Source organism: Dromaius novaehollandiae, unplaced genomic scaffold (assembly GCF_036370855.1).
Source record: "Dromaius novaehollandiae isolate bDroNov1 unplaced genomic scaffold, bDroNov1.hap1 HAP1_SCAFFOLD_37, whole genome shotgun sequence".
Lineage (NCBI taxonomy): Eukaryota > Metazoa > Chordata > Aves > Casuariiformes > Dromaiidae > Dromaius > Dromaius novaehollandiae.
Window position 1 is genome coordinate 2,017,482 of NW_026991398.1, and position 70,194 is coordinate 2,087,675.

General features: G+C 52.4%; 3 protein-coding genes and 1 pseudogene across 3 annotated transcripts; 1 reads left to right on the forward strand and 3 right to left on the reverse strand.

The window, feature by feature from the left end:
* Nucleotides 1-11,778: 11,778 nt before the first annotated feature.
* LOC135326212 (olfactory receptor 14A16-like) lies at nt 11,779-12,699 on the reverse strand. The gene has a single exon (XM_064504062.1). The coding sequence runs from the start codon at nt 12,697-12,699 to the stop codon at nt 11,779-11,781; it is 921 nt and encodes a 306-aa protein (XP_064360132.1).
* A 6,777-nt stretch (nt 12,700-19,476) lies between these two features.
* On the reverse strand, nt 19,477-20,409 carry LOC135326213 (olfactory receptor 14J1-like). Its single transcript, XM_064504063.1, has 2 exons — nt 20,295-20,409; nt 19,477-20,093 (listed from the first exon to the last, which is right to left on the reverse strand). The coding sequence occupies exons 1-2, from the start codon at nt 20,407-20,409 to the stop codon at nt 19,477-19,479; spliced, it is 732 nt and encodes a 243-aa protein (XP_064360133.1).
* A 19,052-nt stretch (nt 20,410-39,461) lies between these two features.
* Nucleotides 39,462-40,397, forward strand: LOC135326214 (olfactory receptor 14A16-like). Its single transcript, XM_064504064.1, has one exon. It carries the CDS (start codon nt 39,462-39,464, stop codon nt 40,395-40,397), a length of 936 nt encoding a protein of 311 aa, XP_064360134.1.
* A 5,578-nt stretch (nt 40,398-45,975) lies between these two features.
* LOC135326215 (olfactory receptor 14A16-like) lies at nt 45,976-46,889 on the reverse strand (annotated as a pseudogene).
* Nucleotides 46,890-70,194: the final 23,305 nt, after the last annotated feature.

The following is a 70,194-nucleotide window of genomic DNA, read 5'->3' on the forward strand; positions in this document are numbered from 1 at the left end:
CAGAGTGAACTGGGAATTTCCAAGGCATGGCATGAAATAGTTCACAATCTCTTTAAAATATTGTGCTCTTGAGAAAGAATCCTTTGTGAGAGTTTGGAAAAGGTAGAAAGAAGACAGTAAAATCTCTGAAGACTGTAAATGTGAAACGGAGAAATCAGAGTGTGATGAATGGTTGAGAGGAATATTCTGTCTGTGTTGCATAGGAAGCAAGCAAGGGAGCAAAGAAGGAAGGATACAGCCTCCTGTGCAGACTGTGAAATTCTCACACTTGTTTCTTCATGCTCCTCTCTCAGCAGGATGTACTGAAATTGGGCATGGGACCAGGAAATGAAACTGTAGTTGCTGAGTTCATCCTAGAGGGTTTCTCAGGGCTTGATCAAAGACTACAGCTGTTTCTGTCCCTGCTCCTTCTACTCATATACCTGACAACTGTGATAGGGAACACAACGATCATTTTCCTCGTGTATGTGGATCACCACCTGCAAACCCCCATGTACTTTTTCATCAGCAATCTGGCATTCCTGGAAATCTGGTTTACATCCTCCACAACTATCAAACTGTTGGTGATTCTGAGCTCTGGTAAGAGGACAATCTCATTAAGCAGCTGCTTTGCCCAATCCTATTTCTATTTTTCCCTGGGTGGTACAGAGTTCAATCTCCTTGTTGTCATGTCCTTTGACCGCTACGTTGCCATCTGCCAACCTTTGCATTATGCTGCTGTCGTGAAGCGGCAGCTCTGCACCCACCTCGTTGTTGCTGCTTGGGTCATAGGCTTCACACTCTCGAGTTCCTGCCTGGTCCTGCTCTCAAAGCTGACTTTCTGTGGCCCAAACAAGATCCACCATTTTTTTTGTGACAACTCTCCCTTGTTCAAACTGTCCTGCTCTGACACCAGCCTGCTTTGGAAAGTAGACTCTGTTTTCATATCATCTGTAGTGCTGGGTTCCTTATGTTTAATCCTGGTGTCCTACATGTGCATCTTCTATTGTATTCTGCACATGCCATCAGCATCTGGGAGGAAGAAAGCTTTTGCTACATGTTCTTCCCATCTCATCACTTTAGCCATCATATATGGAAGCTGCATTTTTCTCTATGCACGACCCTCAGAAGATGTTTCCTTGGAGACCAACGGAACTGTAGCTTTGCTGAACACCGTTCTGTACCCATTCTTAAACCCCTTCATCTACAGTCTCAGAAACAAGACTGTGAAACTGGCCCTGAAGAAAGCCATTGGCTGTGCAAAGGTGTGACTTTTCCCCCAGTCATGATGTTTCTTGAGATAGCAATTTTAATTATGTGTCATATAAAATATCTCACACATATGTATGTAGCTACTAAATACAGGTGCCTCAGACTAAATACAGGTGCCTCAGGAGATTTATTTTCACATTGGATTGTAGTAATGAAAGGAAGAAATGTGAATTGTGTGTCTTGGTTAGAGGGGGTTATTATAAACAAAATCTTAAACATATTAATAGAATGTTGGAAACACACTTCTTAGGATTGGGGCATAGATTGCCAGTGGGTGCTGACACAAGGAAGCTTTCATAAGCTTTCTCAGGAAATTTAGCTGAAAACTCTGGGGACAATGTCCCAGGACTGTTGAGAAAAGCTCAAAACATCTTCTCTCCCTGAATAACAGAAGATGCTAAGCACAAAAATTAAGCTCCAGGCTGGGTCCTTCTGCATTGCAGTGAAGGATGTGGTGGCCCTGGTCTACCCACCCAGGCCCACAGCTCCACCGGCAATGTGCGGTTAGGGTATGCAGGCAGACAACTAGGCTCTGGCTTGAGGTTGAGATAACTGACTAAATTGTCTACTACATATGTGCTTGAGTACATACGTAGTAAAACTGGGACCAATGAGGAAAAAAACTACTTAGAGATGGACTGTTTATTGCAAAGGGGATAAAGCTGGCAAAAGGGAGGGATCAGTTGGATCATGGAATAAAAAGCACGGGAAAATGGAGGGAGAGGGAATAAAAGGGCCCAGTTTTGTGTAAGCAAGCTGCTGGCAAGTACACTTGCCTGGCCAAGCTGTGTGCCTGGTCACTGCGGTCTGCCTTAGCGTCATATTAAATCCTATTCCTAGATATTTTCTGGGTGAGCATGCTCTCTGTTCTGTGTGAGTGCATGTGTGGAAGGCTTGCAGCCCTCAAGGCAGCCAGCTGCCAGGGACACCCGTGCAAGGGTGCATGTGAGGTCTCCTGCAAGCTTTGAGTCTCATTAGCTGGTGAGCAAAAACAGGACCAGGCCATTTGCATGGTTCATGTTTATGAGCGCTGCTCGTGTCTCTGTGGTGCCTGTAAAGGTACTGTGCTCTGGCTGAACTGATTTTTTGGTGGCCCACCATGTCCATACAGAGTGTGTGTGTGCCTGTTGGAAGCACACGTGGAGCCTCACTGCTGGCAGGACCAGGGAGCAGGGAACCGCAGCAGTCTCCCAGCCAGTGGACCAGGGAGGAGGAATCCCCCAGATCCAAAAGTCCACCAGGTTCAGCGTCCTTTAACAGTGCAGGCCTTGGAGGTGCTGCACCTGCTTGATCTTGATGTCAAGGTCCCTCTGCTCCATTACTTTGTGATCCCCAAAGGGGACAGAGATGACTATAGGCTTAAGCTTTGGGGTTGCAGCATGAAGGACAGCTTTGGCACACATCTTTCTGTTTCCTCACTATTAATTTAAGCAATACGAACACAAAGTTTTTATAAGTGTTTGGGTCAGTGATCCCCTAGAGTCAAAGGGAGATTTTTTTGTTGTTGTTGTTGGTCAGACTTATCATCTGCCAGCCTTTATTGTAAAAGTGGCTGGGTTTGGACGGGCAGTGCCATATGAACTACCCTCCATTTAAAACTATCTAAGGAAAGTAGCACTACTTAGTTAATCTAAATAGCAGGGGCAATGATCATTGTTTTGCTGCCGGTCCATGAGCAGGACAGTCGTGGTGAGCAAAACTTCATTGTCTGAGGATCTGCTGCACATTACTATACCCATCTTCATCATATCCATGGGTAAAAAAAAAAAAAAAGCTGGGGGATTTTTAAACTAAATACCTATTGCAAATATCTCCAGACCTGTTTTCTCCTTTTACACAATGGATATTACTCTTGTATTAAGAATGGCAGGAAGGTATTTGGGTCGAGAAATTCTTTTGAGCTCTGTCAGACATTGCACAAACATCTCCATAGCTGCATTATTGCCATTTCTGCCTGCTGCAAAACTGTGCAGATAGCATAGGCACAAGAACAAGGTGTCCTAACTGCAAGCTTATATGTAGGTCTGGGCCAACACAAGGCCGTGGCTATTAGACTTTAAATGGTTTGTCTATGATTTTGTGAGAGAGGTGCACAGTCTACATGGAAAAGCATCTCAAATGTAAAAGCTGGGAATGCAGTTTGTGTCATGAAAAGATCTTGAATGTCAGCCAGCATCAGCGTTTCATGCCTGTGGTCAAAATCCCAGAAATAGGGAAGGGCTGTATTTTCTATGGTATGTAACAAATACAGGAAACTGGAAGAAATGTCCGAAATCACATTTCTTTCCTGGAGTTACCACTGGAAGTAGCGTGGGATGAAGAAGGAGTAGAAAGGAAACCTCAGTGAGAATGGGAATTAAAAAGGGTTATGAGTCTCATGGGCTTTCTTTGGCTGTTTATGAACACAAAGTTTCAGGGCTAATCCCTCCCCCACCCCCCCCCGCCCCCACCCCCCCCGGAGATAATGCCAAAGGCTGTGATGGCCCCTTTGTTGTTAGTCTGCTTCTGAATAAATAACTAAATGAATAAATAAGGACCTAACACTAATCACCCAGGGTGTCATAGGCATAGAAATCCCCAGCCTGAGTACACTTCATAGACTTCTTAAACTTTTCACCCATGAAACCAAGAAGCCTTCCCTAAGCATTGGGATTTGAGAGTTGCAAAGGCTACTTTCTCCGTTTTGTTAAACACTGCTGAAAATCCAAGTGATGTAGGCCCTCCTCCATAAGCTGTGTATCACGGAGTAGAGAGCTGGCTGCCCAAGGAGAAAAAAGCAATTGCTGGCATGACAGCAAGTGAATGAGGGCAAGATCTCTGACGTGCAAAAAAGACTGCGCTACTATAGCCAATAAGATGTGAAAATCTTGAGGGAAGCTTGCTGGTGGGCAAATAGGGACTAAAATGTAGCTACAAGTTTGGCCGCGTATGTTTCAGTGAGGAAGAAAGAGAGGTCACTGCTATCTGGTTGTGAAGGCTTGGAGTCTGGAGGGCTTAGCAAGGTCTCAGAGCACTTCCTCTGCCATGTTGTCCAGTTCTGAGGCAATGATTCTCCACGTACACAGGTCTGTAGCCAGTCTCCAGCAAGCTCCTTCAAAACACGACTCTGCTTATGGCCTTAGAGAGAGCCACACACCTACTTTTTATACATTGCTACACTGATGGCTGTGACCAAAACTGTGCCAAAAGCTTTGCCCCAGCCCAAGTGCACAGCATTTTGAGTAACAGCATTGCTGTCTGCACTCAACCACTCCTTGTCATGGGGGGCTGGTGCACATGCTCGAGGGAGCTCTCTCAGCACAGCGCTCACAGCCTTCATGCAGATGAATTCTGCAGAGAAAGAGGTATTCGAGTGTGTGTGTGGGGAAACGGAGATAAAAGTCCAGGACTTATATCTTCTGCAAAGCCATGGGGGATTTGTAGCTCATCGCAGCGCTGGTTATTTCAGTCTCCTGTAAAAGTCTTTGGCAGTTGTCTCCATCTGCAGGGGGGTATATGTGACTGAAGATAATGTTTCTCCCAATGACCCTTCATCCTGGTGATAAATATATTCTCTCCTGACCACAGCACTCAAACTCTCTGCTGATGATTGCCCTTTTGGCATCTGCATATGCCAAGGTTTCAAAGCTGTACTCGTGCAGGATGCCAGATAAGCTGGAGTGAATAATTCTGGTGGCCAGCACAATCGTCTCAGGAGGGATTAACTTGTTCTGTTAGAGGCTGTAGGTCTTGATTTTGGGCTGCTGAGAACTCACTTCACATCGAAACAGCTCAACATGCAGTCATTTCAGAAGTCCTTGCTCCAGTGACCCAGCCACAGAAATCTTGGGATGCTGGGAAAAGCATGCTTATTATCCTGTTGCCTTCTTCTTTTAAAACTGTGTTAGGAAAAACAATGCTCGGGGGCTGTGAAGGCCTCAGCACTGTTTTGCAGGTTGGCCAAGGCTTGTCATGTTCCTTGTATGTTAGGGTTTGCAGGTGCAAGGCCATGAAAACAACAGAAAAAAACATGCGAAGAAAAAAATGCTGCCATGGAGTCTCCGGAAAACACTGTCTCAGTGGCTTCAGTGAAAGGGTACAGAGTTACAAAAAGCAGGCCCCTAACATCACCATGATTGACCACAGCGCTGCAAAGAAAGCTGAATTTATCTCAACACAATGGGGACTGGAGGGTGGCCCTGCTTTTAGATAAATGGCTGTTTCAGTTGAGTAGATCAACTGGCTATATGTGACCACAAGGCAGGAAAGGGAGGGTTGGATACCAGTGCAGAGAGACACTCAAGGTTTGTGAGGGGTTAAACAGAGGCGCTTTAATGAAGGACTTGCACTCCAAACTGTGCAGGGAGCCCCGAGAACCACACGGAGGGGTCACTGATTGGAGGCTGCTGGATGCCCAGGTTGGACGCCCAGGCGGCACTCACATTGTCTATCCTAAGGGCCCCTTTTAGCTACTAGAACTATTTCCTTATATTGACTGTGCTAGGCTTGAGTAGCTACTGGCTGCGAAGCAGCAAGACATTGTTGATAAAACAGAATGTGCATGTCCAACCTTGATGGGTTTCGGTCAGTGTGTAGAGAGCACACGCTGGGGCTGCAATCATGTGCTCTGCCAGTCCCCTGACTCCTCAGCAGGTCTTCTGCAGGTGTTCTTGCTACACTCCACCCCATGACTGACAGAGACGTAGTACTGGTGCCACCAGTGTGCAGGCACAGTTCGGACATGCCTTTCAGGCATTGGCTTAACTAGCAGTTAAGGTATACAAGCAAGTAAATGATTGTAAATATATAGTAAATTATAACATACATGCATGCAAAACCAATCCACCCAGAAGACCAGGAGAGTATTGTGTTTTTCCCATAGTCCTAAATTCAACAGCCATGATGACAGTGACTGCCAGGGGTTGTCCCATGCTGATTCTTTGGATTTTACATCATGTCGTACTTGAAGTAGGCTCATTATCTTGTGGACGTCAGGTTTGACCCGCTTACTGCAGTTTCTTCAGTGCCACAGCTACTGTCAGTGTACAGGGCTGGGATGGAGAGCAGCAACATTGTGCCTCTGCTCGGCATATTCATTAGGTCACGGTTGTCCGGGTGAGAGCCTCCTAGACAGACTATAGACTAGGACACTCTCCCCTTTGATTAGTACCAGGTGGGTATCCCCTGCTCTTCAGCAATAATTTCCCCTTCCAACTGTTTGGGTTTAGTCACATCATGTACCTACACAGCATGCCCTGTAGACTCAAAACCGCCTAGTTGCTGGGTGGGCCTCAGGGAATCTACTTCCCAGATAGTGGGGACACCTATCCGGTCACATATCAGCTGGGCTATTTGGTCTCCATGTATATACATCACAGGGGTTGGGATCTGGTGTAATGGATCACAACTTTCACCTCCTCAAGATAGTTCGAGTCAATGACTCCTGCAATGATGTTTACTCCCCAGAGAGCTAAACTAGTACAGGGCACCATGCAACCGTAATACCCTTGAGGTACGGCGATGGCCAGCCCCATACTCACAAGATGATGGCTGTCTGGTTCTAGGGTTATTTCTTTGTGTGGCCATCACAGATCCAACCCTGCACTCTTGGGCCTGGTTCACATGGGGAGGCAGGCTTGGCAGTGCAGTCATTGCACTCTAAGCACACACGGCCACTCGATGGAGTCCCCTTTGAAACGAGCATATGGGGTAGAGCCATGCAGTGGGCAGTCACTGAGGCAGGCATTGGCCTGACGAATGTCTTTACTCCAACCTGTGAGGGTACCAGTAGGAGATAATTCACACAGCTGCTCTTTGAGCAGCCCATTCATGTGTTCTGTCAATCCCAGCCCTTGTGGATGGTAAGCTGTGATAAATCCAGGTTAGTCCTCGCTCTCCAGCCCAATTTCAAATGCCACTCCCTGTAAAATGAGCGCCCTGATCACTTTGGATTTCCACCAAGGAACCATAAAACTCAGTCAAGTCTTCTAATGCCTTAATGATGTGAGCCTGGGTAGCTGTGGCACAAGAGTGGGTGTACAATAGACCAGAGTAGGAATCTACAGTGGTCAGGACATATCTGTGCCACTGGCTCTCCAGGAGGGGTCCCATATGATCAATTTGCCACACCTGCCCAGGCTTTTGTCCTCTGCAAATATACAGCTTTTTGCTCTGCAACCGCCATGGAGCTAAGTGGGTACAACAAGGGCAATGCTGTCTTGTCCCTTTTTATGCCACGATGGTGGTGTGAAGACCTCGAACACTAGTCCATTGGGTGGCCCCATCTCCACCCAGATGGCCGCTTCTGTGGTGAATCCAATCTGCTAACCCTGGAGCAATAATCACGCTAACAGCCACCATAGCATCTACCTTGGCATCTCGGGAATTACGAGTTGCCTGGGTGTCCGCATGTCTTATGGCAATTCAACATTGGGTGCTGGTGATGGCAAAGGGCTTGAGGAGGTGGGGACAGATCCTGTGGGCCAACAACTGTTGCACAGCTGGTGTCAGCAACAGGACTTTGGTTTTTACGACCATGGGGCCCTCTTTGCTCAGAAGAGATAGGGTCAGCCTGAACAAGCAGGGCAGAAGCATCTTTGCTGACAGCCTGGCAAATCTGGTAAGGAGACGGTTACAGTGGGAACAACCAGAGGCAGAGGATAACCAACAGTCAGTAAAGCCACGGCAATAAGCACGCTGGCCAGTGTGTCCAGGGGAGAGCTCTGGGAGCCAGGACACATCCTAGGAACCCACTGCCTCCACCAGCAGAAAAGACACAAATGCAGTCCATCCTTCTCCCTGAGAGAGAAGCCAGAGGAGTCCTCTCTAGTCCCAGGTGATCTGAGAGCAGGACTGCAGGTGGCCAGAGGTCATGAAATTCAGCAGAAATGACCAGCTCCAGCCTTGGGTGAGACAGAGAAGCAGGTTTCCTTGTTCTATTAGGAAACTGCTTTGAAGCAGTCCCTCAGGTCATCACCCCTGCCAGAGCAAAGAAAAGCACGCTGGTGCCCATTGGCCTCCAGGGCAGGTGAGCCTGTGCTGCCCCGCCTCATGTGCTCACCTGGTTGCCCAATTGTGATGTCACAGTCTCTGATGTCACAGTTACTGGTGACCATGGAGGAGATAGTCAGGCTCCGACAGTCTCAGTTGTCTGCCTTCCCCCCCACCTTCCAAGTCAGGCTTGCCCTCTGGGGCTTCCCCACCTGCAAGGCGTATTTGGGGAAAACCCCACCTGACCTGAGATTGAACCTATTACATGGAGATGTCCCCCGATGGAGGGGAAGAGGCCAGCCCTGCATGGCCTCTCTTCTGCACCAGACCCCAGCAGATCCTGGAGCATGGCTGTCTGCAGACCCCCATGTGGGGCTCAGCCGGGACTGGGCAGGGGCTGGGCGCTCAGACCTCCCAGACTCTGGAGGATCATTTAGGAGTCATTTAATAATACCCCAGCAGTTTCCATGTCCGAGGTCTGTGATGCCAGCTCCAGCTGAGCTCTGGCTTTCATCACTCCATCCCTGTGTGCACAGATAGGATCTTGATGCTCCCCTGGGCAGCCTGTGCCCCTTCCACCCTCTGTGCACTTCCACCCCGGCACCCTGAGCACTGGTGCTGCTGCCAGGGCAGAGGTGGAGGATCCCCCGGAGCGGCTCCTCAGGGAGCTCCCCAGGGAAACGCTGTGCCCAGCCCCAGCCCCAGCACCAGCCCCAGTGTAGCAGAGGGGAGCTGCCCTCTCCCGACCCACCCTGGCAGTGCCAGCCCCACCTCAGCCTGCTCCTGAAAGGCTCCAGTGCAGCCCTGGAGGGAGCTGGAGCTGCCTCGGGCCAGGGGCAGTCTGGCAGCAGGAGGGTTTGACATGGGCACAACAGCAGCGGTGCCAGAAGCAGGGGAGGAGCAGGGAAATTGGGGCAAAGACCCCTGGCCTTGGCGGTATGGCCAGGGCACTGGATGGGCGATGCCTTTCTGGCCAGTCAGGCTCCAGGTTTGGGGTGGATGCCCACTCGAGGGTAGGGGCACCGGCATCTTCATGGGCTTCAGGGGAGCCATGACTGTGAGGAAGGCAAGTGGACCCAGGCCCAGGTAGCTGCAAAGGCCAGGGGTGGAAAAGGCAGCATGGGGCTGGTGAAGGCCCTCCCTCCCCTCCCCATGGGGAAGAGAGTCCCCAGGCGATGCTGGACTCCACTTTGGCCGACTGGAGGGGAGCACAGGGAGGGTGAAAGAGGCGGATGGAGCCTCTCGGGGTGCGTGAGGGAGTTTTCCAATGCCCAGGGCTGAGATAGGGACTTCTGGATCTCCCCCCCCCCCCCCCCCCGATGCTCTCCCAGCCGAGGTTGTTCTGCTCTGCCCCAGGGGCTCTCCACGCCCTGCCAGCCGTGCTAGAGCAGAGGCCAAGGAGCAAGAATTCATGGAATCTCAGAGGAATTTTGGTGGGAAAGGATCTCTGGAGGTCTCCAGTCCAACCTCCCACACAAAGCAGGGCTGTTTGGAGCCTTTGAGTGTGGCATATGAGGACACGGACCTCAGATAGGATGGTGCAAGAGATCTCCTTTACTGAGACAACAATGGCTGGTTATATAGCAACCAACCAAGGCCAGCCCCTCTTCCTGCCACGTATCTCCTTGTGCGTTGTGGCATCTTGTGACAGGCAGGAAGGCACATCCTGATCCCTGGCAGGCAGGCAGGAAGGCACACTGTGATTGCTGGCACGTAGGCAGCAAGGCACATCGTGGTTACGGGCAACTCACGTGCACACATTCTGGCCACAGATCATAGTTACCATATCATCACTTTCTGCCTTAGAGATCCTCTGCTGTCTTACACAGCGTCATCCTATTTTGGTCCCCAACACTTGAGTCTTGTCTGGCCATCGCTGGACTGTGCCTGACCCCAGTTACCATCCCCAAATCTGCTCTGCTCCTCTTGTCCGGGCACTGTGGGATGGCACCTCTCATCGGTGGGTCCCTGCCCTGCCTGCCTTGCTGGCACCCTCAGCTCCCAACTCCACTTCCCGCACGGAGCAGCCCCGCTCTTGCTGCTCCCGACAACATACTCTCTGTCGCAGGAACCCTGTCAGAAATGGTGCATAAAGGGTCAAGCTGTGACACAGAAAGACCTGTTGTCATAACTGGGCATCACAAAATCTGACCCCAAGTGACTGTTTTCGCTTCTTCATGCAGCTGAGACTCTGCATGCAATGTTACCTGGGTAGAGGGTCAAAATCTGAAGCTCTCCTCACACCTTTATAGTGGCTGTCAGGTAAGAGTTGCTGCTACGGACAAGGAGTCACCTTTTGTATTTACAGCCTTCCCTGGGATCTCCTTGGATCCCAGCTTCCCTTGCCAAGGCTTTCTTGGCTGTAGTCAGAGGCAGGTCCCAGGTAGAGATGAGGAGTCAGGTCAGCAGGACGGGGACAGGGTCAGGTCATCAGCACTGTCACCCGTGAGACAGCCCTGGGAAGGTAATTCAGACACCATTCACCATCTCCACTGGCACTGGTCACCAAGAGATGAGCCCTGAATCCAACCCTCAGTCCCTAACAGATTACTGGGGACTCTGAGCTCATCCCCTGGCTCCCATGGAGTTCACAAGCAGAACACTGGACCCCGTGGTGGTGCATTGCCTTGAGCATATTTTTGACTCCATCTTCTGAAGAAAGGCCAGACTTCAGGCAGATAACAGAGGAGAACCCCTTTTATTATGGAAATGTTATTCTGGAGGCCACGTCTGGCATAAGGGTGCCCAGGGCCTGGTGCTGCCTGAGCTCACAGAAATGCACACGGAAGCACGTTACAAGAGCACTGAGGCCATATACACACATGAGAGCACAGCAGGACAGTGTGGAAATGAGGAGGAACGCCCTGAAAAGGGAAAGTCCTGCTGCTGTTGGTGGATGTGTCTCCCAGAAAGCTGTAGCCCCCATGCAAAGGCTGCAGCAAGGAAATGCCTGCTGTGGCAGTGGGGGAACAGTCCTGAGGAGCAGGGCATCTGTTCCCACAGGCTGCATCCAGACTCTCCTCCCCTCCACTCACGATATGCTGTGAGTGTTGGAGCACTGGAGAGGGAAGGGATCAGCCCACAGTGACAGCCGGCTGCCACCCTCGCAGGAGAGGGGTGTGGGATCACACCCAGACTGTGGCCAGAGGAGCTGAGCTCTCCTAATGGACATGGGACCCATGGTCTCCTCCCGCCTGTACTCACCTGAGCCTGACTCTGTGCCCCTGAGCTCCCTTGGTGTCAGTGCTGAAAGAGACACTGCAGATAGAAGCTCTCCCCATTGCCCTGGGGGCATCCGAGGGAGCTCAGAGTAGCAGGCTCTGAGGTTCCCCCATCTCTGCTGATGAAAGAGGAAGCCTGGCTTCCTGCTTCTACATGGCCTCTGGGTCAAATACAAGAGAGGGATTATTGAGAAGTAAGATGAACCTAAATATTTCCTTTTCACATGAATATAACAGAGCAAAGTAAGAAAGAAAGAAATGAAAAATATGTATCCTTGAGGCTGAATACCCTAGGAATGATGAGCAGATGCACATGGGACAGTTATTGGCATTGACATCATACCCATTGAATCAGTTTCCTCAAGGCCTCCTTGAGCTCCTTGTTCCTCATGCTGTAGATGAGGGGGTTCACTGCTGGAGGCACCACCGAGTACAGAACAGCCACCACCAGATCCAGAGCTGGGGAGGAGATGGAGGGGGGCTTCAGGTAGGCAAATGTGCCAGTGCTGACAAACAGGGAGACCACGGCCAGGTGCGGGAGGCACATGGAAAAGGCTTTGTGCCGGCCCTGCTCAGAGGGGATCCTCAGCACAGCAGTGAAGATCTGCACGTAGGACAGCACAATGAAAATGAAACACCCAAAGACTAAACAGGAACTAACCACAATAAGTCCCAGTTCCCTGAGGTAGGCGTCTGAGCAGGAGAGCTTGAGGATCTGGGGGATTTCACAGAAGAATTGCTCTACTGCATTGCCTTTGCAGAGTGGTATTGCAAATGTGTTAGCAGTGTGCAGGAGAGCATAGAGAAAACCACTGGCCCAGGCAGCTGCTGCCATTTTGACACAAGCTCTGCTGCCCATGAGGGTCCCATAGTGCAGGGGTTTGCAGATGGCAACAAAGCGGTCATAGGCCATGACTGTGAGGAGAGAACACTCAGCTGCAAGTGAAAGGAGGAAGAGGAAGATCTGGGCAGCACATCCTGCGTAGGAAATGGCCCTGGTGTTCCATAGGGAATTGGCCATGGCTTTGGGAACAGTGGTGGAGATGGAGCCAAGGTCGAGGATGGAGAGGTTGAGGAGGAAGAAGTACATGGGGGTGTGGAGGTGGTGGTCACAGGCTATGGCTGTGATCACAAGGCCGTTGCCCAGGAGGGCAGCCAGGTAGAAGCCCAGGAAGAGTGAGACGTGCAAGAGCTGCAGCTCCCGCGTGTCCGCAAATGGCAGGAGGAGGAACTCGTTGAAGGAGCTGCTGTTCAACATTTGCTCCCCCTGGCCATGGCAGACTGTCCAAGGAGGAAAAGACATTGATAAGTTAGGAGAGACTTTTAAGGGAAAATAAATAAATAATGTTTTTCATTTCTTATTAATAATCTCATTTTGGTTCGCTGTTTATTGGGAGGCCCTTTGCCCATTTCCCTTGCTTGAGCTCTGGTTTGTGAGGGCAGAGGGAGTCATGAGGAGCAGGGACCTCTGCCCATAGGTTCCGTAGGACTCTGTCCTGCTATACAGCAGGGGGTACATGGGAATGGGGGTGACTAGCTCTCAGATTCACAATTTCTGTCAAATGAAATTCATTCGTCTTGTGGAAGGGCTTTTCAGCATCTTCACTCCCAATTCTAAAGGACAAGGGTTGCAGAAGTGAGTTTCAGGGATTTTTAAAATATTGTTTATTTTCTTTGAGAGGCCCTCGTCTCCCCTGGGGAGTGCTCTTCAAAAGTAGAAATCCTTGGCATTTCTACTGTGAGTCCTGAGAGGAAAGCATGCACTGTCACTTGGAGTGGGGACATCTCCACTGTCTAGTAGTCTCATTCCTACCTGTCCTGTGCTTGTACCTCTTTAAGCTGGAGCATGCTGTTCCACCAAAAGAAAACCAGCCCCTGCTGAGAGCAGAGCAGTCCAGTTTCAAAGTGCAGATCTCCAACCTTCTCTGCCTTTCTCCAGGCACCTGAGGGAGGTCTCCACACTCCTCTTCTAGCCAAGGATACACAGGGCTCTTTTCAGATGCCCATTGACAGCCTCCCACCACCATCTCCATGCTCTCAGCATCTCTGCTGCTTCATAGAGATGCTATGAGATCACAGAGATGCTATGAGACAGCAGTGCCTTTCTGGAGGGCAGCTCACAGCCCAGCAGGACCCAACAGAGAAACAGTCAAAGGACCGTTAGGACTGAAGATGGGCTCTCCTTAAAGGAGTCAGCTCATTTCCCAACTCCACGGACTGCATTTCCTTTATCTGCACAAGTTTGAAGGGGGCTGGGGCAACCTCATTTCCATGCAGACTCCTCTGCTGCACAACTCGCAATGTCAGCGTGTGAACTTCATCTGAAACCCTCAGCCCCAGGCAGATCGAGAGAAGAACAGGAGCAGCATGGACAGGAGGGAAAAAAAGGAGCAACATCACTATCCTAGTGCCAAAGGAGGCAAGGAGAGAGACAGACAGACAGGCACTCGGGAAAGCCTTCACCTTACCCAGCTGGACGTGCCACCTCGCAGACAGCGACATTTGCAGAGCAGTCACTCTCAGCCCCTTTGTCGGGCAGCACAAAACAGGCCCATGACAGCTGAGAGGCCCCTCTCCTCTGCCAGAGGTCTGGCTGCAGAGGAGGCTGCTCATGCCCTGGATGTCACGACTGTCAGGGCAGAGGCTCTGCTGGGTGGGAGAGAAGACATGGGGGAGTGCTCAGAGGAAGGTGTCTGCATCGGAGGGATTGACCATGACTTGCCCAAATCCACCCTCCCATGACGATTGTGTTCACTGTTCCCTCTCATTCCCTGCCCATCTCTGCTGCCTGGCACTGTCCCTGCTGCCTGGAGCTTTCTCGATCCCAACATCTTTTCCCTGTCGGTGCTCACAGACCCCGTCCCACCCTCCATGTGCACAGTTCTGCCCTACAGAAACTACTCAGGACAGGGCACTTGCCAGGGGCATCTCTGCATGCAGGTCCTAAGGAGCAGGTCACATAAACCCTGATGAGACCATAAAGGTGCTGCTGGTGCTGTCTGTAGGCTGAGGTGGGGTTGAAGGGGTTTGCTGACCTTTCTCACAGACCTACTGATCTCTGAGAGTGAAGGTTAGTGAGTCCCAGTCCCTTGCCAAACCAGCAAACTCTTTCCCTTTTTCTCCCTGCCAAATTAGGAAACTGAAAGCCCTGGAAGGGAAACTCCTTCCCTTTCAAGTAGCCTTTTTTTTTCACCTTCCCCTGTGGTGCAGGGACACTGCTCTGAATCACAGCCCTGGGCAGATCTTGGTGCATGTCCCAGCTTCACAGCCCTGCACCGTCCCTGGCAGAAGGCAGCAGCATGCCCTGTGCCTGTGACGGTGTGACAGGGAAGCCCTGCTCTAAAGCATCACCTCCCCCGTACTGGAGAAGCTGGGATAGCGATCCTTAAAAACTGATCATTCGTGCTGCAGTGGGTTTAGAAGATCCCTGCAGGAGCCTCAGTACCATTGCCCTGCAGCCAGAGGCTTACCGTGTCAAGGGCTGTGGAGATTTCTCCCACAAGCAGCTCTCCTCTGTCCTCCCACTCCACACTGCCTTGCACTTCTTTCTGCCTTCTCTCATCTCATGTCAGCAGCAGCAGGCAGTGCCCGCAGCCCTGCTGCTCTTTGCAGAGGAGCTGCTCCTGCACACAGCTGTGTCTGGGCAGTGCTGCCAGGTTGCCATGAGCTCCCTCCATCCCAGGAGCCTGGCCCCACTCAGGAGCAGGGTCCAGCTGAAGGCCTGAATTTCTCTGTCCCTTGTGCTCCCTCCTCCTGGGAAATGTTCACTGATGTAAAGCAAAATAATCACCTTTGGTCCCTCCCTAAACAATACAGAGAGACCAGCTACAGCACTGTCACTTGTTTCATCAGAGGATGGTTCTCTATGAGAGATGGAAAGTTCCCACGATGGAAATCCATATTCCCATCTCTTAAGTAGGCAGGACAGCTAGAAGGGGACAGGAAGGGAGCTCATTTTCCCATGGTTCAGGTGTTGATTCAGATGAGTCAGTCTGGGCATCTCATGACACTTTAGAGGCCCCTGGGATGCAGTGGCATTCAACTAACTCCTGTGAACTCCACAAAGACACAGGAGGTGGGATTCCCCTTCCCAAAACTGAAGTGAGCACCACATAGGTGTCTGCCTGGGAGCTCCTTGTCTAAGCTCCCATTACGATCACTGGAGATGGAGGGTGGGAGTCAGTTGCTCTCACACAAACACCTGGTGACAGTTGAAGAGACAGAGGTGGTCCAGGCATGTGCCAGTGTCTGCTTGCTCTGGTGGAGCGACTATGAAACTGTTAAAGAATATTGGACTGGGGCTGTCTAGAGGTAGCCGCTTAGCACAACTTCTATAAAACTGGCTTAGCATGAGGAGCTAAATTTGCTGCAGCCTTAGGCTGCACTCAGAGAACATGAGGAACTTTCACTTAGTTCAGTAAAAGAGGCCCCAGAACTGGTTCAAGCTGGGAAGATAAGGGAGTTCCAAGCGGTCTGCATTCCTCTGTCTCACACTCCGAAAGGGAGGGTGTCAAGGCTTTGAAATAAGACCAGTGCAGGGCATTAGGACCTGGAGGGACAAAGCCGCCTCTCACTGCTGGGGCAGTGTTAGTTGTTATGGTCTGGAACTATCTCCTCCAGACCTGGAGAAACAACGATAGGATTCAATAGGGAATGGGAAGACCCCAGACCTCAATATTACTCTTGGTACGAACTATCACGTGAGGGGTGGAGAACTTAGATTGAAAAGTTATAATTGCCCAGGAGTTTCTCTGTTTGGGTCCCTCTCCAGAGGCACCCAGCTTGAGCTGTCATTTGCTGCTGTACCACTTAGAGTAAATGAGTCTGTGATACTCCGCGTCTGAGACTCTGCTTTGGGAAACCTAGGGTCAGAGGCCATCTTTAACACTGCCCCTTGCCTGCCAGCAGTGCAGCTCATGGGAAAGGCAGAGCCTGTCTCTGTGCCCGGGGTCTTTCCATTCATGGAGTTGCAGAGGAGTTTTGGTGGGATCAGAGCCCCGGAGGTCTCCAGTCCAACCTCCCACGCACAGCAGGGCTGCTTAGAGCCCTACGCTCTTGTCTGTGATCTCTGAACTGCACCTGACCCTGGTTACCATCCCCAAACTTGCTCTGCTCCTCTTGTCCAAGCACTGCAGGACGGCACCTCTCGTTGGTGGAACAACTCTGCCCTGCCTGCCTTGCCGGCACCCTCGGCTCCCAGCTCCCCTTCCCACACGCAGCAGCCCAGCTCTTGCTGCTCCCAGCACTCCAGTGCTCTGTAGCAGAGCATTGTGGTGCTCCATTGAGTGCACCTTTAAGCAGCATTAAGTGGTGCTTAGACACTCAAGGTGTGATACAGAAACAGCTGCTTTCATAACTACACATTAAAAAGCACACCCCAAGTGGCTGCTCTCACTTTTTCATCTAGTTAAGACTCCATGTGCAGCGTCACCCAGGTAGGGGGTCCAAATCCAAAGCACTCCTTACTTCTTTAAGTGGGCTGTCAGGCAAGAGTTGCTGCTGTGTCTCTATGGCCAATGTTTTCACTTAAAACCTTCTCTGGGATCTGCTTGGGTCCCAGCTTCCCTTGCCAAGGCTTTCCTGACCATAGTCAGACACAGGTCTGAGGCAGAGATGGGGAGTCAGGTCAGCAGGATGGGGACAGGGTCAGGTCAGCACCCAAGAGGTGCAGGGCCAAGGACAGGCATATCCACAGCATAGCTCAGGCACAGCCCAAGGACAAGGGCAGCAGATCCCTGGCATGGGGGACGAGGCCCTGCAATGAAGCTGGTCACTGTCTCCCCTGCTCTTGTGCCCAGCAGATCCCCCTCCCTCTCTGCCTGCAGCCCCTCCATGCCCACCCCACTGCCCAGCACAGCACCAGAGCCCTGGCCCTGCAGCCCCTCCAGCAGCTCCTGCTGCCCTGGGCACAGAGCCGCCTGTCCCAAGCTGGTGCACAGAGAAACCTTCTTCTTCTTCTCATTTGCTCTCTCTGAACGCTGCCCTGCTTTTCTCCTGGGACATCCCTGCTCCCCAGAGAGCCTTTCCCCAGGCAGATGTGTCTGTGCTGGCCTGGCCATTCCTGCACCCCTGCCCTGTGCTCCCCACAGGGCCTCAGTCTGTTGATGCTGCTCTGCAGAGTGAGCGGCTGTGGGGCCACAGGGTGACTCCTGACTCAGCTCTGGCCATGCTGGTCAGGGCAGGAAGCAGACCCAGCTGGACAGGGATCACTGATACTCCTGATGCGTGTCTGTGCTCATGGATGGTGCTCAGAGTGACCCAGGACATTTGCAATTGCAGATGTGTTTGGGTGGGCACTAGCTCCAGCCTGTGGTGTTTCACTGCAGGTGCAGGAATCACTCTCCAGTACCCCTGCCCTGGGCCTCCTGGGTCCCCACTGCCTCTCCTGCAATTGCAGAGCCCTCGTTTCCCCATGCATACCTGGATTTAGTGCTTTACCTTCTGGTTACTCCACCATGGACCATCCCTCACTTTGTGAGGCTGCAATCACAGCCCACCCCATGGGACACGCTGTCCCTGGAGATCCCCTGGGCTCTCGTGGGGTTCAGATTCCCCTCCAGAAGGATGGGCATCTCTCATCAGCGCTGTCACCTGTGGGACAGCCCCAGGCAGACATTTCAGAGACCATTGCCCATCTCCACTGGCACTGGTCACTGAGAAATGAGCTCTGAGTGCAGCCCTCAGTTGCTAACAGATCACCCAGGGACTCTGAGCTCATCCCCTAGAACCCCTGGAGTTCACAAGCAGAACACCAACCTCTTAGCGGTGCAATCCCTGGGGCGTATTTTTGACTCCATCTTCTGAAGAAAGGCCAGACTTCAGGCACGTCACAGGGGAGATCCCCTTTTATTACAGAAATGTCATTGTGGAGATCAGGTCTGGCATAAGGGTGCCCATTGCCTAGTACTGCCTGTACTTCCTGGACACACGCACATGGAAACACAAGCCTACCACCACCAGGTCATGAGAACTCCTGGGCCATATCCACAGAACAGAGCACAGAAGGCCAGCATGGAAATGAAGAGAAAACTCTGAAAAGAGAAAGTCCTGCTGCTGTGGGTGGATGTGTCTCCAGGAAAGCTGCAGCCCCCCCAGGAAGGCTGCAGTGAGGAAATGCCTGCTGTGGCAGTGGGGGGATGATACTGCCAAGCACGGGGTCTGTCCCCACAAGCTGCTGCCTGACTCCCCTCCCCTCCCCTCCCCCTCCACTTGTGGTGTTGGAGCACTTTAGAGGGAAGGGACCAGCCCACGGTGACACTTGGCTGCCACCCTCACAGCAGAAGGGTGTGAGATCACACCCTGACTGTGACCCAGGGGACATGGGACCCATGGTCTCACCCGGCCTGCACTCGTCTGAGCCTGACTCTGTGCCCCTGAGCTCCCTTGGTGTCAGCGCCAGAAGAGACACTGCAAAGGGAAACTCTCCTCATTGCACTGAGGGCATCCGAGGGAGCTCAGACTAGGGGGCTCTGAGGTTCCCCAGTTGCTGCTGATGAAGGGGGAAACCGGGCTTCCTGCTTCAACACCGTCCCTGGGTCAGATTCAAATGAGAGATTCTTGAGTAGACATAACTGTTGGGGAATGGCTTGAGGAACAGGGACACAGTTCTATGGAGATGCTTGTATAGGTGCTAGCTTGAGGAAAATTACAGAGGTTTTGAACTTTACTTGACCTTTAGTTACAGCACAGTGTAGGTAACAAACAGCACACCACTAATGGACACTGGAAGTCCCTGGCAGTCGGCCAAGAGACTTGTCAGGAGGGCGTGTACAATTCTTATCCAATGGATGTGCGCCAAGTATGTAATCGAGAGTCGAATGAGCTATATAAGCTGTGCTTGTTACCAATAAAGTTGAAGCTTGTTTATCACCCATACTGGGTTATCTCTTGCTTCCCTCGTCTGTCCTGCCCCGACACATAACATGAACCTGATTTTTTTTTTTAAGCAAAAAGAGAAAAATAAGAAAGAAAGAAATGCAAAACACACAGATTTGATGGGAGGTACCCTGAGGAATTGATGCAAAATGGACAGTTATCAGTGCTGAGATTGGGCCCATTGAATCAGTTTCTTCAGGGCATCCTGGAGCTCCTTGTTCCTCATGCTGTAGATGAGGGGGTTCACTGCTGGAGGCACCACCGAGTACAGAACAGTCACCACCAGATCCAGAGCTGGGGAGGAGAGGGAGGGGGGCTTCAGGTAGGCAAACAGTGCAGTGCTGAGAAACAGGGAGACCACGGCCAGGTGCGGGAGGCACATGGAAAAGGCTTTGTGCCGGCCCTGCTCAGAGGGGATCCTCAGCACAGCAGTGAAGATCTGCACGTAGGACAGCACAATGAAAATGAAACACCCAAAGGCTAAACAAAGACTAACAACAAGAAGGCCAAGTTCCCTGAGGTAGGCATCTGCGCAGGAGAGCTTGAGGATCTGGGGGATTTCACAGAAGAACTGGTCCACTGTGTTGCCTTGGCAGAGTGGTATTGCAAATGTGTTAGCAGTGTGCAGGAGAGCATTGAGAAAACCACTGGCCCAGGCAGCTGCTGCCACTTTGACACAAGATCTGCTGTCCATGAGGATCCCATAGTGCAGGGGTCTGCAGATAGCGACAAAGCGGTCATAGGCCATGACTGTGAGAAGATAATAGTCTGCTGAACCTAAGAAAAAGAAGGAAAAGAGCTGGGCAGCACATCCTGGGTAGGAAATGGCCCTGGTGTCCCACAGGGAATTGGCCATGGATTTGGGGACAGTGGTGGAGATGGAGCCAAGGTCGAGGAGGGAGAGGTTGAGGAGGAAGAAGTACATGGGGGTGTGGAGGCGGTGGTCGCAGGCTATGGCTGTGATGATGAGGCCGTTGCCCAGGAGGGCAGCCAGGTAGATGCCCAGGAAGAGCGCGAAGTGCAAGAGCTGCAGCTCCCGTGTGTCTGAGAAACCCTGGAGGAGGAACTCACTGAAAGAGGTGTCGTTGGACATTGGCTCCCACTAGGCATGGGGGACTGTCCAAAGAGGAAAATAGAGGGACATGTTAGGAGAGACTTTTAAAGGAAAATGAATAAATTAATAAAACATTCCATTTCTCATTAAAATCCCACATTGCTTCTCTCTTTATAGGGAAGCCCTTTGCCCACTTCCCTTGCTTGAGTTCTGGTTTGTGCTGGCTGAGAGTGTCATGAGGAGCAGGGACATTAGCCCACGCGCTCCGGTAGAGTCCGTCCTGCCGTACCTGAAGAGGGTTCATTGGAATGGGGGTGACTAGCTCTGACATTCACAATTTCTGTCAAATGAAATCCACTCGTCTTGTGGAAGGGCTTTTCAGCATCTTCACTCCCAATTCTAAGGAATGAGGGTTGCAGAAATGACTTTTGGGTATTTTCTTAATATTATTTATTTTCTTTGAGATGTCCTGTCACCCCTGGGGAGTGCCCCTTAAAAGGAGAAATCCTTGGCATTTCTACTGTGAGCCCTGAGAGGAAAGCATCCTCTGTCACTTGGTGCAGAGGGAGGACAGCCAGTGTGTCTATTAGTCTCATTCCCAGCTCTCCTGTGCTCACACCTCTTTGAGCTGGTGGATGATGTTACCCTCAAAACAAACAAGTCCCTGATGAGAGCAGAGGAGTCCAGTTTCAAAGTGCAGATCTCCAACCTTCTCTCCCTTTCTCAGGGCACCTGAAGGAGGTCTCCACACTCCCCTTCTAACCAAGGACACACAGGGCTCTTTTCAGATGCCCATATACAGCCTCCCACCATCACCTTCATACTCTCGGCATCTCTGCACCTTCTTCGTGGGTGTCTCAGATATCACAGATATGCTATGAGACAGCAGTGCCTTTCTGGAAGGCAGCTTAAAGCCTGACAGGACACCACAGGGAAATGGTCAAAGGACCATTAGGAATAAAGATGGGCTCTCCTTAAGGGAGAGTCAGCTCAGTTCCCATTCCCACGGACTGCATTTCCTGGAGCTCCACAGGTTAGAAGGGGTCTGGGGCAACCTCATTCCCATGCAGATCCCTCTGCTGCACAACTTGCAGCATCAGCGTCTGAACTGCAGCTGAAAACCCCCAACCCCAGAAAGCCTAAGAGCAAGAACAGGAGCAGCCTGGAGAGGGGAGGAAACAAGGAGCAACACGATGATCCTGCTGCCAAGGGAGGCAAGGAGAGAGGGAGAGAGAAAGGGGGACTTGGGAAAGCCTTCCCCTTCCCCAGCAGGGCATTGCACCATGAAGACAGTGACATTGCAGGACAGTTGCTCTCAGGCCCATTGTCGGGCAGCATGAGATGAGCTTGTAGCAGGAGAGATGCCCCTCTCCTCTGGCAGAGGTCTGGCTGCAGAGGAGGTGGCTGATGCCCTGGACCCCATGGCTGTCAGGACAGAGGCTCTGCTGGGCTTCCCTGCCCATCTCTGCTGCCTGGAGCTGTCCCTGCTGGCAGCTCTTTCTCTGTCCCAAGATCCCATCCTACCCTGGCTGTCCTCAGTTCTACCTTTCAGAGCTCAGTCCTGCCTTACAGAAACCTCTTGTACAGGGCACTGGCCAGGGGCTTGCTGAGGTTTTTCACAGATCTCTGTCTGAGAGGGAAGGTTTAGGAGTCCCAGTTCTTTGTCAAACCAGAAAACTCTTTCATTTTGTTGCCCTGCAAAAATTAGGGAACTGAAAGCACATACCCTAAAAGGAAAGGTCCTTCCATTCCAAGTAGCCCTTGCCCTGAGCTCCCTCTTGAAAAGTCCCCTCAGGAATGTGGTCAGGGTGAGCTGGAGCTGTGAGCAGCTGTGACCCTGACCCACACAGCACCCTCTGAGCAGGGGAATGAACCTGCCCTGCCACCCAGAGCTTCTCCCCGCAGTGCCATGGGCAGCTCCCCAGGCAGGCTGAGGGCTGACCCTTGCAGGCAGCAGAGTCACTGCCCCAGGCACACAGCACCCTGGGGTGCAGGGACGCTGCTCTGAATCACAGCCCTGTGCAGACCTGGGTGCACTCCCTGGCTTCATACGCCTGCAGCCATCTCCGGAAGACGAGAGCAGGATGTCCTGTCCCTGTGATGCTGTGGCAGGAATCCTGCTCTGAAGCACCTCCCCCTCCTCTACAAAGGAGAAGCCAGAAGAGCGATCCTTAAAATTCCAGTCATTGGATAGGCTGGGTTCAGAAGACCCCTCCAGGAACCTCAGTAACATCGCCCTGCAGCCAGAAACTTACTGTGTCAAGGGCTGTGAAGATTTCCCCCACGAGGAGCTCTCCTCTGTCCTCCCACTCCACACTGCCTTGCACTTCTCTCTGCCTTCTCTCAGCTCATGTCAGCAGCAGCAGGCAGTGCCCGCAGCCCTGCTGCTCTTGGCAGAGGAGCTGCTCCTGCACACAGCTGTGTCTGGGCAGTGCTGCCAGGTTGCCATGAGCTCCCTCCGTCCCAGGAGCCTGGCCCCACTCAGGAGCAGAGGCCCAGCTGAAGGCATGAATGTCCCTGTCCCTTGTGCTCCCTCCTCCTGGGAAATGTTCACTGAGGTAGACCAAAATAATCACCTTTGGTCCCTCTCTAAACAATACAGAAAGACCAGTTACAGCATTGTCACTTATTTCATCAGAGGATGGTTATCTACGAGAGGTGGAAATGTCCCATTCTGGAAACCCCTATTCCCATCTCTAAACTAGGCAGGACACCTAGAAGGGGACAAGAAGGGAGGTCATTTACCCATGGTTTGGGTTTTCATTCAGCTCGTTTAGAAGCCCCTGGGCTGGAATGGGATGCAGCTCCCTCCCATGAACTCCACAAGCACACAGAAGGCGAGATTCCCCTTGCTCAAGCTGATGTGAGCACAACAGAGGTGTCTGCCTGGGAGCTCCTTGCCTAAGCTCCCATTGTAATCACTGGAGATGGAGGATAGGAGTCAGTTGCTCAAACACAAACACCTGGTGACAGCTGACGAGACAAATGTGGTCCCAGGCATATGTCGGTGTCTGCTTGCTCTGACAGAGCAACTGGGAGACCTGTATCCTTCTACAGCATCAGCATAGGGCAAATTGGAGAATTTCCTTGGCCATCTGAAGTGACCCCAGATGCCTTCTGCTACTATGAGAGCTCCACTCACTATAAATGTGAGACACAGGCAGCTCCCTACAGTGGAAACTGTTGATGTACTCCAGTGCATAACATTGATTCAATGGCATAGAAATAGGCCTGCAGGGCCTATATGCCTGTGGTGTCCAGCACAACCATGTCTCCAGCAGATACAGCATGGCACCTACAGGAAAAGCATGCCCCTTTCGAATGGCTCTGGGCCAGTGCCCCAGGGCATCTCAGGTTTCCTACCTGTGCCCAAACAACTGGATCCTACCTCTGCCTTTAGGGAAAGTCCATCCTGTCTACATTCAAATGTGCTGCATAAATGGGAGGCACATCACACCAAGGTCTCTGCTCTAGTCTCTGCACACTCAAACCCTTCCTGCTCTCCTCCCCATGAACATCTTCTCACTGCCTCAGATGATAGGAACAGGGACTGTGCTAATGATGTCCTCAGGGTGGCTGTCCAGGCCCAGCGACTTCTTCAGTGGCACCTTGTCCTGCCTGGAGATTGGTTCACCTCTGTCACAGGCCCCACGGTGCTGCAGAGTCAGCGCAGGCAGCAAACCCCTCTCCTGCCATTCCTGTACAGCCCAGCTCTGTTTCTCCCTGGCCTTGGGCACTGCAGGGTTTGCTCTCTTAGTGGGAACCTCCTTTCACCATTACATTGCCATCTGCTATCTATGCCAGCATGGCTTTGCTCAGAAATGGGGCCATTGTACACACGGTGTCCTTGGCCATTGGTAACAGGTGTTGCCATGACCAGTCTGTGCTCTGTGCCACAGCTGAGGCTCTGCAGCCCAAATACATGCGCATGCATGCAGCCTGGGGTACACACAGGAACAGCTGGAGTTGTACAAGCTGTCAGAGATCTGAAACATCATAGGAATGACTGAGTTGTGCTGCAATCACTCACAGGACTGGAGGGCAATGCTTGTAGGGTACAATCTCTTCAGGAGGGACTGTCAGGGAAGATGAGGAGGGGGGATGCCCTTTGTGTGGAGGGGCAGCGTGGGTGTGTGAAGCACTTCCACGGGAGAGGCAAGGATTTGGGTGAGAGCTTGTGGGTGAGCATCACAGTAAGGGTGACATTATGATGGGAGTTACAGACCACCTAATCAGGGTGAGGAGATGGATGCAGTCTCCTTTAAGCAATGTGAGCAAATCTGTGGATCAGAGCCCTGTTTCTTGTAGGAGGGACTTTTATCTCCCTAACATTCATTGAAAGGGCAAACCGCAGAGTGCAAGCAGGCCAGGAGGTTTCTGGAGGGCATCAGGGACAACTTCTTAGCACAGCTGCCAGATGGGCCAATGCTCATGATGCTTTCTTGTATCTGGAAATTTGCAACAGGGAGGAACTGATCAGGGATGGAATAGTTAGTGTCAGCCTTGTCTACCGTGACCATGAAAAAGTGGAGTTCCAGATGCTGAGGGGAGCCAGCAAGGACAGTAGTGGAGCACAGACCCTGGACTTCAGAGGAACAGGCTTTGGTCTGTTCAAGGGACTCATGGGGGATCCCAGCTCTGAAGGGCCCAGGAGCTCTGGAAAGCCAGCAGGTCTTTAAGGACAGCACCTGCCAAGCACAAGAATGGTCCATAGTGATACTCGCTAAAAGTAGCCGACATCTTGGGAGATTGGCTTGGCTACACTGGGAACCCCAAACTGAGCTGCAGGACAATAAGGAAGAATAGTAGAGGAAGGGAGAGGCTGGAGAAATTCAGAAATGTTGTCCAGCAAATCAGGGATGGTGTTAGGGAAGCCAAAGCTCCCCTAGGGTGGACACTTGCAGGGGACGCCAAGGGCATGAAGAAGAGCTGCTACTGCTTCAGTTACACTAAAAGAATAAAAAGGAAAATGTTGGCTCACTGCTGGATTGGGCAGGGAAACTAGTAACAGCAGCTGCAGGTAGGTCTGAGGAGCTCAGTGTCTTTTTGGCACTGAGCATGGATTTGCTGAAGACAAATCATTCCTGAGCAACCTGATTGCCTTCATGATAAAAGATGTGTAGCTGTGGAGAAGAGGAGAGTAGTGGATGTCATTTCATGATTTTAGTAAGGCGTTTGACACTGTCTCCAAGAATGCTCTTCTATACAAGTAAGGCATTATGATAGTCTGGGTAGACAATTGGATGGGTAAAAAAAACGGTTGGATGATCAAGCTCAGAGGGCTTTTGTGAATGAGTTGTGCTTTACCTGTAAGTGGAGTATACAGGACTCTATACTGGGACCTGTCCTGTTTAACATTCATCAGTGACCTGGAGGACACAACTCTCATCACATTTGCAGATGGCATCTCATCAGGAGAACAGTCATAAGGTTGAGAGTTGCCATCCAGATGGATCTCAGCAGGCGGGAGGAATGGGTGGCCAGTACCTTTGTGAAATTCAAAAATGAAGCAAATGCCTGGTCCTGCCTCTGGGACAGACCAACACCCTGCAGTGATATGGGCTGGGGACTGCCTGGCTGGGCAGCAGCTCTGCGGAAAAGGATGTGGGATAAACTCATCCAGTTGAGATTTGTGTTTCTGCATTCAGGAAAACATCATCACCAGAAGAGTAACCTGTCTCATTTTTTAAACAACTCGCTTTAATGCCAGCTCTCAGAAGTCTAGAAAGTGGTGGATGTACTCCTACTGAAGTCTGCTGATAGAAATCGGTGTAGTTGTCTTCTGAAAGGTGCTGAAACAAAAGATGGAATTTAGCTTCCTAATTTGTATAGATTTGGCCCTTTTGAAGAAAGAACTGATACTGTAGTTAAAGCATTGAAATGCTCAGTTCATTCACATTACAAACACTGTAACCCCTATCTTTTGCAATGGCAGACTGTCAGAAGGTATGCTAGTAGTAAACAGATCTTGATTGCCTGGCACATGGCAAACATTGCATAGACGTGACTCAGGATATAAATAAATAATAATAATAAATAATAAATATAAAAAATAATAATAAATAATAATAAAATCTCAAAATTCCCAGAATCATTCTCCCAGGCAAAATTATACATGTTTAATAAGCGTGTGTGTGTGGGAATGGGGGGAAGGCTGGGCCTGAGTGAATCTCTTGACTCAGAAAAACCTTTGGACAAACGTTTTCAGTGTTGTTTTCTGCTGCAGCAAATTCTAGAAGATTCAGGTAGGCTGAATTCATCTCTCTCCCTTCCGAGATGAAATCCCAAGTGTGGATCTGAGGCTACTTTGGGCAAAGATCCCCTCTTGGCAGTGAGGTGTGGATAAAAGCAAGTGAGGGTCAGTTCCTTCTAGAGTGGTCCAGGGCTGTCCCAGGAGGCCTTGCACAGTTCAGCTCACCCACCCATCATCAAACTGTACATTGGAGCCTGCAGAATGACACTGTAAAAAAACCCTCTGGCTGGTAATACTCCATCATGCGCTACTTTGGGAAGGTTGAGGTGCCAAAGGAAGCCTCCAGATAATGTCCATGGTGTCTCTGGGCCAAGAGGGCAGCACGCTGGGCTTGGAGGAGACCTAGGGGAGGAGCTGTGTGCTGCCTGGTGGTAGGTTCGCTCCAGAGAGTTAGTCCTGAGCAGGGAGGTAATGAGCTGTGCCTGCCTGCCTGCTGGCCATGGGCTGGTGGGGTTACTGCAACAGAGGTGCCCTCACAGTCAGCACCCAGATGGGTCCCTGTCACCTGTGTCACCCCCTCCCCTCCCCAGGGCTGTCATTGCTGCTGGGTGGGCTCTCTGAGGAACTGGGTGACATCACAAAGCCTGCTGGCCAGCACATCTGCTGAGGGCCAATCAGGCAGCTGCAGTGGAAGTGACCTCACAACCAACACTGCAGCCATGTCCCCTTTGCCTGCCTTTCCCCATCCTCCTGCCTGTATATCATCTTTGGTGGGATGAGTGGTGGTGTGATTCTCTTCTTGTCCTCAGAATGGCTCCTACCAGAACCCAGCCCATGAGGTTCCTCTACAAGAGGTGACCTCACCATCAATACTGCCAATGTGTCACTTCTGTGTTTTTCTCCCCTGTCCCTCTTTTGAGTTGTCATCTCTTCTGGGCCCCACATTCAACATCCCAGTCTCATCCCTTTACTGACACCTCCCTCTCCCCTATCCCCATGGAATTACACGCACATGGTGGGACAGCTCACATGGCAGGATGAAACTGGGCTCCTGGGGAAGACAGGCTGGAGTGGCGAGGAGGTGCAGGTGTGCTCTGTGCAAAGGGGTGGCTGGAGTGCACAGGGCTTTGCCTTGGAGCAGGTGATGAGCCAATCGAGACCTTGTAGGAAGGAGAAGAGGACACAGCAGTCTGGGTGACATTCTGGGAGTGTTTGCCAACAGCTGCCTGAGGAGGGAAGGGAAGCAGCTGAAACCTTGTGCAGGCAGCTGGGGGAAGCCTCATGGTCCCAGATCCTGGTTCTCACAGGGTAGTTTCACCCCCTTGAAATCTGCTGGGAGGGCAGTGGGCCTGGGCACAAGCAGCCCAGGAGGTTCCTGGAGAGTGCTGAAAACAATTTCTTGGCACAGGCAATCAATGAGCCAACACCAGCTGGACTCTGTCAGTCACAAGCAGAACAGACATGGATGGAGATGTAAAGGTTGAGGGCAGCCATGGCTGCAATGATCCTGAGATAGTGGAGATGTAAGACAAAAAGCTGAAGAAGAGCCCAGGGCTGCAGGGGAGCCGATTTCACCTAAATGAGGATCTGCTTGGCAGGATCCCCCAGGAGACTTCCCTGGGGGGCAGAGAGGCCATGAGGCCTCTGTAAAGAGAGACTAGGCAGAGGAAGAGAGGACAGAGAGGCAGAGGAAGAGAGAGGAGACATGTCCATTTGAATACAGTAGTTTCTCAAAACAAAGTTTCTCCATTCAGAGTGTTGGCAGGAAATTTATCACATTGAATAGCTGTACATTTATATAAATATATACACTCACGTAGAGTAATTACTGTAGTGTATGCATATGGTGCTGCCAATCAGAAGGAAAGAAATTATTCATTAGAATTGATAAATGTTTGATGTTCTGAAAATGAAGATTTGTTTCAGCTCTTGCATAGAAATATTTTTGGCATATTTTCACCCAGTGATGTGAACTTTATGTTCAGGCCTTTATAGATAGAGAGGCCATTGCTGCCAGAGATGCCCTGTGTGTTCCCATGTGGTGCTGGGAAATGTGACGCAGGAACCATGGGAACCTTTCTGGAGCATGGGCTAGTCACCAGGATAAGCATCTCCCAACCTCTCAGTGGGACAACTTATTTCCATTGACTAGAAAGGGCAGTCCAGACAGCTGGATTAGCCAGAGACATCTGCCCTGAAGGGGTCTGGCATTGAGTGAGCTAATTCACATCCCTGTTGTCACCTCAAACGGAGTTGCACTTCATGACCATGCAGGGAATGAAAAGGGTTTGTGGCTAGATGTTTAGGGACTCCTTTAAGACATCACTGTAACACAGGTACATTGAGATTGGTGCAAATTAGGCCACTGATAAATAGAGTGTTTTCACTGAGCTGATCAGCCTGCTTTCCTCTATCAGCTGTGACAGCACAACATCTCATGATGTGACTCGCTGTATGCAAGGAGTGGCAAGAATGATCCTGGGCAGGGAGTGGTTTGAGGGGCACTGGATTTGTGTGAGACACATAAATAGTATTTTGAATAGTGTAGGCCCTCTGCAGCTCCCAGGGGCACCAGTCTCCTGCAGGTCCCCTGCGAGAGCTGCTGGGCCCAGGCAGGTGCCTCAGAGACGCCGGGGCCTCTCCAAGTGCCACTGGGTGCTTGTGGTTGGACACCTGAGCTTAGCCTGGAAAGGTGAAGAACTGTTTTCAACATTTCAAAAATAGAAGACCACTTTCATCAGCTCAAATGATTGGCTAATTTTAAAGTCAATGTTTTCCTGTGATGAAACGGTAGAAATCTTCAGGAAGGGTCTTAATCTCGGGAGAAGAAATATTGATTTGCCCTTGACCTTCTGTATTCACTGCTCTGTCTATTAGGCTGTGGATGTAATCTCAGAGATCTCTCACGTATTTCCATGTGTCCTGATTAACTTGATCATATTTAAAGACCTCTTTGCTCAGACTCTCTGGACATATGCACTTTCCCTAGTTTTCCAATTTTCCTCCTCCCCTTGCTCTTTATCATTCAGATACCTCTCAGCTCTCCAGTTGCTGCTCTGAGCTTCTGGGAGTCTGAAGCTTGTCTCATCTTTCAGCAGTCTCAGTGTCTCTTTAGCCAGCTCCTTTGTTCTGCTTCTTGTCTGTCCTTTCCTATCTATCTGTCGAAAACATTTCAAGGAAGGTTATGTGTTGTGGGCAGTGGACCTCACTGGAGGCAGCTTGGACTTGACATAGAGTTGAGGAGTGTCTTTTATCTTTTATTAAAGTGTTTCAAATCTTATTTTGTTTGATTGCAATTAAGACAAATCCTTCTGTGTCTGTTTGCAGCTAGTTCTCTATGGAAAGCAGGTGGGAATTGTTGCACATGAGCTGTAACATTCAGCTAGAGACTTGAGAGAAAAAAAGCTGGATTTTAACCAGAGTGCTCTAAGTCCCCAGTGGCTGATGAGGGAACTGGCAGGGCTGGGGAGCTGGGGAGGAAGGCTGTCCATACATGTCTCCTATCAAAAATACTGCTCATCCTACATGTGCAGACTTCATTTGGAGACCCAGTGGGTCAGTGTGAATTGGAGAATGTGGGTATTGCTTATTCTGAAAACTGAAGAATAAAGAAAGCTTCAGAAGCAGACATCTTTTGTTTTCAGGTGCTCATTGAAATCTGCCTAATCTCAGTACACTCCTGAAAGCTTCCCAATTAGCCACACAAGACTTGAAGAACTGAAGAAAATTATGGAAAGAGGCATGGCTCCTTAGGGCTTTGGACATTTTAATGACCCCTGAGGTGTACTTGGTGCTGAGCCCATGAACCACAGATGCTGAGAAGAGACTGAGCAAACCTCTCAAGTAGTTGAAGTCAGAAGCAAATCCCAAGTTTCTTGGAGGGTTAACGGGTCCCACTGAGGGCCATTACCAACAAAGTCTCCCCAGGGGCTGATTAGAGCAGAAAGCTGGAGGCCCTGATTGCAGGTAGGCAAAGGCAATGTGCAGGTGGCTCTGATGCCAAGTCAACCTGGATGTGTGTTGTCAAGCAGAGCAGCCAGGCACTGACAGCCAGCCCCTGCGTAGGGTGATCCTTTCCATCATGCATTGCTCAGGGCCCTTCCTGGGGGCAGTGTGCGGGTGGGGGTGCACAATGCCGAGTGCAGGACCATGATACGGCACCTCCTGGGCTCCCAGGGGACAAGGAGGCAGCAAGGCCACAGTGCTTTAAGGCATGGTGCCTTCTCATGGACCTCGGTGGCAGAGACACCAGCCATAGCCAAGAGGACAAAGACCTGGCTGTGTTGGGAGGTGTCAGCCTTGGTAGTGCCCCTGGCCATCTCCACCTCAGGCTGTGCTATGCTTTCCCACGCCTGTGCCTGTTTCCCTGCAGACTGTAGACACCCAACCTGCTTCCCCACCTTGCTCTCACCCTGTGATCTCCTGACCTCTCCTGATGTCTTGCCCTCCTCACTTGCTTTTCCCTTGACACACAAAGCCAGAGCCTGACCACAGACTCCCTCTGGGTGACCTGTGGTACCACAGCACTACCTTAGGAGTGACATTTTCTTTTCCTAATGTCACATCTAAACCTCAAAAGCTGCTGCTTCCAGCTTTGTCTCTTTCTCATGCTGTTTCCCACTACCAAGGAAAGCTCCAGCATTTCTGAAACCACCCTTCAAGCAGTTACAGCCTCCTACTCTCCTGCCCTTTGCCTGCACTTCAGCAGGCTAAAGAAGCCCAGGTCCCTCAACCTCTCCTCACAGATGGGATTATTCCCACCTAGGCACAGGACTTGACACTTCTCTTGTAAATCTTCTTGAGGTATCTGTTGTCTGAATCATCCGAGTTTCTCAGGAGCCTTCTGGACTAAAGTTCATCTGTGTCAAAATGAAAAAACAAAGCAAAAAAACCCCAAATAAACCAGAACAGCGCCAATGAGCTCAGGGTAAGCAGGGGTGGGGTGGGCTGTATGGGAACAATCAGAATGGTAAAAGATACAATTTTAGAAGGGGAGAAAATAGAAAAAAAAGGAAATTAAAAGTGAAAAAAAGGATTGATCAGGGCAGACTTGGGAATTCCTGACAAAAAGCCCTGCATCTGAGTAATTCTGCCTGGAGGAGGACAGGAAAGCTAGCCTACTTCCACTGTCACGGGGAACCTGCATGCTTGCCCTGACATCAACAAGCGATCGAGAGTGGGAAGAATCATGGACTCCTTCAGGATGGAAGGGACCTCAGGAGGCCTCTAGCCCAATCTCCTTGCTCACAGCAGGGTCAGCTCTGGGGTCAGACCAAGTGACTCTGGCCTTCATCCAGTCTCGTCTTGGAGACCTCCAAGGCAGGAGACTGCACAGCCTCTGTGGGCAACCACTTCCAATGCGTGACCATCCTTGTAGTGGAAAAGCTTTTCCTTATGTCCTGCATGAACGTCTCTTCTTTCAACTTATGCCCATTGTTTCTTGTCCTCCCACCATGCACTCTGGTGGAGAGCCTGGCTGCATCTTCTGGATGACCTCCTCGTAGCCAGTGGAAGGCTGCTGTGAGATCCCTGCAAAGCCATCTCTGCAAGTTGAACAAGCCCCATTTCCTCACAGAGCAAGTGCTCCAGCTCCCCAACTACTGTGCGGGCCCTCGACTGAACTCGCTCCCAGTTATCAACCTCTTTCTTTTCCTGGGAACCCAACACTGGAGGCAGTGTTCTGGAAGTGGTCTAATGAATACTGACTAGAAGGTGATCATCATTCCCCTCGACCTCCTGGCTGTGCTCCTGCTCAGACAGCCCATGATGCTTCCAGCCTTCTTTGCTGCCAGGCAACACTGCTGGCTCCTGTTTTGCCTCTGTCCACCAGGACCCTCAGGTCCTTTTCCACAGAGCTGCTCCCCAGGCACTCAGGCCCCAGCCTGTAACACTGTGGGGTGTTGGTTTCTCCCTGGCGCGAGACCTTGCATTTGTCCTTATTGAATTTCATGAGATTCCTGACAGCCCATTCCTCCTGCCTGTCTAGGTGCCTCTGAATGGCAGCCCTCAAGCATAAGACCTGCCCCTCCTCCCTCACCCCCCACAGTTTTTGGGTCCTCAGCTAGCATCTTGAGTATTGCCTCTTGCACGTCACTAATAAAGCTGTTGAACTGGACAAGTTCCTGGAGAGACCCCATGGTGCTCCACTTCTCCCTGGCCTCCAGGAAGAGTACTACGCCCTCACCACTGCCCTCGGAGCCTGACCATCCAAGTTCTTTAGCCATCTGGTTGTCTACCCATCTAGACAGTAAAGTTCTAAATTGTATTCCACAAGAATATGGTGGGAGACAGTGTCAAACAGTTTGCTAAAATCAAGTTGAAAGACACTTTCTGCTCTCCAACCACCAATAGACCTATTTAATCATAGAAGGCAATCAGGCTCTGGGCAGGCCATGTCAAGTGCTAATCCGCATATAGAAAAGGAATTCCTGCCTGCAAGAACTGCAGTAGCTACTACCAGAAATGACAGAATCAAGGACCATTCAGATCAGAAGGGACCTTCGGAGGACTCTGGTCCAACCTCCTGCTCACATAGGGATCAACCCTGAATTCACACCAAGTCCCTCAGTGCTTTGTCCAGCAGTGTCCTGAAAGCCTCCAAGAAGAGAGAGTCCATAACCTCTCTGGACCCTTCTTCAAATGCTTCAGGATCCTCATTGCTTTTTCTCTCTTATATACAATTTACCTGCACTTGTGTCAGCTTATAACCATTGCCTCTCATTCTCCTGCCATGAATTGCTGTAAAAGCCTCATTGTTTATCAGTGGCAACCTTGAGTTGGGAAGTTGCTATGAATTCCCCCCAGAAATCTTCCATTCTTTGTGCTGAACAAACCCGTTCCCTCAGCTTCTCCTCACAGGCAAAGTGCTCCAGCCCCCAACCACCTTGGGGGCCTGCCACTGGACTCACTCCATGGGATCAACAGCATTCTTCTACAGGTAGCCCAGCTGGATGCAGTAGCTAGATGGGCTCTAATGAGTGTGGAGTAGAGGGGGATAATCACTTCCCTCCATCTCCTGGCTCTGCTCCTGTTCATGCAGCCCAAGATGCTGTGACCTCCACTGCTGCTAGGTCACGCTGCTGGCTCATGTCCAGCTCCCTGCCCACAAAGACTCCCTCAAACATATGACTCTGCCTCCTGATTAGGTGTCATCTACAGTTGTGATGGGAGTTGCATCCTCCAGGTCACTGATGAACCTGTCAGACAGGCCAGGTCCCAGTCTAGACCCCTGCATACTCCACCTTTACCTGTCATCCTGGTCAAGCATGACCCATTCATGAAAACTCTCTGAGCTTGATCATACAACCAGTCTTTTACTCACCGGGTTCTCTACCCATCTTGTCATAAAGCCTTACTTGTATTCAAGAATATTTGTGGAGACAGTGTCCAACACCTTGCTAAAATCATGGTAAATGACATCCAGTACTTTCTGCTCCTCCACAATCACAGCTCTCTGATCACAGAAGGCAATCAGCCTGCGCAGGAATGATTTACCTTCAGTAAGTCCATGCTGACTGCTCCCAGGCACATTCTTCATGTGCCCAGAAATGTGATGCAAGAGGAATCGCTGCATGCCACTCCTCAGCAAAGTGAGGCTGAAGGGCTTGCAGCTCCCTGGGTTGTCCTTGTGGCCTTTTTTGAAGATGGGCACAGTGTATTCCTTTCTCTGGTCATTGGGACCTCCCCCAACATGCACAGCCTTTCAAAGGTGATAAACAGTGGCCTTCTGGAGACAGCAGCCAGCTCTCTCAAAATCCTCAGATGCAACCCGTCCAAACCCAAAGACTTGTATGGGTTTAGCTCTTGCAAGCAATCCCTCACTCAATGCTCCTCCACTGCTGGCTGTTTTTCTATCTGCAGCTGCTATTACTAGAGCCCCTGCCCCATTCAGCAGTGAGCCCAGGTGTTCCTTGCTTAGTCTTTCTCTGCTAGCAGAGTGGTAGCAACTCTTCTTCATGCCCTTGACATCCCCTGCAAGTGTCTATCTGGGAGCTTTGGTTCCCCTAACACCATCCCTACTTTGGTGGACAAGAGTATCCTGTTCAGCCAAGCCGATCTCCCAGGATGTCTACTAATTTTAATGAGTATTGGTATGGAGCATCCCTGTGCTTGGTGGCTGCTGTCCTTAAAGACCTGCTGGCTTTCCTGAGCTCCAAAGCCCTTCATAGCTGTCTCCAGTGGGATCCCCCACCAGTGCCCTGAAGAGGCCCAAGACTGCTCCTCTGAAGGCCAGAGTCTGTACACTGCTCTTGTCCTTCCTCACTGCCCTCACGATGTGGGACTCCACTATTCCATAGTCACTGCAGCCAAGGTTTCCACAGATTATCACAGCCCTGACCAGTGCTTCCTCGTGCGTGAGTACCAGATCCAGGTGAGCGAGCGTCACCCTTCCTGGCCCGTCAGGGAGCTGTGCTTAGAAGGTGTCCCTGACACCCTCCAGAAATCTCCTGGACTGCTTGTACCCTGCTGTTTGCCCTTCCAATGAATGTCAGGGAGATTAACCAACCCCCCACCCCCCCATCCGGTAAGAACCAGGCCCTGTGACCCACTGAGTTCCTCAGGTTGCTTAAGGGAGACTGCATCCACCTCCTCACCCTCACCTCACCATCACAACATCACCTTTACGGTGATGTTCATGCACAAGCTCTCACCCAAACCGTTGTCCATCCCATGCAAGAGGTCCGTACATCTGAGCTGTCCCTTCACAAAAAGGGCATCCCCCCTGCTCATCTTCCCCAACTGTCTTGCCTGCAGAGCCTGTACCCTGCCATCACAGCCCTCCAGTCATGCGAGTGGTCCCACCTCATCTCAGTTATTCCAACCATGTTTCAGTCCTGTGACAGCTTGTGCATCTCCATTTGCTCCTCTGTGCTCCTGGCTGCATGCACTTGTGTTTATTTGAGTTGCAGAGCCTCGGCTGTAGCACAGAGAACAGATCTGTAATGGTGAAACCTGTTACCATGAGCCAAGGACATTCTGTGTGCAATGTCCCCACTTCAGAGCAGAGATGTGCTGGCATAGAGAGCGGGTGGCAATGTAGTGGTGAAACGAGGTTCCCCCTAAGAAAGCAAACCCTGCAGTGCCCAAGGCCAGGGAGAAACAGAGCTGGGCCATGCAGGAATGGCAGGAGAGGGGTTTGCTGCCTCAGCTGATTCACAGCACCATGAGGCCTGTGACAGAGGTGAACTGATCTCCAGGAAGGACAAGGAGCCACTGAAGAAGTCCCTGGGCCTGGGCAGCCTGTAATTTGGCACCCTGAGGTCATCATTAGCCCAGTCCCGGTTCCTGTCATCTGGGGGTGTGAAGAGGTTCAAGGAGAGGAAAGCTAGAAGGTTTTAAGGGGCAGAGACTGGAGCACAGACCTTGGTGTGATGTGCCTCTCCCATTTTTGAAGCATGCTTGAATGCAGACGGGATGGACTTGGCCTAAAGGCAGTGGTGGGATCCAGGTGTTTGGGCACTGATAGGAAACCTGAGATGCCCTGGGGCACTTGCCCAGCAACCACTCCAAAGGGGCATGCTTTTCCTGTAGGTCCCATGCTGTATCTGCTAGACACCTGTTGTTGTGCTGGACACCCCAGGCATCCGACATGGCCCTGCAGGCCTATTTCTCTGTCACTGAATCAAGTGCCTGCACTGGATGACATCAGGTGTTTGCAATGTTGGGACCTGTCTGTGTCTCAGCTTCCTAGTGAGTGGAGCTTGATAGCAGTGTGCATCCAGTATGATTTCAGGTGGCCAAGGCAATTCCCCACTTGGCCCCCAATCATGCTCTGGAAGGATGTAGGTCTCACACTTGCTCCATCAGAGCAAGCAGACACTGGTACATGCCTTGGACCACCTCTGTCTCTTCACATGTCACCAGGTGTTTGTGTGCAAGCACCTGACTGCCACCCTCCATCTCCAGGGATTATAATGGGAGCATAGACCAAGATCTCGCATGCAGACATCCATTTTGTGCTCACTTCTGCCTGGACAAAGGGAATCCCACCTCCTGTGTGTTTGTGGAGGTCATGGGAGTTTGCTGAATCCTATGCCAGCCCATGGCCTTCTAAAGCACCCTGAGAAGCCCAAATTGACTCATCGGAATTAATACCTGAACAATGAGAAAATGAACTCTGTTCTTGTCCCCATCTAGGTGTCCTGCCTAGTTACGAGATGGGAATAGGGGCTTCCAGAATGGAACACTTCCACCTTTCATAGATAACCATCCTCTGATGAGACAAATTGCAATGCTGGAATCAATCTTCCTTCGGTGCTTAGAGAGGGAGCATCAGTGATTCTTCAGTGAACATTTCCCAGGAGGAGGGAGCACAAGGGACAGAGAAAGTTGTGTCCTCAGCTGGGCCTCTGCTCCTGAGTGGGGCCAGGCTCCTGGGACAGAGGGAGCTCATGGCAACCTGGCAGCACTGCCCAGACACAGCTGTGTGCAGGAGCAGCTCCTCTGCCAAGAGCAGCAGGGCTGCGGGCACTGCCTGCTGCTGCTGACATGAGATGAGAGAAGGCAGCGAGAAGTGGAAGGCAGTGTGGAGTGGGAGGACAGAGGAGAGCTCCTTGTGGGAGGAATCTTCCCAGCCCTTGACACGGTAAGTCTCTGTCTGCAGGGCAATGTTACTGACGTTTCTCAAAATGTCTTAAAATGCATCCAGTCAAACTATTAGATTTTTAAGGATTGCTCTTCTGGCTTCTCCTTTGCAGAGGAGAGGGAGATGCTTCAGAGCAGGGATTCCTTGCCACATCGTCACAGGGACAGGGCATCCTGCTCCCTTCTCCAGGGATGCTGCAGGGGTGTGAAGCCTGGTGTGCTCACAGGTCTGCCCAGGGCTGTAATTCAGAGCAGTGTCCCTGCACCCCAGGGTGCTGTGTGCCTGGAGCAGTGACTGCTGCCTGCCAGGTTCAGCACTCAGCCTGCCTGGGGAGCTCCCCACGGCACTGGGGGGAAACGGTGGGTGGGAGGAGAGACCCCTGGCAGGGAAGGTCCTGCCAGGTGGGTGCTGTGGGGAGAAGCTGTGGGTGGGAAGAGAAAGCCCCAGCAGGGCAGGTTCATTCTCCTGCTGAGAGGGTGCTGTGTGGGTCAGGGCTGCTCTCAGCTCCAGCTCACTCTCAGGACATTTCTGGAGGAGACTTTCCAAAAGGAAGGTCAAGGCAGGAGAACCACGAAAGGGAAGGAGCTCTCATGAGTGTGTTTTCAGTTTTTTTCTCTTTGGGTGGGGTGAAATAGCAATGCGTCTGTCAGGTTTCGGCAGGGGACAGAGGCTCCAAAACAGGGACACTGAGAGAGGAGCAGCTCTGGGAGGCACTCAGCAAATGCCTTCCTCCACCCTGAAGCCTGCAGACAGAGCCAGCAGCACCCTTCCAGCCTCAGCAAGGTTTGTCTCCCCTGCTCCGTAGCACCTGCAAACACGGAGGTGCCCTGGGCAGTGTCCTGCCCCCAGGAGGTTTCTGCAGGGCAGAGCTGAGCACCCAGCGGGTGGGATGGGGTCTGTGAGCACTGGCAGGGGAGACGTGGGGACAGAGAAACAGCTGCCCGCAGGGTTGGCTCCAGGCAGCAGAGTCATGGTCAGAGTGTGAGAGGAAACCATCAACTCCAGCACCTCCTCTCCTCTGCCAGCCAGCACAGCCCTCTGCTCTCAAGGCCGTGGGGTCCAGGGCAGGAGTCATTTCCTCGGCAGCTGGACATGCAGGAGAGGAGACACTCCTGAGTGCCCCTCTGTGCCTGCCTGTCCCTGCCTCCCTGGGCACAAATGTCATGGTATTGCTCCATGTTTCCCAGCTGCCCATGCTGCCCTTGTCCTTCCCCTTGGACTCTCTGGGCAGGGGGGTTTCTGATGCAGCTCAGACAACACTGACCCGGCAGGTCCTGCCATGCAGACGTGTCCTTGACAGTGAGGTGCCCAAGTGCCCCTATAGCCTGTGGGGCTCTGGGCAATGCAGTGTGGGGGGCTGGGAATGTGTGCACTCTCTCTCGTCAGGACACCCCATCCTTAGGACATTCTGCCTTTTCCCTGGGGTGTCTGGCTGGGCTGCAGTTACCCTCCAGAAGGGCCCAGCTCTCCCATTGCAGCTGCGAGTTACCTAGGTGTCCCAGGGAGAAGCCACCTTGATATTGAGGTGACAGACATGCTGCTGGATGGCTGGATGGGGGCAGCTGGAAGGAGCCTGATGTGTTGCTGGCTATAAGGGGAGGGCTGAGACCTGCCTCACACACTCTCAGAAAGAGTGCTGATGGGCACTTTGGAAGTGGATTCCTCTGCTCTCCATGGTGTCATTTCTTTTTTGTGTAATACGGGTGCAACTGTCCTCCACCTCCGAGGTGGGAGCACAGGGCAGCTGGGAGCAAGGCAGATGGACAGGCCAGCTCTCCTGCCTCTGCACTAAAGCCAGAGTGAATCCTTTTGGCTCTCTGAAATCACAGCTGGTCCCTCTGAGAGCAGCAGCAATGCTGAGGATTTCTACCCCCAGAAATCCTCCTCTGGTGTGACAGGGTCAGCTGAAGGAAAACCAAAAAAACCCTTAAAACTATTCCTGAACTGACCTTTTTTGGAACTGGGAGTGAAGATGCTGAAAATCCATTCAACATTATGAGTGGATTAGATCTGACTGGAATTGGGAATATAAATTTTAGTCCCCCTCTTCCCATGTAGGCAGTGCTGTAGCAGGTCTGACTCCTCTGGAGCCCAAGGGCAGAGGCTGCTGCTCATCATGGCAAACTCGGCCAGCACAAACCAGCGCCCAAGCGATGGAGCTCAATGACAGTGCTGCTGAGATGGGGAGAGGTAATGAGAGTGTGTTTGGGCAGAGGGGTTATAAGAAACAGAAGATTTTGCTCAGAGATGTCTGTCCTAACTTGTCAATGTCTTTTCCTCTTTGGACAGTCCCCCATGCCTGCAGGGGGAAGAATGCTCAACTGCAGCTCACTGAGTGATTTCATCCTCCTGGCATTAGCGGACAATAGGGAGCTGCAGCTCTTGCACTTCTTGCTCTTCCTGGGCATCTACCTGGCTGCCCTGCTTGGCAACAGCTTCATCATCACAGCTGTAGCCTGCAATCACCGCCTCCACACCCCCATGTACTTCTTCCTCCTCAACCTCTCCATCCTCGACCTTGGCTCCATCTCTGTCACTGTCCCCAAATCCATGGCCAATTCCCTGTGGAACACCAGGGCCATTTCCTACTCAGGATGTGCTGCCCAGGTCTTTCTGATTCTCTTCTTGTTCATAGCAGAATATTGTCTCCTCACAGTCATGGTCTATGACCGCTATGTTGCCATCTGCAGACCTCTGCACTATGGGACCCTCGTGGACAGCAGAACCTGTGTCAAAATGGCAGCAGCTGCCTGGGGCACTGGTTTTCTGTATGCTGTCCTGCACACTGCTAACACATTTTCGATACCACTCTGCCAAGGCAATGCAGTAGAGCAATTCTTCTGTGAAATTCCTCAGCTTCTCAAGCTCTCCTGCTCAGATGCCTACCTCAGGGAACTTGGGGTTCTTATGATTAGCGGCTGTTTAATCTTTGGGTGTTTTGTTTTCATTGTGGTATCTTATGTGCAGATCTTCACTGCTGTGCTGAGGATCCCCTCTGAGCAGGGCCGGCACAAAGCCTTTTCCATGTGCCTCCCTCAACTGGCCGTGGTCTCCGTGTTTGTCAGCACTGCAATGATTGCCTACCTGAAGCCCCCCTCCATCTCCTCCCCAGCTCTCAATCTGGTGGTGGCTGTTCTGTATGCAGTGATGCCTCCAGCATTGAACCCCCTCATCTACAGCATGAGGAACAAGGAGCTCAAGGATGCCCTGGGGAAGATGATTCAGCTGGTACAATGTCAGCACCAATAACCATCCCATGTGCATTCACTCGTCATTCCCAGGGTATCTGGCATCAAGGATACATGCTGTTCATTCATTTCTTTCTTACTTTTCTCATTCATGCCACTTATCCTCAGGCATTTCTCATTTGAACCTGACCCAGAGACTGTGTTGAAGCAGGAAGCCAGGCTTCCCCCTTCATCAGCAGAGATGGGGGAACCTCAGAGCCTGCTAGTCTGAGCTCCCTCAAATGCCCCCTCTGCAATGGGGAGAGTTTCCCTTTGCAGTGTCTCTTTCGGTGCTATACCAAGGGAGGTCAGCAGGACAGAGTCAGGCTCAGATGAGTACACATGGGATGAGACCATGGGTCGCATGTCCTTTAGGAGAGCTCAGCTCCCCTGGCCGCAGTCAGGGTGTGATCTCACACCCCTCTCCTGCAAGGGTGGCAGCCAAGTGTCACCGTGGGCTGGTCCCCTCCCTCTCCTGCACTCCAACGAACACTGAGGAGTGGGAGTGGAGGGGAGGAGAGCCTGGATGCAGCTTGTGGGGACAGACCCTCTGCTCCTCAGCACCGTCCCCTCACCATCACAGCAGGCATGTCCTCGCTGCAGCCTTTGCATAGGGGTTGCAGCTTTGCTGGAGACTCGTCCACCAACAGCAGCAGGACTTTCTCTTTTCAGGGCTGCTCTCCTCACTTCCACCCTGTCCTGCTGTGCTCTTGTGTGTGTATACAGCCTAAGCGCTCTTGTAATGTGGTGAATCCTTGTGCATTTCTGTGACCTCGGGCAGGACCAAGCAATGGGCACCCTTATACCGGAATAACACTTCCATAATAAAAGGAGAGCAACGTCACTGAAGTCTGGCTTTTCTTCAGAAGATGGAGTCAAAAATATGCCCAAGGGATTACACCATGAAAGGACCTGTTCTTCTGCTTCTGAACTCGACAGGCTCCAGGGGATGAGGTGCAGTCCCTGGGTGATCTGTTAGGGACTGACGGCTCGATTCCAGGCTGATCGGTCAGTGACCAGTGGAGATGGGGAATGATCTCTGAATCACCTGCCCTTGGCTGTCCCACAGGTGACAGTGCTGATGACAGATGCACAACCTTCTGGAAGGGAATGTCCAGGAGAACCCCAGGAGAGCTCAGGGGATCTGCAGGGACAGTGTGTGCCTGGGGATGGGCGGTGAGTGGAGCCTCACAAAGTGAGGGATGGTCCATGGTGGAGTAACCAGAAGGTAGAGCACTAAATCCAGGTATGCATGGGAAAACAAGGGCTCTGCAATCCCTGGAGAGGCAGTGGGGACCCAGGAGTCCCAGGGAAGGGGCCCTGGAGAGTGATTCCTGCACCCTCAGTGAAACACCACAGGCTGGAGCTAGTGCCCACCCAAACACATCTCCTGCCATTGCAAACACCTGGGGTCACTCTGAGCACCATCCATGAGCACAGAGCTGTGCCAGCAGTATCAGTGGCGGTGATCCCTGTCCAGCTGGGTCTGCTTCCTGCCCCAAACAGCACAGCCAGTGTGGAATAACCCCGTAGCCTCACAGCCCACTCACCCTGCAGAGCAGCACCACCAGCCAGGGGCCCTGTGGGGAGCACAGGGCAGAGGTGCAGGAAGAGCCAGGCCAGCATGGACACACTGACCTGGGGAAAGACTCTCTGGGGAGCAGGGATGTCCCAGGAGAAAAGCAGGGCAGCATTCAGAGAGAGAAAACAAGAAGGAGAAACAGGTTTCTCTGTGCACCAGTTCGGGGCAGGCTGCTCTGTCCCTGGGGCAGCAGGAGCTGCTGGAGGGGCTGCAGGGCCAGGGCTCTCGCTGTGCTGGGCAGTGGGGTGGGCATGGAGGGGCTGCAGGCAGACAGGGAGGGGGATCTGCTGGGCACAAGAGCAGGGGAGACAGAGAGTGACTGGCCTCATTGCAGGGCCTCATCCCCCTTGCCGGGGAGCTGCTGCCCTTGTCCTTGGGCCTTGCCTGAGTTACACTGTGGACATGGCTGTGCCTGGCCCAAACCTCTCAGATCCTGACCTTACCCTGTCACTGTCCTGCTGACCTGACTCCTCATCTTTACCTCAGACCTGTGTCTGTACTACAGTCAAGAAAGCCTTGGCAAGGGAAGCTGGGACTGTGCAGATCCCAGAGAAGGTTGTAGGTACAGAAGGTGACCGTATATGCCCACAGCAGCAACCCTTGCCTGACAGCCAATTCGAAGTTGCAAGGAGTGCTTTGGATTTGGACCCCCTACCCAGGTAACACTGCACAGAAAGTCTGAGCTGGGTGAAAAAGCAAGCACAAGCATTTGGGTCTGATTTTATGATGCATGGTTAGGAGAGCAGGCTTTTCTGTGTCAGAGCTCGAGTTTTTATGCACCATTTGTGACAGGGCTCCTGCTGCAAAGAGGATGTTGTCAGGAGCACCAAGAGTGGGGCTGCTCCATGTGGGAAGCAGAGCCGGGAGCCAAGGGTGCTGGCAAGGCAGGCAGGGCAGGGTCCCGCTGACAAGAGGTGCTGTCCCATAGTGCTTGGACAAGAGGAGCAGAGCAGGTTTGGGGATGGTAACTGGGGTCAGGCACAGTCCAGCAACGGCCAGACAAGACTGAAGGGCTCCAACCAGCCCTGCTTTGCATGGGAGGTTGGACTGGAGACCTCCAGAGGTCCCTTCCCACCAAAACTCTGTGACTCCATGAATTCTTGCTCAACCTCTGCTCTGGCATGGCTGGCAGGGGGTGAGAGCTCCTAGAGCAGGGCAGAACAAGCACAGATGGGAGAGCAGCAGGGGAAAGATCCAAAGGTGCCTGGCTCAGCCCTGGGCTTTGGAAAACTCCCTCATGCATCCCAGAAGCCTCCATCTGCCTCTCTTGCCCTGCCCTGTGCTCCCCTCCTGTCAGCCAGAGTCCAGCATCGCCTGGGGATACTCTTCCCCATAGGGAGGAGAGGGAGGGCCTTCACCAACCCCACAGTGCCTTTTCTACATGCAGCCTTTGCAGTTGCACATGTCTGGGTCTGCCCACTTGCCTTCACCACAGTCACGGCTGCACTGAAGTCCATCGCGGCACTCCTACCCTTGAGCTGACATCTACCCTGCACCTGGAGCCTGGCCGGCCACAAAAGCATCACCCATCCAGTGCCTTGGCTGTGCAGCCGAGGGCAGGGGTCTTCACCCCAATTTCCCTGCTCCCGGAACCACTGCTGCTGTGCCCATGTCAAACCCTCCTGCTGCCAGACTGCCCTGAGGCCTGAGGCAGCTCCAGCTCCCTCCAGGGCTGTGCTGAAGCCTTTCAGGAGCAGGCTGAGGTGGGGCTGGCACCAGAGACCTCTGACATCAAAAGGGCTGGGTTATTATTAAATGACTATTAAATGATCCCCCAGAGTCTGGGGGATCTGAGCACCCGGCCCCTGCCCATCCCGGGCTGTGCCCCACTCAGGGGTCAGCAGACAGCCATGCTCTGGGATCTGCCATGGTCCGGTGCAGAAGAGAGGCCATGCAAGGCTGGCCTTTTCCTCTCCGTTGGGATATGGAGACATGCAGAAGGACGGAGCTGGCCATGGACCACCCCACAGCTGGGGTGCGCAGCCAGTGCTGGAAGGGCTGGTATGGGACGATGACCACGGGGCAGCTTCCCCAGCGTGTACATGTGTGGTGAGAATACCTGCGGGAGATCTGGCGAGGAGTCAGGGGACTGGTAGAGTACATGCTCGCAGCCCCAGCATGTGCTCTCTGTACACTGACTGAATTCCCGTCAAAGGTCAGACATGCATGTCCCATTTTGTCAACAACATCTAGCTGCCTCACAGCCAGTATCTGCTCAAGCTTAGCATAGCTGAGATAAGGAAACAGTTCTAGCAGATTTAAGGGGCCCTCTAAGATACAAAGAAGTCCAACAGCGAGCCCTCGGGGCAGTTCCCGGGTTTGGAATGTAAGTCTTCTGTTAAATCTGTCCTGATTAACCTCCCATGAACCTTGAGTGTCCCTCTATGCAGTATCTGACCCTCCCTTTCCCGCCTTGCCATGACAGCATGCAACACAGGGAACAACCTGGGCTCTTCTCTCCTGCACCCGCCATGTCCTGCTGCCTTTCCCAGCAGACCTGCATTTGCCTGCAAGCACATGGCTGTGTGCTCCCACACTGCCCTTCACACGCAGGAGCTGCCTGCTGGCATTTGTCCTCTCCTGGACCCTTTCCAGACCAGCCCAGACCCTCCCCAGCTCTCCCCACCTCCCCTGCCCTCTCCCCAGCCCACCCAGCACAGCAGCCCAGGCTGGGGTGGCCCCACAGCAGTGCCTGTGGCAGGGGGCTGCAGAGCTCTGGGCACTCACCCCACAGCCCCAGCCCCTCTGCAGGGCACAGCAGCTCCTGGGGGGCAGAGAGGGGTGTCAGCCTCCCCATCAGCCCCACACCTGGGGACCAGCAATGGCACAAGGAAATGGAGGCCAGGCACTTCAGGTCTCCACTGCTCTCATGCCCAGAGATCCTTCACCCTGGCTGCCTGCAGCCCCTCTGGGCAGCCCCTCTCCCCAAGGCAGCACAAGAGTCCTGGCCCTGGGGCTCCTCAGGCAGCTCCAGTGACAGGGCAGCCTGCCCGGAGCTGACACACACAGAAACAGGTTTTCGTTTATTCCTCCTCACAAGCACACAATTGCTCCTTTGCTCTTCTCTGGAGATGTCCCTGCTGCCCAGAGAGCCTTTCCCCAGCTGAGTGTGTCCGTGCTGTCCTGGCCATTCCTGCACCCCTGTCCTGTACTGCCCGCAGGGTCCCGGGCTGGCGGTGCTGGTTTGCAGGGTGACTGGCCATGCTGGTGAGGGCAGAGCCAGCTGGACCAGCATCAATGCACACGACAAGCCCCTCCCCAGGGTCTGTGGCTGCGGAGGATGGATGGAGCAATCACAGGCCATTTCACATTGCTCAGGAGATGTTCAGGGGTGTCATTAGACCCAGCCTACTCCCTGTCCTGAGACTGCAGAGCCCTGATGTGGTGCATTCCCTGGTTTGGCCCTTTACTTTGTGTGACTCCACTTGGTTTGGGGAGTCTCCACTCACTGCCCATCCCAGGCACATGATGCCCTGGAGATCCCCTGTGCTCTCCAGTGGCTCCATATTCCCTTCCAGAAGGATGGGCATCTGTCAGCAGCCCTCTGGTATGTGGGACAGTCCCCAGCAGATATGTCTTGACCACTCACCCTCCCCAGGGGCACTGGGCACCCACAAGTGACAGCTGAATCCAGCCCTCATTCCCGCACATATCACCCAAAAAAGCTCATCCCCCTTAGCCTATGGAAATCACAGGCACAGCAACAGGGCCTTTTGGGGTGCAATTCCCTGAGCTCATTCTTGGCTCCCGCTTGGGAAGAAGAGCCCAAACTTCAGGCACAATACTAAGAAGATCTTCTTTTATTACAGAGATGATACTTGGGAGGCCAGCTCTGACACAGTCATAGCCAGATTCACAGAAGGCCTCTGGGTCAGATAGATGGGGTTTACACCTCTGCAGAAGCAGGATGAATTCAAACATTTGTGCACCAACATGGCTATCACAGACAGAACTCCCAAAGCACAAGAGCTGTCTGAGATTAATGGGGAATTGCTTGTGAGGAGAGATGGGCAGGTCATTACTGCTGAACTAGTACCACCTCAATAAGTTTCTTCACTGCGTCCTTGAGCTCCTTGTTCCTCATGCTGTAGATGAGGGGATTCACTGCTGGAGGCACCACCGAGTACAGAACAGCCACCACCAGATCCAGAGCTGGGGAGGAGAGGGAGGGGGGCTTCAGGTAGGCAAATGTGCCAGTGCTGACAAACAGGGAGACCACGGCCAGGTGCGGGAGGCACATGGAAAAGGCTTTGTGCTGGCCCTGCTCAGAGGGGATCCTCAGCACAACTGTGAAGATCTGCACGTAGGACAGCACAATGAAAATGAAACACCCAAACCCTAAACAGGCACTAACCACAAGAAGCCCCAGTTCCTGAGGTAGGAGTCTGAGCAGGAGAGCTTGAGGATCTGGGGAACTTCACAGAAGAACTGGTCCATGGTGTTGCCTTGGCAGAGTGGTATTGAAAATGTGTTAGCAGTGTGCAGGAGAGCATTGAGAAAACCACTGGCCCAGGCAGCTGCTGCCATTCTGACACAAGCTCTGCTGCCCATGATGGTCCCATAGTGCAGGGGTCTGCAGATGGCAATGAAGCGGTCATAGGCCATGACTGTGAGGAGAGAATACTCTGCTACGAACAAGAAGAGAAGCAGAAAGACCTGGGTAACACATCCTGAGTAGGAAATGGCCGTCGTGTTCCACAGGGAATTCGCCATGGATTTGGGAACAGTGACAGAGATGGAGCCAAGGTCGAGGAGGGAGAGGCTGAGGAGGAAGAAGTACATGGGGATGTGGAGGTGGTGGTCGCAGGTTACGGCTGTGATGATGAGGCCGTTGCCCAGGAGGGCAGCCAGGTAGATGCCCAGGAAGAGCGAGAAGTGCAAGAGCTGCAGGTCCCGTGTGTCCGCAAATGGCAGGAGGATGAACTCATTGAGGGAGCTGCTGTTGGACATTTTGCTCTCTCCCGGCATGGGGGACTGTCCAAAGGAGAAAACACATTGAGAAGTTAGGAGAGACTCTTCAAGCAAAAAAAAAAAAAAAAAATACCCAGTTGTTGCAGTTCTTATACAACCCCACACACTGCCTCTCTCTGTACTGAGAGCATCTTTGTGCAGCTCCCTTGCTTGAGCTGCGCTTTGCACTGGCTGAGTGTGCTGCTGTGAGGAGCAGGGACCTCTGCCTGTGGGCTCCAGAGGAGTCAGTCCTGCTGTGCAGCAGTGGGAATTGGGAAATGGGGGTAACTAGCTCTGACATTCACCATTTCTGTCAGGTGAAATACACTCATTGTGTAGAAGGGATTTTAACCATCTTCACTCCCCATTCTAAAGAATGAGGTTTGAGGAACAGAATTTCTGGGATTTTGTATTTTAGTTTAGATGTCCTTGTCACCCCTGGGCAGTGTTCCTCAAAGGTAGAAATGCTTGGCATGTCTACTGTGAGTCCTGAGAAAAATGGATTCACTGTCCCTTGTTGCAGAGTGAGGAGAGCTAGTTTGCTATTAGGCTTGTTCCCAGCTGTCCTGTGCTCCCACCTCGTTGAGCTGGTGGATGATCACACTCATATGTTGCCCTAAAAGAAAACCAGCCACTGCTGAGAACAGAAGTCCAGTTTCAAAGTGCAGATCTTCAGCCTTCCTCCCTTTCTCCAGGCACCAGAGGGAGGTCTCCACACTCCCCTTCTAGCCAAGCCCACACAGGGCTCTTTTCAGATGCCCATATACTGCCTCCCACAACCATCTCCATACTCTCTGCATCTCTGCACCGTCTCCATTTGTCTCTCAGCTATTACAGATATGCTATGAGACAGCAGTGCCTTTCTGGAGCTCTCAGCCTGGCAGGACACCCCAGGGAAACGGTCAAAGGACCAGGAGGACTGCAGAGGGGCTCTCCTTAAGGGAGGATCAGCTCATTTCCGAACCCAACAGACTGCATTTCTTGGGGCTGCACAGCTTAGAAGGGGGCTGCAGACCCCTCACTTCCATGCAGACCCCTCTGTTGCCCAACTCGCAGTGGTGGTGTCTGAACTGCAGCTGAAAACCCGTCCACCCCGGAGAGCCCGAGAGAGGAACAGGGGCAGCATGAACAGAAGAACCAAGGAGCAACACCATGATCCTGCTGCCAAGGGAGGCAAGGAGAGAGACAGAGGGACACCCAGGAAAGCCTTCACCCGGGAAAGCCTTCACCTTACCCTGCTGGGCATGCCACCTGGCAGAGGGTGACATCGCAGGGCAGTCACTCTCAGCCCCTTTGTTGGGCAGCACTAAACAGGCCCCTGGCAGGAGGGATGCCCCTCTCCTCTGCTGGAGGTCTGGTTGCGGAGGAGGCAGCTCATAGCCTGGATTTCACAGTTCTCAGGGCAGAGGGTCTGCTGGGTGGGAGCAGAGACATGGGGGGCTTGCTCAGTGCAATGTGTTTGCATTGGAGGGACTGACCATGACTTGCCCAAATCCATCCTCCCACGATGATTCTGTTAGCAGTTCGCTCTCCTTCCTTGCCTGTCTCTGCTGCCTGGAGCAGTCCCTGCTGGGACCTTTCTCTCTCCCAACATCTTTTCCCAGGCAGTGCTCACAGACCACATCACAACTTTTGTGTGCTCAGATCTGCCTGACAGAAACCTCCTGGGACAGTGCACTGTCCAGAGGCATCTCTGTGCCTGCAGTTCCTGAGGAGCAGGTAACATAAATCCCAGGGAGACCACACAGGTGATGCTGATGCTGTCTGTAGGTGGAGGTGGGGTTGAAAGGGTTTGCTGAGCTTTCTCCCAGACCTCCTGATCTCTGAGAGGGAAGGTGTGTGAGTCCCAGTTCCTTGCTAAGAAAGAAAACTCTCCTTTTTTCTCCCTGCCAAAATTAGGGAGCAAACTGAGAGCACAGACACCAGAAGGAAAGCTCCTTCCCTTTCAAGTAGCCCTTCTCTTGATATTCCTCTTGAAAAGACCCCTTGGACATGTCCTGTGCATGAGCCAGAGCTGTGAGCAGCCTTGACCCATGCAGCACCCTCTTGATGGGAGAACGAACCTGCCTGTCTGGGGTCGATCCTCCCACCCAGAGCTTCTCCCTGCAGTGCCATGGGGAGCTCCCCAGGCAGGCTGAGTGCTGACCCTTGCAGGCTGCAGAGTCACTGCCTTGGGCACACAGCACCCTGGGGCACAGGGATGCTGCTCTGAATCACTGCCCTGTGCAGACCTGTGTGCACACCCCAGCAGCACACCGCTGCAGTATCTCTGGGAGAAGGTAGCAGAATGTCCTGTCCCTGTGATACTGAGGCAGGGAATCCTGCTCTGAAGCATCTCCTCCTCCTGCTATGCCCTGGATAATCCAGGAGAGAGATCATTGAAAAGCCTATCAGCCATGGTATGCGCTGGGTTCAGAAGACCCCTCCAGGAACCTCCGGAGCATTGCCCTGCAGCCAGAGACTTACCGTGCAAAGGGCTGTGAAGATTCCTCCCACAAGCAGCTCTCCTCTGTCCTCCCACTCCACACTGCCTTGCACTTCTCTCTGCCTTCTCTCATCCCATGTCAGCAGCAGCAGGCAGTGCCCGCAGCCCTGCTGCTCTTGGCAGAGGAGCTGCTCCTGCACACAGCTGTGTCTGGGCAGTGCTGCCAGGTTGCCATGAGCTCCCTCCATCCCAGGAGCCTGGCCCCACTCAGGAGCAGAGGCCCAGCTGAAGGCCTGAATGTCTCTGTCCCTTGTGCTCCCTCCTCCTGGGAAATGTTCACTGCAATAAACTAGAATAATCACCGATAGTCCCTCTCTAAACACTGAAGGGAGACTGATGCCAGCATTTCAATTTGTCTCATCAGAGAAGGGTTATTTGCAAGAGCTGCCAACATCCCATTCTGGAAGCTCCCATTCCCATCTCTTAACTAGGCACCCAGAAAGGGCCAGGGAGACAGCTCTGAAGGGCAGAATTGTTTAGGGATTTGGACAATAGAAACATGCTGAAGATGTGCAAGGAGAAGTCACAAGGTGTGCACAGGGGGCAGAATAACCCCATGCCAAAACATTCACCGATGGTCCCTTTCTAAACAGTCGACAGAGACCCATTCCAGCATTGCCTTTTGTCTCATCAGAGGTTGGTTATCTAGAGAGGTGGAAACGTCCCACTCTGGAAACCCCTGTTCCTATCTCTTGACTAGGCAGGACAACTAGACAGGGACAAGAAGGGAGCTCATGGACAGATGGCTCAGGTTTTGATTCAGATGAGTCCATTGAAGCATCTTACACCAGGTTAGAAGCCTTTGGACTGGAGTGGGATTCAGATCCCTCCCATTATATCCACAAACACACAGGAGCTGAGATTCCCCTTACTCAAGCTGAAGTATGCAGAACAGGGAAATCTGTCCATGAGCTCCTTGTCTAAGCTCCCATTGGAATCACTGGAGATAGAGAGTGGGAGTCAGTTGCCCATACACAAACACCTGGTGACAGTTGAACAGACAGAGGTGGCTGAAGGCATGTGCCAGTGTCTGCTTGCTCTGATTGAGCAACTGGGAGACCTACATCCTTCTAGAGCATCAGGTGGGGGCCATGTGAGGAATTTCCTTGGCCATCAGTAATGACACTGGATGCCTACTGCTACTACTAGAGCTCCACTCACTATGAAGCAGAGACACAGGCAGACCTCTACAGCCCAAACAGCTAAAAGAATTCAGTGCAGACACGTGATGTAATGACATAAAGACAGGCCATAGGTAGGGACCATATCTGATGCCTGGGGTGTCCAGCACAACCACAGGTCTCTCGCACGTACAGCATGGCACCTACAGGAAAGCCATGCCCCTTTGGAGTGGTGCTGGGCAAGTGCCCCAGGGCCCCTCAGGTTTCCTACCTGTGCCCAAACAACTGGATCCCACCACTGCCTTTAGGCCAAGTCCATCTCAGCTACATTCAAGTGCACTGCGTAAACGAGAGGCACATCACACCAAGGTCTCCCCTCTAGTCTCTGCACTCTCCAACCCTCTTGCTCTCCTCTCCCTGCACCTCTTCTCACCCCTGGATGTTATGAACAAGGAATGGGCTAATGATGACCTCAGGGTGGCTGGATCACAGACTGTTCAGGCCCAGAGACTTTCTTCAGTGGCACCTTGTCCTTCTTGGACATCAGTTCACCTCTGTCACAGGCCCCAAACTGCTGCAGAGTCAGCTCAGGCAGCAAACCCCTCTCCTGTCATTCCTGCACAGCCCAGCTCTGTTTCTCCCTGGCCTTGGGCACTGCAGGGTTTGCTCTCTTAGTGGAACCTCCTTTCACCATTACATTGCCACCAGCTATCCATGCCAGCATGTCTCTGCTCTGAAGTGGGGCCATTGCACACACATTGTCCTTGGCTCTTGGTAACAGGTTTCACCATGACCAGTCTGTTCTCTGTGCCACAGCTGAGACTCTGTAGCTCAAATATATGCAAATGCCTGCAGCCTGGGGCACAGCCAGGAGCACAAGCTGTCACAGGACTGCAACATCATTGGAATACCTGAGATGTGGTGGGATCACCCACATGACTGGAGGGCTCTCCTTGGAGGGTACAAGCTCCTCAGGATAGACTGTCAGGGACAGTGGGGAGGGGGGATGCCCTTTGTGTGAAGGGACAGCTCAGATGTGTGGAGCTCTTCCATGGAAGAAGCAAGGCTTTGGGTGAGTGCTTGGATGCAGTCTCCTTTAAGCAATGTGAACAGCTCAGTGGATCACAGGCCCTGGTTCTTACGGTGGTGGTGGTGGTGATTTCCATGTCCCAGACATTAACTGGAAGAGCAAACAGCAGAGTGCAAGCAGGCCAGGCGGTTTCTGGAGGGCATCGGGGACAACTTCTTAGCACAGCTGCACAACAGGTAACATTTGTGATGCTTCCTTGTATCTGGAAATTTCAAACAGGGAGGAACTGATCAGGGATGGGATAGGCGGTGGCAGCCTTCCCTACGGTGACCATGAAAAAGAAGACTTCCAGATCCTGCGTGGAGTGAGGAAGGATAGTAGCAGGGCGCAGACCCTGGGCTTCAGAGGAGCAGACTTGGGCCTGTTCAGGGGCCTTCAGCTCTGAAAGGCCCAGGAGCTCAGCAGGGCCACCAGCTCTTTAAGGGCAGCATTTGCCATGCACAGAGATGGTCTATCCCAATATTCAGTAAAACTAATTCCTGAAGATCCCTGAAGAACCCTTCCTGAAGATATCCACTATTTCACCATAGGAGAACATTGACATTAAAATGAGACAATCATTTGATCGGATGAAAGTGTGCTCCTATTTTTGAAATGTTGAAAACTGTTCTTCACCTTTCCAGGCAGAGCTCAGGTGTCCAACCACAAGCAGCCACTGGCACCTGGAGAGGCCCCAGTGTCTCTGAGGCACCTGTGTGGGCCTGGCATATCTCAGAGAGGACTGTCAGGAGACTGGAGCCCCTGGGAGCTGCAGAGGGAGGCTGGGCGGAGGGGACCAGGGCATCTGCAATGGCACCACATGTCCATGACCCGGGGACTGCATCCCACCCCAGCTCTGAAAAATCACTTTCCCAGTTCAATAAGAACACAAAGAAGTTTCAAAAGCTGAAAAGTGTAAAGAAACATGGGTTTTTTTTGCCTTAGATAATATTTTTTAATTTCTTCCTTCTTTCATTTCTATTGACAGTTTCTAAGGATTTCTTTTCTAATAAGGCCTACACTATTAAAAATGATATCTTTGTGTCTCGCACAAGTCCAGTACCCCTCAAACCACTCCCTGCCCAGGATCATCCTTGCAGCTCCTCACTCTTTGCACACAGCGAGTTGCACCATGAGATGTCACACGCTCACAGCAGATAGAGGAAAGCAGGCTGATCAGCTTCAGTGAAAATGCTCTATTTATCCATGGCCTAATTTGCACCAATCTCAATGTACCTGTGTTACAGTGATGTCTTAAAGGAGTCCCCTACACTCTCCCTTTTCATTCCCTGCATGGTCATGAAGTGTGACTCCATTTGAGGTGACAACAGGGATGGGAATTAGCTCACTCAATGCCAGACCCCTTCAGGGCAGATGTCTCTGGCTAATCCAGTTGTCTGGACTGCCCTTTCTAATCGATGGAAATAGACCTCCCACTGAGAGGTCTGGAGATGCTTCTCCTGGTGACCAGCTAATGCTCCAGAAATGTTCTCATGGTTTCTGTGTCACATTTCCCAGCATCACACAGGAACACAGCTACACAGGGCATCTCAGGCAGCAGTGGCCTCTGTATGTGGCTATAAGAGCCTTTATGTAAAGTTCTTGTCACTGCTGAAATCTATACAAAAGATAGCTCTATGAAAGAACTGAAAAAAATCTTTTTTTTTTCCAGAACTTCAAATATTCTTTAGCAATTCTAATGACTATTTTCTTTTTTATGGATTGGCAGCCCCATACGTGTGCACTACAGAAATCATTCTACGTGACTTCACATGTTTATATATATGTATATGTTATTCCTCATGATACACTTCCTGGCAACACTCTGAATGGAGAAACTGTTCTGAGAAACTACTGTATTCAAATTGACATGTCTCCTCTCCCTTCCTCTGCCTCTCTGTCCTCTCTTCCTCTGCCAAGTCTCTCTTTACAGAGGCCTCACGGCCCCTCTGCCCACCACGGAAGTCTCCTGTTGGATCCTGCCAAGCAGATCCTGAGTGAGCTGAATCACCTACCAGAATGTCACCCAGACTGCTGTGTCCTCTTGTCCTTACTACAAGGTCTCGATTGGCTCATCACCTGCTCCAAGGCAAAGCCCTGTGCACTCCAGCCACCCCTTTGCACAGAGCACACCTGCACCTCCTCGCCATCCCAGCCCGCCTTCCCCAGGAGCCCAGTTTCATGAGGACAAGAAGAGAACCACACCACCTCTCATCCCACCAGAGATGATATACGAGCAGGAGGATGGGGAGAGGCAGGCAAAGGGGACATGGCTGCAGTGTTGATTGTGAGGTCACTTCCACTGCAGCAGCCTGATTGGCCCTCAGCAGATGTGCTGGCCAGCAGGCTTGGGGATGTCACCCAGCACCTCAGAGAGCCCACCCAGCAGCAATGACAGCCCTGGGGAGGGGAGGGGGTGACACAAGTGAAAGGTCCCTGTCTGGGTGCTGACTGTGAGGGCACCTCTGCTGCAGCCATCCCACCCGCCCGCGGCCGGCAGGCAGGCAGGCACGGCTCACGGCCACCCTGCTCAGGACCAGCCCTCTGGGGCAGAGCTGCCACCAAGCAGTGCACAGCTCCTCACCTAGGTCAGCTCCAAGCCCAGCGTGCTGCCCCCGTGGCCCAGAGACACCATGGACATTATCTGGAGGCTTCCTTTGGCAGCTCAACCTTCCCAATGGAGCGCATGATGGATTATTACCAGCCAGAGGGGTATTTTATACTGTGCTACCAAGAAGGAGTCATCCTGCAGGCTCCAATGTACAGTCTGATGATGGGTGGGTGAGATGAACTGTGCAAGGCCTCCTGGGACAGTCCTGCACCACTCTAGAAGGAACTGACCCTCACTTGCTTTTATGCACACCTCACTGTCAAGAGGGCACCTTTGTCCAAACTAGCCTCAGATCCACACTTGGGATGTCATCTCACAGGGGGTTCACTTGCAAGGAAGAGTCCCTGAGTGAGCTAAGACCCAGGCTGTGCCTGAGCTCATCAGGCAGGAGCTTCAGAACCTGCAGGCCTCAACCAGCTCAGTGACCCACTGCAAAACGTGCTCAGCTGAGCTGGACACCTGAACTGCCAGGTCAGAAATGACTCCCTTAGAGAAGAGAGGAGCACGTGGAAAGGTGAGGAACGTAATTCTGAGGAGATTTGCAAGTTATCTGCACAGAACTACTTCAGCTGTGCAAGCTTGTTCTCAGCTATGACCCCTGAAGTATCTCCTGCTGACTTGCAGGCAAGTCCTTGAGCATCATGACTCACTGCAGTCACTGCACATCTGGGAGAAGTGGTTTTAAAAGTCATTTATATTCTGAGGAAATATTTTGTCTTTGGAAATTTCCCTTTTTTTCCCATTTTAAAAGCTAATGACTTGGCATTGCCACGTGTAAGAGTACCTCTGAGCACTCCGCTGTGGCAAGACCATTTCCTTGTTAACTCTGTGGGTGCACAGAGCACATCTTGAGACACAATGACCTCACCAGCATCACCAAAGCCACGTGCATGTGGCTGCCTCTCCAGTTCTCAACATCCTCACCAAGACAACCAGCAGCAATGTACCTGACACTGCCCTACCAGGTAGGGATTGAGAAGGGGCCACACATTAAGCCCTGAAGCCATGTGCCTGCAGCTGCCCTATCAGGTACTGAGTCACCAATGACCTCACAAGCGCAAACGGCAGCCCTGTGCCTGCTGCTGGCCTATCTCATACTGAGGCACCACTGACCTCACACTCAGCCTCGAAGCCATGTGCCTGCTGCTGGCCTATCAAGGACGGAGGCAGAAGCACCTCCCAGCCTGCACCAACAGCACTTAGGTGCCTCCCCTGGCCTAGGAGGTGCTGAGGCACAAGTCACCTCACAGGCAGCACCCAAGCCAGGTGCCTGCAGCTTGCCCAGCAGCTCCTGAGGATAAAGGGACCTCACAAGCACACACCCTCCCCGTGGGCCTGCTGCTGACCTATCAGGTACTCAGGCAGAAGGCACCTCCAAGTTCACACTGAAGCTATTAAAAAGTTTCCTGCTGCTCAGGAGAATACACAGAGGTGACATCCCAAGACCCTGCACCAACCAAGAGCCTGCTGGGCGCAGCCTTTTCTCTACAGGAAGTTGCTCTGCCAAAGGATCTGTCACAGGGGGAGCTGGGAACATCCACTGGTTCCTCAGGCATGAGCAACATCTCTGGGCCAGCCTGTATTTCACAAGAACACAGGGGTTGAGGCAGGCTTCTCTGATGCCCTTCACAGAGGAGAAGCTCACCTGGGTCACCCTCGTGTCCCTTGATGTCACTGTCATCACTCCTGTCATGACACTCCTCTGCAAACGGCTGTCATCTCCTGGCAAGACTCTCTCCAGGTCATGTGACATCTCCACTCTGTCACCCTGGGACCAAATCCCAAAAGGGAACAATTGCACTTGCATTTCCTTTACTATCAAGTCTTAGCTGTGAGCAACTTGTTCTGCAGCACCTGCTAAATGACAGCAGGACAGCACTTCCATTTCTAGGGCCTCGGTAAAGAGACCAGCCCAGGGAGCAGCTGCACTGGAAAGGGTCCCTGACACTGTCAGATCAACTCAGCACTGCACCAGGCATCAACCTGATGCCAGACCTCAGCTGTGGCAGCTAGTCTACAAACACACTGTCTCTGCCCCACAGAGTTGGCCCTTCTGCTAGGTACAATCAAGGGCCAGCAAGAAGAGATGGATGCAGAACACTCAAAATTTGCACACCCCTCAGGCACTGCTCTGCTCACTGCCTTCCCCTGGCTCCTCAACCCACACACAGAGGGAAGCTCTTGTGGTGACACCAGGAGGTGGCCAAGGCACTCTGGGCTCACAAGCTGTGTGCAAACACTCAGCACAAGATCAGGACCACAGCTGGCTCCTTGGGCAATGCTGCTGTTTTCAGAAGGAAGGATGCTGCTCCCTGTGGGCACAGCAGGTTGCTGCTTTCCACCCCCACAACCCCACCACATCATGAACCTCCAGCTAGGAACAAGGGTTAGGGCATTTGTTTTGTAATAAAGAAGTTATAGATACAACTTAGAAACATCTGGGAGTCCTGCAGGTCTCCTGAACCTAAAGTAACCTCTGCCCCTTTGCTTTCATTAGCTGGACAAGGAGCTTCTGTGAAGGGGAAAAGGGTGCAGAGGCTTTGAAACAAGGCACCAGCCATGAGACAGCCCCAGACTAGAGGTCTGGGGAAACACCTGCAGTCCTGTGGCAACGGGTTCTGCAGCAGGAACCCAGGCTCCGGAGCTGTGTTTGTGGCACACCAATGGCTGGGTGCCACGGGCAGCCTGGCCCTGGGCACATCTTCACCCCTCACAGAGCCAGAAGCCCAAGAGCTGTAAGACTTCCTCAGCTCAAGCTAAGTAGGCTTTGGGACACACAAACAAAGGCACACAAGTGACACTGGCATTTATTAGAAGGGTCTTTGATTCATCCTACGCAGCACCACAACCATCTAGGAAAAGGAGGGGGCACTACAGCATTTGCTGCGCGGACCGGCACTAACAGCATTTGCGGGAGGAGGAATTTGCAGCAGAGCAGAGGTACCAGGAGGTGAACCCGCACCCCAAGGCACCCGAGAAAGCCAGATGCATTTACGGCAGCCTTCACATCTGTATGCAACCTCACCTCATTCACTTGCAGCTGGTTCCACAGAGGGCTCACAGTGTTGGCAACACGGTGAAGGCACCCTGCCTCCATCCTCGGGGACTCTAGGACTGCACTGGGACTCTATATGACTGCAGCAACCTAGGAAGAAAGAATCGGAGGGTTACTGTCAGTTCTGCTGGCCTTGCAGAGTCACAACAGTCAGGGGCAAATGTCTCCCCTCTATGCTGAGCTGTTTTTGGGAGAGTGCAGCCAGCAGGGCCACCGGAGACATTCTGCCTGGCTTTTTGGCACAGGTGAGGCCACGTCTGGATACTGGGTGCCATTTGGGCTCTCCAGTTCTAGAAAGGCACTAACACACAGGAGGCAGTCCAGCCCAGGGACACCAAGAAGGTCAGGGGCTAGAGTACAGGGCATATAAGGAGAGGCTGGGAGAGCTGGGTTTGTTCAGCATCAAGAACAGAAGGCCAAGGGGGATCTTCCTGCTCTGCACAGCTACCCTATGGAAGGTGCAGTGAAAACAGAGCCAGATTTTCTTGAAGGTGCATAGTAACAGCATGAGAGGCAACAGGGACAACTTGGAGCATGGGACATTCTTCTTAGATGTTAAGAACAACCCTTCTTCTCCATGATGGTGGCCAGACTATGGCACAGGGACCCAGAGAGGTTCCCCAATCTCCATCCTTGGAGAGATTCAAAACTTCACTGGAAAAGGCCTGAAAATACCTCTGCTCCTGGGACCTGCCTCGAGCAGGGTGTTGGACCCCCACCTCCAGATGTTTCTCCCATTGCAGGCTCAAGGAATCTGCTATCCTAAGACTCTACTCCAAAGGGACTAGCAGCTTTGGAGCTGCCACCTCCATGGCTGACCAAGGACAGGAGCCTAAGAGCCACCTGTCTCCCCGAGAGGCCTGACTTCTTGTGAGGTGGCATCTGCACTGCCTCAAGGGTCTGGGCAGGCAAAAAGGGGAGAAGTGGCTCTGACTGCTTTGATTAACTCCCCATCTCTCTGATGGATCAGAATGGATTAAGATCTGGGAAGGGAAGATGCAGTGAGGGTCCAGATTCAACAGAAAGCCATTAAGGAGCAAGAAGATGACTTTCTGCAGAAGACTCAGTACAATCTCAGAGACTCGGGGAAGCATCAAGAGCTTCACAAACTGCAAGCCTGAACCTCAGCTGACAGAAGCCAGCAAACTGCAAGCATCCCTGGCTCGCACTAGAATGCTCCAAGGCAGTAACATGGTCCCCAATGGTTCCCAGCCCCGGGTCTCCCAGAAGGACACCACGATGGCAGGCTGGGCTCTGGGAGCAGAGCACTGCTCTCTCCACACACCTCCTCCCAAGATGAGCACCAAGACACTGGGGCCACCACCTGTCCCCAAGACAAGGCACCACATCACTGTGACACCCCAAACCCACTGCCCCACACCTCACAGAGGATAGCCAGCCATCACGCGCCTCTGCAGCAGGGACACACAGGGCACAGCACCACACATGGCAGCAGCTGTGGCACCAAGGGCTCCCAAAACACACGGTGCAGCAGTGACAGCACCTGACCACACCACACCTAGCACACTGATGCCTGCATGGAGGGTGCTCTCTCATTTCCTTGCTGCGGCACAGAAAGCTCACACTACAGCAGGATGCTGGAGGATCTTAAAGAGGCTGAAACTGGAAGGAAGAGAGACTTGGGTTGCGCAGGCCTTGCAGGGCACTCTGGCTGTGGCTGGCCTACTCAAAGCAACTGCTTGTCTGTGAAGATTTGGCACATAAAGGCATCAGCCCCTTGACAGTCGTCTCCCAAGAACACACCTGCCTCTCTCCAAGGACCACCGCTCCACAAGGCCTTCATTTGTCCAAAGAGCTGCCAGCATGTTAACACCCAGCTGGCAACAAGCATGTCCCGCCACTCCTCCACCCTCAGCAAACACGGCTGCAGAGGAAAGTTCTCATGAGGAAAAGCAAATGAGAGGAAAGGAGGGAAAGAGCAGCCTTGGTTCACATCTCAGAGCAAGCAGAAACACTCCCTGCCCTTTAGTCTGGATCCTGCCTGCAGATCCTGGCAAGAGCTTCACAAACTCAAGGCCTGAACCTCAGCGCACAGAAGGCAGCAGGCTGCCAGCATCCCTGGCTCTCGCCACCAGGGCAGCCTGGGCCCTGCGAGCCAAGTCACCTCCTCCCCTCCAAGGACTCCCCAGCTCCCCAGCCTGGCAGCACTCCCCACGCACAGCACTGCTCTCTCCAGACACCTCTTCCCGTTCTGAACACCAAGACACTGGAGCCACCACCTACCCCCACCACAGGGCACCCCACCACTGTGACACCCTGCACCCCCACCCCTCGCCTCACGGAGGGTGGCCAGCCAACACGTGCCACTGCAGCAGGGACACACAGGGCACAGCACCACACATGGCAGCAGACAGGGCACCCCCAGGGCCCAAAACCACACAGACACACACACACGGAAATGTTGCAGCCTGCTGCCCTGGCGGCCAGCTCTGCCCTCCCCTCCCCTCCCCTCCTCCCCCCTGTGGAGGGGCGCCATGTTGTGGGCGGCAGCGCGGGGCGCAGTGGGGCCTGGGGGCAGCCCGGTGCCATGTGCCCTGGCAGTGTGGGGCCCTGGGGCCCAGCCGCTGCCCTGCAGGGTCTGGGCTCTGCCGCAGGGGCCCCACGGGGCTCCTGGCTGCCCTGCGCCCGGGGGCTGTGCCGGGCGCAGGGGAGCAGCCCCGGGGCCGGTGCTGGTGCTGGCCCTGGTGCCAGTGCGGGGGCCCTGGGCATGGCCACTGCAGGCCACCCCAGCCTCTGGGATGCAGCACCCCTTTCCTCTCAGAGCCAGATCCCAATGGGGGACCCACTCCCAGGGAAACCTGGACCTGGATTGCCCCCACCCCCACAGGATCCTGGGGGCTTAGGGCCAAGCCCCAGCACCCAGGAGTCCTGGCTGCCACATTGTGCCCCCAGCCAGTCAGGACTCTACAACAAGGCTCTCTTGGCAGCCCCCACCCTGTCCAGCCACCCCCACAGCCCAGGATCCACAGCCCTTTTTGCAGTTAACAGTCTCTGTGCAACCCCTCAGGAAGGAGCATCCAAAGCCCTTACCCTCAGTGGAGAGCTGCAGGAGCACTGGGAACAAGGAACTGCGGTCTGGGCTGATGGTGGTGGTCCAGCAGTCCTCCATCTTGCTTGTCCTCTTGTTCTTGGCTCGCCTCTCCAGATGAGGAGGAAGGATGCGCTTCCCATCTCATTACAGAAAACTCCTCTCTGATGTGCCCTTGCTCCTCTGCCTGTCAGTGAGGGGCCCCAGCGTGGCTCCCATCCCCTCTCCTTGCCATGGAGTGGGTCAAAAGGGCAGTGGCAGGCAGCACATGAGAGGTGCCCAGCAATGACCAGGCCTTGCAGGGAAGTGAGGGTACCCCTGTGGCACCGGGGAGACCTCTGTATGAGGTGGCACATCCCACTGTGACCTCAGCTTGTGTCATCGGGGACTCAGTAGGTCACTGCCATGGAGATGGCACAGCCAGGGAGAGAGCAGAGAGATTTCCCCTCAGGTCCTGGAATGCAGTCACCTCCCTTCACCCCAGTTATTTTCCAAAACTTGCTGATAAATCCTTCAGGAATGTCTCCAGATGGTGTCAAAGGCTGTGAAATATCTAAAATGGAGTGCTGGAGAAGTCACTTCTGCACCTCTGCCCTGACATGTCTCTGCCCTGGGCAGACCTGTGTGGGAAGCTGGGGCTTCAGGGCTGCTTTAAGCTTTGGCATTTTTCAAAGCCAGGATCAAACTCATGTGAGATGAAACAGCACAAAGTGTGGCCACAGGCTGAGATGCTTTGGTGAGCCTCAAAACTGGTTCTTGCTGTGGGTTGCTCTTCTTGTAGAAGCAGGATGTAGGACATTGTGGGAGAGGACAGAGCCCGCCTCATTTAGGCACCAAAGCAGACTTTTTCTTTTTAAAACTCCTCAGCAAGCTTTCTCTGTCTGTGGTGCTCCAGATGAAAATAATATGCCAGAGAAGAACAAATGTGCCTTTAACACCCATCATCTGGAGAGCCAGGCCAGGGAGCAAATCTGGGGAAGTTTTCCCATTTCCCATGCATTTTGCCCAGCTGTTCTTCTGGCTGAACCTAACCTGAGCCTAGGGAAAGCCATTTCTCCTCCCTGGTCCTTTTTGGGCCTTGGGCTTTTCAGTGTCTCCTCGAAGGAGTGCTTTTGCCTGGGGGTCGCTAAAGCCTGTGGCACCCTAGACATACCCAGCTGCCACCCAAGCACCTGGATCCCTGCATCTCCCACATTTTTGACCCTAGTCATCTCAGGACATGCCCACACACCACAGTGCTGCTGCCCAGGCTCCTGTGCAGAGCCTGTAAGGCAGTGCAATGCCTCAGGACCTGCATTTGGGCTCATTCAGAAGTTTGTGAGGTGACCAGCTCCCACCTCTGCAGCTGCTGAAGCTTGAGAACGTCCCTGCAACCAGCCTTCCTGCTCTTCCTAGTCTTTGCACAGTCCTGAGTGACTCTTGCAGAAGGGAGACTCCGTCCCCCTTGAATGCTGACAGAGATGGGGCTTTCCAAGTCCCTGCAAAAGGAAGGACTCGTTTACTTCTTTGGGTTGCTTCTCCAGGGTGGCACGCCCTCTGTGACGCTGTGAGCCCAGCTGTGCACCCTGAGGTCTCTGCCCGTTCTCTGCCCTGTCTCCTGGGTGTCTGCCCAAAGTCTTGCCAGTGCACCAGGGCCATGGGAAGTGTTGCTTGAGAGAGCTCACTTGAAGCTATGACATGTTGTGGAGCTGAAGACCTGACAGAGGTTTGTCTGGGATGTGGCCATGCTCCCAAACCCCCTCCTGCTCCTGGTCTGAGGGCCCAGGAAGGTCCCAGGATTGAGAGCAGGGGGTTTGGTGTGGGTGGGCTGGGTTTCCCTTGACATGCCTGAGTCCTGCTTGGTTGCCTCTTAACACCCAGGAAAATCCCTCCTCTCTAGGGGCTTGCATAGAGTGTTTTCCGGACTTCTGTACAGAAACACAGCCTGGTCCAAGATGCCCAAGAGCAGCACAGCCCCCAGCATGGTGCAGGACCCCCAGGAGCTGTATGGCTCTCTCCTCTGTTTCCACATGTCCTGATTACATTAACAGTTTCTAACATCCCTTTATAGCACGCTATCCGGGCACTGTAACACTGTAACTCCTTCCATTACTGTTTGTTCATTCCCATACCACACTGCTGATTTGCGCTTTGGGGAGTTTAAAGCTTGCTCCATCTTTCAGGAGTTTGTTCCTCTGGGCAAGTCCTTCATTCTGTTTCTATCTAGCATTTCCTATCTATCCAAAACATTTCTAGCCAGGCTATTCGTTGTGGATAGGGGACCTCACTGGAGGCAGCTTGGACTTAGCATGCAGTTCAGGAGTGTAATTAATTTTACGAAACTATAGCATGCCTTTTTTTTTTTTTTCTTCTGGCTTGCAATTACGAAAAATTCTTCTGTGTCTATTTGCAGCTCGTTCTCTAAGGGAAGCAGGTGGGAAGTGGGGCATATGAGCTGCAACATTCATTTGCAGACTTCAGTGGAGAAAGGTTAGACTTTAACAGGAGTGATGCAAGTCCCAGGTGGCTGATGAGAGCAATGGCAGGGGTGGGGAGATGGGGAGGAAGATTGCCCATACAGTGTCTGACGTCTGAGACACTGCTTTTCCTGTATGTCCACACTTCCTTAGGAGACACTCTGGATCTATATCATTTAGAGAATGTTGCTGTCACTTATTGTGAAAGCTGAATAAGAATACTAATCCTAAAAACCTTTAAAAGCAGGAATCCCTTTACACTATGTTCTAACTGAAGTCACTGTCTTTCAACTACACTGCTGTAACCAATTATCCATACATTACTTGAAGAAAATTATAGAGAGAGATGTGGTTCATCAGGGCTTTTTGCATTGTAATGAGCCCCATGGTGTATTTGGTGCTGAGTCCATGAACCTCAGCTATTGCGAGGAGATGGAGCAAAATGTTGAAGTCAAAGTCAGAAGCAAATCCCAAACTTTTGTAGAGTATTAATAGATCCCACTGAGGGCCATTACCAGCAAAGACTCACTGGAGGCTGATTAGAGCAGAAAATTGTAATCACTGATTGCAGGCAGGCAAAGGAAATGTGCAGGTAGCTCTGATACCATGTTAACCCTTGGTGTGTTTTTCAAGCAAAACGTCCAAGCATGGACACTGAGAGCCTGGGAAGGGAGATCCTTTCGCCTACGTGTTTTGCATAGCTCTTCCTGGGGGCAGCGTGCAGGTTGGGGTGTGCAATATTCATGCAAGACAATGACATGAGACCTGCTGGCCTCCCCATGGGACAAGGGGACAGTGAGGCCCTGGTGTCTACTCATAGGCCTCAGTGGCAGAGACAACAGCCATAGGGGACAAAGACATCAGGTCTGTCGGAGGCTTTCAGTCTGTTTCAGGCAGTTGGCCTTCCTTGCTGCCTGGGCACACTGCTGTCTGACTAACTTGCAAACTAACTGCTATGCAAGTATACTGTGGGAGAAAGTGTCAAAAGCCTTCTTAAACTTGAGTTAACTGACATTCACTGTTCTCTGTTCATCCACAAATACAGTTCTTTTAGCACAGAAGGCCATGAGGATGGTGAGGCTCACATCATTTCCCCTCAGTAAATCTATGCTGACTGCTCCCAGTCACCTTCTTCTCTTTTGTTTTGGCCTTTTTTGAAGATGGATGCAACATTTGCCTTTCCCTGGTCTTTGGGACCTCCCTGAGTCCCCACAGCTTTCCAAGATGATAGAAAGGCCTTACTAGATAGCAGCCAGCTCTCTCAGCACCCTTAGCTGAAGCCCATCCAATCCTGTAGACATGTGTTCTTGCAAATAACTCGTGACTCAATCCTAATGCACTGGTGGTTGTTTTTCTCCTTGGAATTCTTGACTCTAAGCACAGTGGCCTGGGAGACCTTGTTGGTGCAGACTGAAGCAAAGGCATTGAGTTCCCCAGACCTATCTGCATCTGCTGATACCAGATTCCCTGCCCCATTCAGCTGTGGGCTCACATTTTCCCTGTTTATGCTTTTACTGTTTCTGAAGGAATAGCAGATCATCTTTGTGCCTTTGACATCCCTTGAAAGCATCAATCCTAGAGGAGCTATGGCTTTCCTAACCACTTCCCCAGACAATATTTCTAAATTCCCCCTTTGCAGCCTCTCCCTGCTGCCCATTCCTCTGTGCTGCCTTTTTGTACTAGAGCTCAGTGAGGAGTTCCCTGTTTAGCCACCCTGTCTCCTGAGATGTCTACCTGTTCTCCTGGGTATCAGTATGGGCCATTCTTGAGCTTGGAGGATGCTGCCTTAAAGACCTGACAGCTTTCCTGAGCTCCTTTGCCCTACAGAGCAGATTCCCATGGAATTCCTCCACTAGTCTCCCCAGTAGGCCCAGGTCTGCTCCTCTGACATCCAAAGTCTGGACTCTGCTACTCTTCTTCCTCACTCCCCTCAGGAGCAGGAGCTCCACTACCTCGTGGCCACTGCAGGCAAGGTTGACACTGATTATCCCATCCCTGGTCAGTTCTTCTTTGTTTGCAGGTTCCAGGTCCAGGAAGGTGTCACCCTTGTTGACCTGACTGGCTTAGCTGTGCTCAGAAGTTGTCCTCCACACCCTCCAGAATCCTCCTGGACTGTTTGCACCCTGCTGCATTGCCCTCCCAGGGAATGCCAGGGAGATTAAAGTCTCCCCATAGGAACCGGGGTCTGTGATCCACAGACTTCCTCAGGTTGCTAAAAGATTTGCAGTTCTGCAACAGCCTGTGCATCTCCCCTTCCTCTTGTTTGTGGACTGGTCTATGTGCATTTGTGTATATTTGGGCTACAGGACCTCAGCTGTGGCACCAGGGCTGAGTGCAGACTTGCCACAGTGAAACCTGTTCCCCAGAGCCAAGGACGCCATGTATGCAATGGCCCCACTTCAGAGCAGAGACCTGCTGGTGTAGCTAGCAAATTGGAATGTAATGATGGTATGAGGCACTGACTAAGAGAGCAAACCCTGCAGTAGCCAAGGCCAGGGAGAAACAGAGCTGGGCCGTGCAGCTGTGGCAGGAGAAGTGCATTGTACCCAAGATGACTTTGCAGCACCTTGGGGCCTGTGATAGAAGTTACCAGATGTCCAGGAAGGACAAGGTGCCACTGAGAAGGTCCTTGGGCCTGAACAGCCTGCAGTGTAGCCACGCAGTAGCTGCATCATTAGTACGGTCCCTGTTCATATCATTGGGAATGAGAAAAGGCTTAGGGAGCAGAAAACGAGCAGGGTTTGAGAGTCTAGGCACAGACGTGGAGACCTTGGTGCAATGTGCCTTCTATCTTTGCAGCATGCTCAGATGTAGATGGCATGGACTTTGCCTAAAGGCAGTGGTTGTTGGAGATCCATTGCCTGAGATGCTCTGGGGTGTTTGTCCAGCAATCACTCCAAAGGGCATGATTTTCCTGTCGGTCCTGTGCTGTATCAGCTAGAAACATGGTGGTTGTGCCAGACACCCCATGCATCTGATCTGGCTCTGCAAGCCTATTGTCATTGCATTAGATCAAGTGTCTGCACTGAATTCCATTAGCTGAATTACATTAGCTCCACCTGGCCCCCAGCTGATGCTCCGGAAGGATTTGGGTCTCATAGTTGCTGCATCAGAGCAAGCAAACACTTGCACATAGCTTGGACCACCTCTGGCACCACAAATGTCAGAAGGTGTTTGTGTGTGAACAACTGACTCCCATTCTCCATCTCCATTGATCGCAGTGGGAGCTTAGACAAGGAGCTCGCATGCAGATACCCATTCTGTATACACCAAAACTTGGACAAGGAGAATCGCACCTCCTATGAGCTTGTGGAGTGCATGGGAGGGAACTGATTCTCACTTCATCTCAGGGGCTTCCCAGTGGGCATTAGATGCATTGATTAATTCCTCTAAATCAGCCCCTGAAGCACAAGTCAATGACCTCACTCTCATCCCTGTCTATGTGTCCTGATGGGAGCAGGGCTTTCTAGAGTGGGACATTTCCACCTCTCAGATAACCATCCTCTGATGAGACCAACTGCAATACTGCAGTCAGTCTCTCTCCACTGCTTAGAGAGGGACCATCTGTGTTTATTTTAGTCCACTTCAGTGGACATTTTCCAAGGGTGACTCTGCTGCCTTTCAGGAACTGTCAGCCCTGGAGCCCCGGGAACATCTTGAGGGTGCACAGGGTACAGACAGAGCAAGTCACGTCTTCAGCTGGGCCTCTGCTCCTGAGCTGGGCCTGGCCTCTGGGACTGCAGGAGCCCATGGCAACCTGGCAGGCACTGCAGAGAGACAGCTCTGTCCAGGAGCAGCTGCTCTTAAAGGAGCAGCAAGACTGAGGGTGCTGCCTGCAGGGTCGAGGATGAGATGAGCGACTCAGAAGTTAAAGACAGTCAGGAACAGGAGGATGGCTGAGAGTTCACTGCAGGGAGAGATCTTCACCGCCCTCGACACAGTAAGTCTCTGGCTGCAGGGCAACACTGCTGTGGTTCCCGGAGGGCTCTTCTGCAGCTGGCACCTTCCACAGCTGATAGGGTCTGTCAGGGTGGCTCTGCCAGCTTCTCCTGTTTGGAGCAGGTGGTGCTTTAGAGCAGGGATTCCCAGCTGTCATATTGACAGGGCATCACAGCTACCTTCTTGAGGGGATGGTGCAGGGATGTGAAGCTGGGGTGTGCACCTAGGTCTGCCCAGGACTGTAGTTCAGAGCAGTGTCCCTGCACCCCAGGGTGCTGTGTGCCTGGGGCAGTGACTCTGCCGCCTGTGAGGGTCAGCACTCAGCCTGCCCAGGGAACTCCTCAAGACGTTGCAGGGAGAAGCTCTGGGTGGGAGGATCGAAGGGCAGGTTCATTCTCCCTTTGAGAGGGTACTGTATAGGTCAGGGCTGCTCACAGCTCCAACTCATGCACAGGACATTTCTGAGGGGACTTTGCAAAAGGAAGGTGAAGGCAAGTGTTTACTGAAAGAAAAGGCAATTCCCTGAGATGGTGCTTTAAGTTTCCTTCCACCTGCAAAGGGGAAGATGGAAATGGAGCTGTCAGGTTTGGACACGCGGCTGAGACTCATTAACTCACCTGCACACAGAGGGATGCCCCCGGATAGTGCCCTGCTGCTGGGAGGTTTCTGCAGGACAAACTGGAGCACCCTGGGGAAGGCTTTGGCGTCGCCCAACTGACCATGACTTGCTCATGTCTCTCCTCCCATGATGTCTCTGTTAGCAATTCTCTACCATTCCCTGCCCATCCCTGCTGCCTGGAGCTGTTTCTGCCAAGAGCTTTTTCTCTGTCCCAAAGTCTTTTCCCAGTCGCTGTTCACAGACCCCATCCCCCCCTTCTGTGTTCTGTGATATACAGAAACATCCCGGGTCAGGGCTCTGGCCAGGGCCATCTCTGTGCTCGCAGGTCCTAAGGAGCAGATCAGAGAAAGCCTGATGAGGCCATAAAGGTGATGGTGGTGCTGTCTGCAGGCTGAGGTGGGGATGAAGGGACTTGCTGAGGTTTCTCACAGACTTTTTGCTCTGTCTCTCTCTTAAGAGAGAGAGCTGACTCTTACTGAGCTGCCTTCCTCTGAAGGAGAGCCCATCTTTAGGACCCTAGACTGTTTCTCTGGGGTGTCCTACCAAGCTGCAAGCTGCCCTGCAGAAGAGCACAGCTTCCCTGGAGCATTTCTGTGATATCTGAGAGTCCTTGGTCTGCTCCTGTGAGTCAGAAACCTTGTCACACTCCTCATCACTCCCTCCATGTCTGGGCTGAGAGAGAAGAATTTGGAAGTCTTCACTGTGAAACTGAACTCCTCTGCTCCCAGCTCAGTCCAGTTTCTTTCTTAGAGGAACTTGTGAGTGTGGTTGTCCTTTATCTGAGTGAGGTGCAAGTGCAGGGCAGTGAGGGGCAAGGCACACTGACAGACCAGATCCCAGGACTCTGTACAAAGTCACAGGGAGCCCTTTTTTCCTCCTCAGGTGCATAACTGCTCATGCTGAGAGCAACTGAAATACCAAAGATTTCTAGCCCTTCCAAGGATTTCTAGCCCTTCCAAGAATGCTCCCACAGTGTAATGGAGGCATCTAAAATCTAAACCAATATATAATCAGACTCCTCTGCTGCAGGTTATTTTCTGGAGATAATAGGTGTCAAAATATTGAACAGCCCTTCCACAAAAGGAGTGGACATAATTTGCTGCGGGATGTGCGCATCAGAACCAGCCCCTTGCCATTCCCACTACAGTGCCTGGAGAAAGGGCACAGATGTAAATTGATGTGAGGAGCTGGTTTATCTCACTAGAATGGGGACATCTAGAAAAAGTCAGGTCAGCCCCTGCCTCCCCTTGCCTGTTTCTCTCACTTGCTAGGGTGGGAGCTGGTGTGACTGATTCAGATACAGACACCTCTGTTCAAGAAGGCAAGACTGGGGGGGGATGAATCCCTCACAAGGGTCTTCTCTTTCAGACACAGCTGCCATGAGTGCTGTAGTCAGCTCTCATTATGGTAAATAGAGAATATTCCCACTGGGTCACTGGACCAAGCCCCCTGCTCCCAGCTCACCGTGCCCATTCCCAGGTATACCCTCAAATACCTGGGACTGTTTGACACGTCCACTTCAACCTGCAGCAAAGCAGAATCGACTCCTCTGGAGCTACAGGCAGAGGCCCCTGCTGCACAGGACACACTCAGCCAGTGCAAACCAGAGCCCCAGAAAGGGAGCTGAAAGAAGGTAAAGGACATAGGAAATGTGGGGTTTTCTATGAGAAGCAGAATGGGTTTCGCTCACAAAAGCCTGATCTAACTTGTCACTGTCTTTTCTTCCTTAGACAGGCCTCCTATGCCCCAAGCGAGCATATGTCCAACAGCAGCTCCCTCAATGAGTTCCTCCTCCTGGCATTTGTGGACACACGGGAGCTGCAGCTCTTGCACTTCTCCCTCTTCCTGGGCATCTACCTGGCTGCCCTCCTGGGCAATGGCCTCATCATCACAGCCATAGCCTGCGACCACCACCTCCACACCCCCATGTACTTCTTCCTCCTCAACCTCTCCCTCCTCGACCTTGGCTCCATCTCCACCACTGTCCCCAGATCCATGGCCAATTCCCTGTGGGACACCAGGGCCATTTTCTACTCAGGATGTGCTGCTCAAGTCTTCTTCTTCTTTTTCTTATGTTCAGCAGAGTATTCTCTCCTCACAGTCATGGCCTATGACCGCTACGTTGCCATTTGCAAACCCCTGCACTATGGGATCCTCCTGGACAGCAGAGCTTGTGTCAAAATGGCAGCAGCTGCCTGGGCCAGTGGTTTTCTCAATGCTCTCCTGCACACTGGGAACACATTTGCAATACCACTCTGCCAAGGCAACACAGTGGACCAGTTCTTCTGTGAAATCCCCCAGATCCTCAAGCTCTCCTGCCCAGACTCCTACCTCAGGGAAGTGGGGCTTCTTCTGGTTAATACCTGTTTATTCTTTGGGTGTTTCCTTTTCATTGTGGTGTCCTACATGCAGATCTTCACTGCTGTGCTGAGGATCCCCTCTGAGCAGGGCCGGCACAAAGCCTTTTCCATGTGCCTCCCGCACCTGGCCGTGGTCTCCCTGTTTCTCAGCACTGGCATGTTTGCCTACCTGAAGCCCCCCTCCCTCTCCTCCCCAGCTCTGGATCTGGTGGTGGCTGTTCTGTACTCGGTGGTGCCTCCAGCAGTGAACCCCCTCATCTACAGCATGAGGAACAAGGAGCTCAAGGATGCCCTGAAGAAACTAATTCAAGTGGTACTATTGCAGCAGCAATAAGCTGCCCACCTCTCTTCACAAGTCATCTCCAGTTTATCTCAGGCAACTCTTCTGTTTTGCGCTTTCTATCTGTGATACTCCTGTTTGTGCACAAATGTTTGAATGCATCCCACTTCTCCAGAGACAGAAACGCCATCTGTCTGACTGAGAGGCCTTCTGTAAATCTGCCCCTCACTGTGTCAGAGCTGA

Excerpts from the sequence above, each read along its gene's own strand:
- LOC135326212 (XM_064504062.1), bottom strand. The coding sequence starts at position 12,699 with ATGTTGAACAGCAGCTCCTTCAACGAGTTCCTCCTCCTGCCATTTGCG.
- LOC135326213 (XM_064504063.1), bottom strand. The coding sequence starts at position 20,409 with ATGTCCAACGACACCTCTTTCAGTGAGTTCCTCCTCCAGGGTTTCTCA. Across the intron at positions 20,094-20,294 it reads CTACCTGGCTGCCCTCCTGG|GTTCAGCAGACTATTATCTT; the intron begins GCAACGGCCTCA and ends TCTTTTTCTTAG.
- LOC135326214 (XM_064504064.1), top strand. The coding sequence starts at position 39,462 with ATGCTCAACTGCAGCTCACTGAGTGATTTCATCCTCCTGGCATTAGCG.